The following is a 64,234-nucleotide window of genomic DNA, read 5'->3' as shown; positions in this document are numbered from 1 at the left end:
TTTTATGAAAATCATCAAAATAAAATTCGTGGCCTTCGCTCTGATACCACTTGTGGGATTTATCTGTATGCATCCCTTTAACTTTAAGGATTATAACGAATATATAGTGTTGATAACTAGTCATAAAATAAATCGCATAAACAAAAGTAGAGAATGAAGAAACAACCTTCGGTCCTAGAAAAATCGGCCTAAGAACAATATCGCAATGATATTCACCTATCAGTTGCATCCAAAACGATATGAGATATGCCCTTGCTTCTTGCTAGAATCGATCCCTAAATTTTCTGTAAAATTGCTTAGGGTTTCCGGTTTTTGTGTTTTAGATGAGAGGCAAGAATGAGTTAGAAAAATTAGGTTAGAAAATTCTACCCTTCACTCCCTTTAAACCGTGTATAAGGAGTGATGAGGGTCGATTTTTTTCTTTTTATTTTTCCGGCCCATTCACCGAAATTAAGAGGATAATTTCTCTTAATTTCGGTAATACCACCTACCAAAATAAGATGATTAAATCCACTTATTTTTGGTAGTTTACAAAATGTATATAAAGTGCATAATTTATAAATTGTCATTTTAATTTATTCCGTATTAATCAGTCTACTTACAACAGCTTGCAGTCGAGTTATTAATACCGGTCGATAATAATTTATTATGACAATATTGTATAATATATACTTTAACTATAAATATCGCATATTTATAATTAGCTAATTAAATATAACCGATTACATTTAATTATGAATTAACATATTAATTCGTCCAAGCTAACATTATATACATTAGTTAAATATAACTTATTATATTCAATTTACGAATTGACAGTTAATTCGTCTCACCTTATATTATTTAATCAGCATTAAATAATCGTCTCATCAACACATTGACTAACTGTTTAGTCATATAAGGCATCAATGTGATTATATTTTCATACAATCACATCTCTCAAACACATCCTTTAGGTGTGACTTTTAGGGACCAGTTGATCACCGCCATCAGTATGATAATAACATCAAACTTTCTAGCAAGCCAACCGTTATTAGGTAATCGTTAATCAACTGATAAAATACGAAGTATACCCTTGTGAACCTATAAGAGATTTATAAATGTTATCACACTAATTTGTGGAGGACACAAGCTCCAACACCTTTTTCTCCTCTTATGGTTGAGGTTATTAAGGAGATGGGTGTTCCATCCTATCATTTAATGCCAATGGTGTGGCAGGTTGTGTGTTCTATTGAGAATCTCTGTAAAAAACACAATATTTCTTTTTCTCTTGATGATTTGAAGGCTTGTTATGCTTGATGCGTGTCCTAAATATGTTGTTTTACACCCTATTTTACACGCATTTAAGAGCTCAAATATGTAGTTTATGCTACTATTTTCCCATTTCCGTCTACTTTCGTATTTTTGTATAATATTGCAGAAATGAGAAGAATTCAGCGGAAATCAAGCCGAATCCGTCCCCGAGTACTTGGCATATTATTTGACATGAAGTATTTACTCGGGAAGCGAACTTGGTGCGCGTATCGAGGTCTGAAAGACGAATTTACGAAACTTTTGGAGCAACTACCTGATCAAGCAGTCGATAGACTGGTGTTTTCAGTCGATCGACCAGCGCGCGATTCCTTAATGAGATCAGAAGTTACTGTTCAGCGATACTCAGTCGATCGACTGGCCTCAGTGGTCGATCGACCACTCCACGAGTTGATGCGTAAATTAAAAGGACGAGAATTAGGAAGCCCATTGTAATTAGGTTATGAGGATTAGGTTACGTGATAATTCCTATATAACGTAACTCTTCCTCAGCATCTATCATCCAGTTTTTTCATTGAGTTCTTAACATACAATTCACTTTTCATTAGTTTAGTTTAGTTTTCGTCAATAAAATTTACTTTTCGCATTAAGCTTTGGTTCTTTCCTCTTCAGTTCTTCGTACGGTATTCTTCTGTTTCTTTGTTCAATTTCACTGCTTTAATTCTTCCGTAGTTTAGAATTGCTAAATAGGATCTCAAAGCCAATTTATCGTTTCATGTTAATTATTTGTTTAGTTAATTCAATTATGAAATCATCTGCTTTGTTTATCAATTTTACTGTTAGTATTATCACCAATATGTCTAGCTAAATACCTTGTGCTAGGATGTAGGGGACCTGTAGTGTAGGCGGCATAAAATAGGAAGACCTAAATCGCGCCATGGTCGATCGACTGGCTCACGTGAGATCAGTTTCGTCTTGTTTAATTTAATTGCTATATTTGACGAATCGAGTGCACGTGACTAGTTGAATGCTTAGGAATTTACCGACCCGATAAGATCGAGAGATAGGGGAGGTAAATAGACTACTTAATTAAGACGACTAAATTAACAAGATCGAAAGATAAGTTAATTTAGGCATTTAAATCACTTTTCAGGACGAGAGTCAGCATTAGTGATATTAGGGACCCGTAGCTAGATCGAAAGATGCTACCTGTTAAGAATGGACCGGGAGGACTTCTTATTTTCCCATCTCACGTGATTATTTCAGACTTACCTAGTATACTGCCGCCGAAACTACAGTGAACCGACCATCTTAGCATCCCTTTAAATATTTGATTTCATCCAGTTTCTTTTAGCATTCATTTATTTGCCTTAGTTTAGTTTTAATTTGATTGCCTTTAGTTATAGAACTATTCAAAACAAACCCCCACACATTTGTTACTTTAAGACTAAAATCGGACAACTATTAATTGCATCGCCTCTCTGTGGTTCGACCCTGACTGCCGCTATCCATTGTAGTAGTTTGGAAATTATAAATTTATCTTTGGTACTCTACGACGATATCAAATTTTGGTGCCGTTGCCGGGGAGCCAATTGTTTAATTTTTAGTTGTTTTTATTTTAGTCTTTTTCTTAGTTTAAGGGACATCTGTTCCTTAAAATTTTCTCATATTCTACTTGTAGTTTCCTCTTATGCGCAGGTCACAGGCTGGTGAATTGAGACCGTTAGATCCTGAGATCGAAAGGACTTTGCGCGAGTTGAGGCGATCATCTAGAGTATTGCCGACAGAGGAAGAGCTGAGTACTCTGTCCAGTTATTACGAGAACGAGCTATTTGAGGAGGATCCACCTTCATCTCCTGTTTCTACTTCCTCAGCTGAGACCGTTACATCTCCAGATATGGCTGAAGAAGCAAGTATAACCAGTCACTCCGAGCCAAAAGCTGAGAATCTCTATAAGGGATTCGCGTTGCCAGCCGGGACGGAAAGGAAATTCGGGCCAAAACCGTCTTATATTAACTTGGTTGAGAGAAACCAATTTGGGGGAGCTGCAAATGAAGATGCAGCTAAATATATGGAGACATTCATTGACTACTGCTGTTCCATACCCCCACCAAAGCAGTGTGACCCGGACCGGTGAAGGAGACGATGTTCATATTCTCGCTTCGTGATGCTGCAAGGGAATGGTACCGAGATTTGGATCGAGCTGCTAACGGGATTACTGATTGGAATTCGCTGGCCCTAGCATTTTACAAGAAATATTTCTCTGCCTCGAAGACTAATGCGATTAGAGCTCAGATCACAAGTTTTAAACAAGGTCCTGATGAAGGTTTTCATGAGGCATGGGTCCGTTTCAAGGGACTAGTGCGAACCATTCCGCACCATGGGTTTGAGAAGTGGTTTCTGTGCAACCAATTCTACAATGGTCTTTATGACGATCAAAGAGCTATCCTAGATGCTGCAACTAATGGGAGATTTCATGAAAATAGCGGTGAGACAAAGGGGTGGAAAATCATTGATGACATTGCCATCCATAAAGCTGAGATGGGAATTCTAGAGGAAATCAGAGAAGATCGGCCGAATCTCCTGCTGTAGCTGCAATAGAAGCCCTTACTGCGAGATTTGACAAGATAGATTTTGGGGGATCTCAAAAGGGAGGTATATATAAAGTTAATGCAGTTTTAGACGGTCCCTTTACATGCAAAAGATGTGGTGCAGAGGGACATGTTTCGGAATTTTGTACCAGTTCGAATGAAATATGTGCTGCCTTTCAACATTATAGGCAAACTGGCACTTATCCCGATCCCTCTAATGTCCACCCCAATTTGAGATGGACTAACCAGAATGCCCTTAATCCGGGTCCACCACCGCAGCAGCAGCAGAATTATGTGCCCCTCATAAGCAAGCGGCAATTTCAAAAGCCTCCCAATGTGCCTCAAAGAAGAGCAATTTCAAAGTTCGACATTTACGAGTTAAAAACATGGTTCAAAATCTGTCGGGTTTGCTGCAAAAGGAGTCTCAAGCTAGAGAGACTTCTACAAAAATGTTGGAGAGTCAAATTGCCCAACTGGCAAGCAAAAGTGCAACTCGAGCTCCGGGGCAATTACCGTCGCAGTCGGATCAAAAAGAGACCCTAAATACTATCACTTTGAGGAGTGGGTCTACCCTTGATGGGCCCGCTATGGTCGAAGATGTCACTGAAAAATATGAGGCGGAACCGAGCAAGAAAAAGGCCATAGTGAAGAGTAGCAAGAAAAAGACGATCAGCAGGTATATCAGTCGATCGACTGACATACCCGGTCGATCGACCGATCCGCAAACAAGATCTGACTTCCGTTCGAGGAAGTCAGTCGATCGACTGACCAACATGGTCGATCGACTGGGGATACTGCTGATCATGAACCTTTTCGTCCTCCAATGCCAGATAACTTGAGGGACCACTTGTTTCGGGGTACGACAAGTCCGAAATTATTGAGGCAAGATCCAAATGCTTTGATGGGTCATTCGGTTCCAAAGTATGACCCAATGACGATTAATGGTTCATTCTTGAGACGGTCTGAAGAAGGTTCGAGCTACAACAAGGACAAAGTAGTGGATTTTCAGCCTAAGTCCACTGACGCCGGTATGAGAGACCTAGAGGAAAGGGCTAAGTTACTTCTTACAGCCCCTTATCCAGAGAGATTGGTGCCGACAAAGGAACAGGTATCGTTTAACAAATTTGAAAATGTTATTCGTAGTTTAAATGTGCAAGTTCCTTTTCTTGAATTAGTTAATCAAGTACCTGCTTACACGAAATTTATGAAGCAGCTTTTGTCTAAAAAGAAGTCACTTGACACTATGCAATCTATTGCACTAACTGAGGAGTCATGTTCTTATTTGAATCATATTACCCCTCATAAGCTAGCAGACCCAGATAGTTTTTCAGTCCCATGTAATATTGGCACCTTTTCTATTGAGAAGGCCTTGTGTGATCTAGGGGCCAGTATTAGTGTTATGCCTTTGAGTCTTGCTAAGAAATTGAAATTGACTAGGTTTGCAGTTACTAACATAACAGTACAGATGGCTGATCGCTCTCCGGTCCAGCCCATAGGAGTCTTAGAGGATATTCTTGTGCAAATAAGAAAGTTCTTTTTCCCAGTTGACTTCGTTGTACTAGATATACCCGAGGATGCTCACATTCCTATCATTTTGGGTCGACCATTTCCACACACTGCTGGTGCAGTTATAGATGTTGGCTCAGGGACATTGACCTTTAAAGTAGGGAAACAGTCCATTGTTTTTTCCCAAACAGCTAAGAAGAAATATCCTATGTGGTCAGTCACTTGTAATACGATTTCTGAGAAGAAATCTTATTTTGTGCTTTCTGATATGCATGTTCCTATGCCTACTCCTGTTATAACACCTCCGCCCCTGATTGGGAGCAAATTGGAGGAAGATTCTTCTGTTTTAGATATTGCAGGAAATGGTTTGGGGAAGTTAGAGCCGTTCGTTGCTCCAGCTGTGAAGGAGCCAATCGTTCAAAGAGGCGGTCTAGGATGTCTTAGCTATGGCACTGATGAGGAGCCTGATGAGGAGCCAGTCAAGGTGACGGAGTCCGATTTGGATTTTGATGAGCCAGACGAGGTCATTGATTGGGACGATGTTAGAGAAGTTGATCCGTTGAGTTCTGCGGATATTGGAATTGATAGGAGTGCAGCTGAGAAGATGAGCACTGTAGAGGCTACTTCTTATAGTCAGAAGCCGAGCAAGTGGGCCATTTCGTGGCCATTCTTGATCAACTATTAGTTGATTAAGAATTTTCTAAAAAAAACATTTTATTGCTTTTGTTAGACTTTTTTATTGTTTTGGTTTGCGCGAGACTTCGCTTTAATAAGTTTGCTTAGGATTTAAAGATTTTAAACTTTTACTTTGGGTTTTGCGCAATTTTGGGCGCGTTATTATGTGTTTTTGCAGGTTCATAGACCATATTAGCTCAATTTATTGAGTTAAATCGAAGAAATCATAAACTTGCAGCAGGTTTCTCAGTCGATCGACTGGCCTGAGTGGTCGATCGACTGACTGCTACAGCTACAGGAGCTTCTGTTCATGTCATCATGGTCGATCGACTGGATGCCATGGTCGATCGACCATGTTCGCTGTTGTACCTGTTTTCGATCATTCCCCTGCTGTGTTTGGTCGATTTGCGGAGTTGAGGGAGTCTTTTCTCTACTTTATTCTCGGATTTATTTCTGTTTTCTTCCATTTTCTTATTTTGCACATAATTTTGCGTTTCGTAAATTATTTTCTCGGAATTACACGCGGTACTTTTATCTCTTTTCAGGTACCTATGGTAGCACTGCTGGCTACTGAAACCTCCTATCTCACGCTGGTTTGGGGAGGTTTCCTTCTGTGCTTAAAGTCTTGTGAGTTTCCGAGTTCCTCTTCATGTCTTATTTAGTTAATTTATCGCAAATTCCCATGTCCTTTTTATTTCATTACATAATTTTGCACAATGGGGACATTGTGTGATTTGGTTTGGGGAAGGGTTTTGCGTTGCGTCCATTCTGTTTTGTACTCACGTTTACATTTTTGAAATGCATTGTTGTTTATTTTCCTCTTATATACAAAAATTCAAAAAAAAATTTGAAAAATTTTCAAAAAATTCAAAAATTGCACGTTTATTTTAGCATGTAGGTCGAGTCGGAACGGTAGTATTTCAATGATGACATTGCATTTTCATCTGTTTATTCCTAAGCCGTGCTTAATTGGCATGTTATTAGTAGAATCATTTGCATAGTCTACGAGTTTTCATTAAATTTCTTGCTGAACTTTAGACTTGACTTAGATTATTGGCAAACTACATCATTTTCTGAGATTTAGAGCCTATAACTGGTGTCATTCATGACCAGTTTATCTAGGATTGTGAGTAGTTACTCCTTGTGAGACATGTTACATAAATTTGCATAAATATGAACTTTATCTACTTAATACCTGTATGCATTCGGTTCGTGGTTAGTTGACACATGTGGAAGAGGTCGCCCCCTTATTCATTTTGCCCATAAGCTCTACACTGCCAAAAATAGCCTTTTTGTCCCGTTACTACATCCTACATTTAGCCTGCCCTTGTCAAGCTAGTAGTTTATGTTCTCGAGATTGTTATTTCATTTTTGGTGGCTAATGCTCATTTTGAGATGATGTGGGAAGATGAAAAGGTAAAGAAAAGAAAAAGAAGAAAAAAAAAGGAAAAAGAGTTCGAAAAAAAAAAGAGGTCAGTCAATCGACTGGCCTGAGTGGTCGATCGACTGAGTACTGCAGCAGAAAAAAAAAATTCAAAAAATCACATGTTGCAATTGTTATGAGTTGGTGATTTTGTACTCCCATGTATTATTTCTAATTGTTGGGGAGTTTACTTGTTGTTGGGTTGTGAGTTTAGTGCTAGTTATAGCACCGTTTCATCGATTTAATCTTGAGCAAGAAGTTGGATGTTGTTATTAATTTGGTTCCCTTAGTTACTAGTTTGGCTTTTAACTCTGTTTTTATCCAAATTTATCTTAGCCCTTCCTGCCCATAGCCTCACATATCCATATTTACCTCGGCATGTGTCATGGTCATTTGTTTGGTTGGAATGCATATGTACGGTTGTAGAGATTATTTTCATATTAGATTGCAGGCATGTTCTTATAGGTCGTAGTTAGGTGAGTGTCACTACAAAATGAATTCTTTCTATCTTTTACATATATTCACCTGTGCTTATGTGTGATATGAGCGGCCCGTGAGAGTCCATGATGATAAGTCTCTATAGTTGATTTGTTCGTGATTTTTGACGACTTCATAATTCGTTTGCATGATTCATATTGCTAATTGATTGTTGATTTCTAGCATTAAACTAGTTTAGGCTTTACGGTTTGCATTTCGCTCTGAGATTGAACTCGTTCCATTAGGTTTTAGGATCGAGTCTAGTTCTTGCTTGGGGACAAGCAAGGGTTTGGTATGGGGAAGTTTGATGCGTGTCCTAAATATGTTCTTTTACACCCTATTTTACACGCATTTCAGAGCTCAAATATGTAGTTTATGCTACTATTTTCCCATTTCCGTCTACTTTCGTGTTTTTGTATAATATTGCAGAAATGAGAAGAATTCAGCGGAAATCAAGCCGAATCCGTCCCCGAGTACTTGGCATATTATTTGACATGAAGTATTTACTCGGGAAGCGAACTTGGTGCGCGTATCGAGGCCCGAAAGACGAATTTACGAAGCTTTTGGAGCAACTACCTGATGAAGCAGTCGATAGACTCGTGTTTTCAGTCGATCGACCAGCGCGCGATTCCTTAATGAGATCAGAAGTTACTGTTCAGCGATACTCAGTCGATCGACTGGCCTCAGTGGTCCATCGACCACTCCACGAGTTGATGCGGAAATTAAAAGGACGAGAATTAGGAAGCCCATTGTAATTAGGTTATGAGGATTAGGTTACGTGATAATTCCTATATAACGTAACTCTTCCTCAGCATCTATCATCCAGTTTTTTCATTGAGTTCTTAACATACAACTCAGTTTTCATTAGTTTAGTTTAGTTTTCAAATAAAATTTACTTTTCGCATTAAGCTTTGGTTCTTTCCTCTTGATTCTTAAATACGGTATTCTTCTATTTTTTTGTTCAATTTCATTGCTTTAATTCTTCCGTAGTTTAGAATTTCTAGATAGGATCCCAAAGCCAATTTATCGTTTCATGTTAATTATTTGTTTAGTTAATTAAATTATGAAATCATCTGCATTGTTTATCAATTTTACTGTTAGTATTATCACCAATATGTCTAGCTAAATACCTTGTGCTAGGATGTAGGGGACCTGTAGTGTAGGCGGCATAAAATAGGAAGACCTAAATCGCACCATGGTCGATCGACTGGCTCACGTTAGATCATTTTCGTCTTGTTTAATTTAATTGCTATATTTGACGAATCGAGTGCATGCGACTAGTTGAATGCTTAGGAATTTACCGACCCGATAAGATCGAGAGATAGGGGAGGGAAATAGACTACTTAATTAAGATGACTAAATTAATAAGATCGAGAGATAAGTTAATTTAGGCATTTAAATCACTTTTCAGGACGAGAGTCAGCATTAGTGATATTAGGGACCCGTAGCTAGATCGAAAGATGCTACCTGTTAAGAATGGACCGGGTGGACTTCTTATTTTCCCATCTCACGTGATTATTTCAGACTTACCTAGTATACTACCGCCGAAACTACAGTGAACCGACCATCTTAGCATCCCTTTAAATATTTGATTTCATCCAGTTTCTTTTAGCATTCATTTATTTGCCTTAGTTTAGTTTTAATTTGATTGCCTTTAGTTATAGAACTATTCAAAACAAACCCCCACGCATTTGTTACTTTAAGATTAAAATCGGACAACTATTCATTGCATCACCTCTCTGTGGTTCGACCTTGACTGCCGCTATCTATAGTAGTAGTTTGGAAATTATAAATTTATCTTTGGTACTCTACGACGATATCAATGGTGTTAAAACAAATAGTCCTGGCCGTATAAGTTTTAAGGTCAGGGCGTCTACTACTCTTCTTTTGAGCAACTTGGACAGCGGCCATGATAAAGGCTGGGCTGCTGGGTACATGTTTATCAGGACCAATTCTGTGGGTCCTGACTTGGCGTATTTAAATCATGAGGCTTGCGTTGCTGGTGAGTCTTTTGGTTTCTCTCTTTGCCCTGCATATTTTACTTGTTAGTGGAAAATAAAATGAAATTTATAATAAGTCATACCTCTCACGTGTGCAGTTGATGATTGGGTCACTGAAACTGAGTATCCTACTCCCAATATTTCTGCTTTCCTTGCTATTCCTCCTTTGGAGAGGTCTTGGCCTCTCTGTTGTGGGGTTGGTCACCTTCCTCGCTGCTTGAAGGTGAAGGTCTTGGTGTCTTTGCCCGGGCGGCTAAACCTTCAGGGGCTGCTAGTGCTACTACCTTAGGCAGTAAGTCTATCTTAGTCTTTCTTTTCTTTTTACTTTAGCTTCCTGATAATGTTTGGTTTATATTGCTAATATAGTATTTCGCGTTGTAGCCACCAGGTCATCTATCCGCCTTGCCAGGTTTGGCATGGCTGACCTTTCGGCCAGGCTGTCTAAGATCAAGGAAGAAGGTTCCCAGGGGAGCGGGGATGCTGAGCCTGTTATTGATTTGACTCAATCGATCTTTGCAAAATCATCATTGTACTGCTGCCCTTTTGAAAACAAGTTCAAGACCCAAAAAAGGAAAATTGAGGATGTTGATTGATACGTGCATTTTATATAGTCTTTTTAGCCCTTTTTATGCACGTATTTCTATGTTATTATCATAGTTTTATGCTACGAAATGCCCCGAATATGCTACTTTGGGTTATTTTGTCTTATTTGCAGGAATGAACCCAAAAGTAGTGAAATCGAGCCTTTTATCGTCCGTTTTGCATGCATTTGGAGGAAGAGTGAATTTGGAGCGGAATTATAGCGTTCTTGGGATGTGTGAAGCTGTTTCGGGAGCTAAAAGGACAAGTCAAAGTCAAACTAACGAGATTTTGTAGCTGCTGAAGTCAAGAAGCACTCGATCGAGTACTTAACTGGTCGATCGAGTGGTTTTAGGTTAAGTAATAAGTCGATCGAGCACTTTATATGGTCGATCGAACAATTCCATATTAGTGTTTAGTCGATCGAGTGAATCTTTTGGTCGATAGAACGGTTTGAGCCTGAGTTTGCTCGATCGAGTAGTTTAAAACCACTCGATCGAGTGGATTCTCTTACGAGCTGGGCTTTTTAGTTTATTTCCGTCATTAGGTTAAATAATTCCTATTTTCTTATAAATAGGAGAGTAAGACGTCATTTGTAAGACCTCTCACTCTCTCGGTTTCTGGACCGCACGTTACTTTTCCACTGTTGAATGTTACTTTCTATTCTCCGAATCCTTACTCTGTAACTTTTTCTTCCCTTTTATTCTTCCTTGTTTCTTTATTGCTTTTATTATTTCTCTATTTAGTTGCCATGTCTTATGTTATTAGATTAGCAATTGCTAGTATAGTATCCCGAGCCATGCGTAGCTAATTCCTTTAATATGTTAGGACTAGGGAAACCGTGGTAGGAATATGTTAGGATCGACATGATTAGATTAGTTTTGCGACAAGAATTGTATTAGGCAATATAATTGTGATTAGGTTGAATGAATGCATGCAGGAGACCGATTTATTTAGTTATCCCCGACCTGGATCGAAAGATTAGAAGGGAAGGCTTGCTTAATTACAATAGGTGATACCTAATTAGGGCGAAAGCTAAGTTAGGGAGACCCTAGGGAGATTAGAGACCGAAAGGGTATAATCGTAGGTTTAAGGACCGAAAGGTGACGACCCCGCTCTTCTTATCAATAATTTAATCGACTCAGTTGACCCGATAGTGTAGCTGCCACGGTAGACCGATTCCTAACATATTTCTCTCTTTTATCTGATTTACCCTTGTATTTCTTCATTATTTTCTCTTATTCATTTCCCTCTTGCTTTAATCTCTTTAGTCTAGTCAAAACAATCAAAACCCCCAACTTGTGACATTAGACAGACCAAATAGACAAGTAGATAGTAAACCGCCTCCCTGTGGAGATCGACCCTACTTATTGCTAGCTTCTGTTAGTTATATTTAGGTATTTATTTTTGGTACATAACGACCGTATCATTGATATTTCTGCTCCGGTCAGGGAAGTGAGAGCCAGGGTGGACAATATGGAGGCTGCTAGGGTGAAGATTAGGGACTACGCTGCTTCTAAACCAGATGTCATGCTCACCCTTGACCCTGTTGAGACTGCTACTCAGGCAGTTTCTTCGGTGGATCATTCAGTCAGCCTCTTGGCCGGTGCCTTGGCTGCCATAAGGGAGGTAGGCTGGAACAATTTTTATGTGTGTTTCGTTTGAGCAGTTTTTATTATTGGGGTATATTACTCATACTTTTCTCTATGTTTTTGGTCAGGACGCTGCGACCTGTCTCCATTATGCCTATCAGGCTACCTCTTTGGTAGCCAGGATTGATCTGATGAGATCAAATTATGATAGGTTGAAGTCTGAGCTGGATTTTGCACGAGCTGACCTGGCTGCTAAAGCTGCTGACTTGACAAGGGTGCAGGCTAAGAGAGATGCTGCTAAGACTGAGGCAGTTTCGAGCAAGCGGTTGTTGCAGGAGGCCTTGAACAGAAATGAGGAGCTCACCCAAGAGAGGGATGATTTGGAGTTTAAGCTAGATGATGCTTCCCTTTACTTCTATATAAGGGAAGGGCGGCTGCTATGTCGGATCTGTCGAGAGGCCGGGCGAAATGGAACCACCTGGTCGAGATGGCTTTCGCCGCTTCAAAGTATCCCGACCTGCATAATATGGAAAATGAACAGGAGGTCGACTCTCCATGGGAGCAGGATGTTGACGCCGATCCGGCTAAGAGTAGGGAGCGAGGTTGTTGATGTTGGTCTTGTTTCTAAGGAGAAGCAGTAATTTATTTTTTCAGTTGGTATTTTGGCCCATCCAGGAGGGATGTCCCTGGACAAACAATATTTTTCTTTTCCTGTCTTGGGTCAGGGAGACTATCCCTGGCCTTTATGAATATTTTGGCACCTTTGCCCCAGGGGGTAAAGGTTTTTATTAATATAGGCATGGTGGCCTTCTTTTGGCTGATTTTGCTTTTGACTTTGCTTGGTTTGTGAGTTTCATCCTGTTGGGTCTGTCAAACATTTTGTTTGAATAACCTGCACATCATTTTCGTTTTATTTTGTTATTCATGAGTAATTCAACCAAGTATAGTTTTTTTCTATAATGGTTGAAGGGGTGGGAAAACGGCCCGTCGGGAGGGCTTATGTCCCCGCCTAGCCGGGAGGGCTTGGTATTCGGCCTGTCAAGAGGGCATTTTAGACTAAGTGTTTGGGAGAGAACACCCTTACATCTGTCTTGCTGCGTCCAGCCGGTTGTAATCCGTGGCAGTAAACCTAGTCAGGTCAGGCAATTATTTCATCCCTGATTGGTCCTGACTTTTTACTGTATCTGGTGGCGGTTACCAACTCGTTAGGCACAGTCAAGTGCAGAATTTTTGTTTCAGAAATATATAGTAGAGTAGCCCTCAATCTTGAATATTTATGCATATAATCTTTTATCATGTATAATTGTTCAGGATTAAAGAAGTAAATAAATAGGTTAGTTGAACAGATATAAAATACAGACAAGGCATGTAAAACATGTAGTTCATCACGTAGCACGTCAGGTTGATTAGTGATTGAATTTATACCTGATTGTAGCCTGATTTGATCTTTACATATGGAATAATTTTAAATGAGTTACATTCCAGGATCTTGGGATCATTTCCCCTTCTAGCGTTTGGAGCATGTATGCTCCTTGTCCAACGATTGAATCGACTAAGTAAGGGCCTTCCCATTTGGGAGCCAGTTTGCCTGCTGATTTTTCTTTTTTATTTGGAAATACCTTGCGTAGGACAAGGTCTCCTTCTTTAAACACCCTGATCCTGACGTTTTTATTGTAAGTCCTAGCGACTGCTTGTTGTTAGGATGCCATCCTGATTTTGGCAGCGTCTCTTAATTTTTTTGTTAGGACCAAGTTGTCTTGCATTAGGTCTTTGTTTGCTTCAACATTGTTCAGGCTGCATCTGGATGTTGGTACTCGTACTTCCGCAGGAATGACAGCTTCACACCCATACACCAGGGAGTAAGGTGTTTGGCCTGTTGCAGTTTTTGGAGTTGTCCTTTCTGCCCTAGTACTAATGGAAGTTCTTCAGCCCATCTTCCTCGTCTTCTTTTTAGCTTCTTTTTTAGGCAGCTTATGACTACCTTATTGCTTGATTCGGCCTGGCCATTGGCTTTTGGATATCCAGGGGTTGAAGTTACCAGGTTGATATTCCATTCTTGGCAAAATGCTTGGGTCCTTTTCCCCACAAATTGAGTTCCATTATCGCATACTATTTCTGATAGGACTCCATATCTGCAAATGATGTTTGTCCTGATGAAGGATATTACGTATTTTTCAGTTACTTGCCTGAAAGAGTCAGCCTCAATCCATTTGGAGAAGTAATCAGTCATAGCTAACATGAATACTTTTTGTCCTAGAGCTACGTGCAGTTTTTCCACAATATTCATTCCCCACTTTATGAATGGCCAGGGCGCGAAGATTGAATGGAGGAGTTCAGATGGCTGATGTATGATTGGTGCATGAATTTGGCAGGCTTCGCATTTTGAAGAGTATTCCAGGCAGTAAGCCCTCAGTGTAGGCCAAAGAGTGCTTTGTCACGAGAACTTTGCTTGTCGGGCTCTTTCCTCCTTTGTGGTTGCCACTGTGTCCATCGTGTATTTCTTGAAGTACTAGTTTGGCTTCGTCGGGCTCCAAGCATCTTAGGTAGGGTTCACTGCGATCTCTTGAACAGTGTTATTGATGATAGCATAAGTTGAAGCTCGATTTTAAAGCCCTTGCCTCATGTCTACCCCGAGGCGGTATTCCTCGGAAAAACCAATCATAATAGGGTTTAGTCCAAGAGTTATTGTCTGATTGACAGGATCGACTTGTTCGAGTTTTTCGATGGGCTCTAATAAGTGCACAATTGGTATTTTGTCGAAAAAGTGGGGGTGAAATTTGAACCTAGGGCTGGCGAGTATCGGCTGGGTATTCGTGTCTCTTGATATTTGATCTATGTCAAATAAAGCAAATTTAGCGATGAGTTTTTGCATATTCTAAATACGAAATCATTTTTGCATCCTTAGCCGTATAAATTCCCTTTATTTGATTAGCAATTAAGAGTGAATCGGTTTTTACCTTTAGGTTTTGAACACCGAGGTCTAGACATACCTTTAAGCCTCGCTATCGGGCTTCATATTCTCGCTTCGTTGTTCGTGGCTTTGAACTCACGACTTACAGCATGTGCTATCATATCTCCCTGGGGCGATTTAAGTACTAGTCCTAACCCTGTTCCCCTGGCGTTGGATGCCCCATTTATGAATAGGGTCCATTCTTGGTCCAGGGTTTTATTTTCTAGTAGGTTGACCTCTTTTATCGTGCCTGGTTCCGGGTTAGGGCTAAAGTCGACCACAAAAATCGCTAGGGCATGCGATTTGATCGGCGCCCGGGTTCAAAGGAGATGTCGTATGTGCTAATCAGACGACCATTTGGCCATCCCGCTGAAAGTTCAGCTTACGCAGATGATTTTATGGGTAAATTGGTCCTGACTATAATGGGGTGACTTTCAAAATAAGGTCGCAATTTAGTACATGACATAATTAAAGCTAAGACATATTTTTCAAGTAGTCCATACCTCAACTCAGCATCTAACAGGCTTTTACTTCCATAGTAGACTGGATGTTGCTGACCGTCCTGTTCTTTCACCAGGACTGCGCTGACTGCCATGTCGGTGACAGATAGGTATACTGATAAAGGCTCTCCCTTCTCTGGCTTAGCCAATAAGGGTGGAGATGATAAGTAGGATTTTAGATCCTGAAAAGCTGTCTCATGTTCATCCGTCCACTAGAACTGTTTATTCTTTCTGAGGAGGTTATAGAATGTTTTGCATCTCTCAGAGGATCTTGATATGAAACGGTTCGGGCGCTACCTACCTGTCAATTTCTGGATATCCTTGACAGATTTGGGTGACTGTAGTTCCAGGATAGCCTTTATCTGTTCAGGGCTAGCTTCTATGCCTCTCTTTGTGAGCATATATCCAAGAAATTTGCCTGCAGAGACTCCAAAGTGGCATTTTGCAGAGTTTAGCTTCATGTTGTATTTTTCTAATATCTCAAATGCTATTTCTATATGCTTCACATGATCTTCTGCATTTTTGTATTTCACCACCATGTCGTCTATGTATTCCATGATGTCACCTATTTGGTCTTTAAACATCATGTTGACCAAGCGCTGGTACGTTGCCCCTGCATTCTTCAGGCCGAAAGGCATGGCAGTGTAAAAGTATATGCCTCGGTCTGTAATGAATGCAAAGCTTTCCCCGGGTCGGGTAAGGTGCATCTTTATTTGATTGAATCCACTAGAAGCATCCATGAATGTCAGCATCTCGTGCCTTCTGTTGCGTCTACCATGGCATCAATATGAGGCAGGGGGAATGGATCTTTAGGACAGGCTTTGTTCAGTTCAGTGTAGTCTACACAGACTCTCCACTTTCCATTCTTTTTCTGCACAACAACTACGTTAGCCAGTCACTCAGGGTACATTACTTCCCTGATCATCCCCATATCCAAGAGTTTTTCTACTTCCTCGTTAATAATAGTATTTCTTTCAGCTGCAAATTTCCGCCTTTTCTGTTGTACAGGCTTAAAAGATAGGTCAACATTGAGCTTATGAGTAATTATATCAGCGCTAATTCCAGTCATATCAAAATGTGACCAAGCAAACCAAGATGATTTATTTTTAAGGAACTTTACCAGTTCAGGCCTGACACTATCTGGTGCGTCAGATCTTATTAAAACATACCTGTCAGGGTACTCAGGGTCTAGGATTACCTGATCTGTTTCCATTCTGGGAGGTGCCACATAAGTGCTCCTGACAGGGTACTTGTAATTGCTATGCCAGGACTTACCCGCCTTGAAGGCTTCAAGGCTGCGTGTAGCATTCCTGGGCTGTCTTGTGATCCCTTTTGATTGTGGCTATGCCCCAGTCTGTCGGTATCTTGATGCACTAGTGATAGGTCGACGGTACGGCCTTGACATTATGAATCCAGGGCCTGCCCAGGATAGCGTTGTAGGATGACAGGCAGTCAAGGACTCCAAATTTCTCATAAGATGAGACTCCTTCCACATAAGTTGGGAGGTGGATTTCTCCTAGGGTACTCCTAGTTTCGCCACTTAACCCTACTAGGATGCTGGATTTTTTGATGATTTGGTCCTCGTTGATCTTCATGGCTTTCAGTACGTCAAGCATGATCAGGTTCACTGAGATGCCTCCGTCTACCAGGATCCTTCTTACTGTGGCTGTTCCGATCTGCATGGAAATTACCAGGCCATCATGATGACCATCAGGGATGCGCACTAGGTCACAATCATTGAAAGTGATTGTTGGGACATGATCCGGCTTGCAGGGTGACACAATCCTTGGCATCCTGGCTATCTTCTTTGCTGCTGAACTTGTCAGGCCGCCAATCTCCGAACCGCCATATATGAATTTTACTTCATAGATTGGTGGTGGTGGAGGGAGACTACGATCCTGCTTATGCTCCTGATTCTCTTTATCCTGGTTTGCGTTCCTGCCTTTCGTCTTGATCAGGTCTTTCAAGTATCCTGATTTTAGCAGGTAGGCCACTTCCTTCCTCAGGGTGAAACAATCATTCGTGGTGTGTCCAATATCCATGTGAAATTCGCACCATTTTGAATTGTCTCTTCTGGGATTTGGATTTTCTGACTTCCTGGGCCATCTGACAACTGATCCCAAGTTGTCAAGTCTCTGGATTAATCCTGCAATATCAACACTGAAGTTATGTTCGAGATAGGTGGATAAACTTTAACCTTACCTCGATACTCATGAGCCAGGTTAACTTCTGACTGATCTGGCCTGGAATATGGAGTAGGTCTATAGTTGTTTCCTTTGTTGCTCTTCCTACTGCTCCTTTCATGATCCTTTGGTCTACTGGGTGATCCAAGTTTATAGCTTTTATCTTCTTCCAGCCTGATGAAAGCAAGAGTCTTGGCCTGAACATCTTCGAAGGTGTGGCAGGGATACTTAGTGAGTTCGCTGTATAAGTCACTATATGATAGTAATCCCTGTCTGAATGCCTCCACTGCTGTTCCAACGTCACACCTGGGTATGGACACTTTATCCTTGTTGAATCTTGCAAGAAATGACCTGAGAGTTTCATCAGGTTTCTGTGTAACTCGGTAAAGGTCACTGGATCGTTTCTCCAACTCCCTGCTACTCGCGAACTGCTGGTTGAAGCTATTGATCAGGTTAGCAAAGGAATGGATGCTCCCAGTTGGCAGGTTGATGTACCATTACAGAGCAGGGCCAGTCAGGGTCGTTCCAAATCCCTTACACATGCAAACTTATCTAAATTCGCTGGGAATAGATGCAGCCATCATTTTATGCTTTTAAAGAGCCACGTGATTCTGTGGATCCGTGGTTCCATCATAGACCCTCATGGATGGAACTGTAAACTTCTTGGGTAGGTCTACTTTTGCTATTTCGTCTATGAAGGGCGAATCAGCATAGCTGTCAGGGGCAGCTTCTTCCATGCTAGCAGGTACTTCGGGTATCTTATCAAATTTTTCATTGAGTTTCTTGATCTCCTGAACCACTGCCATCATGATGGCTGCTGCGGACTCATCAGGCTTCTCCTTATCATCTTTTAGTTCATCATCACCATCAACATTAATGGTTGTAGGAATACTTGGGCTCCCAAAACTGGAAAAATCAATATTCTTAATGATTGATGCAAATGGGGTTCCTGGTTGGAATCTAGAGCCTGCTCCTTGGGTTTCTTCTAATTTTTGTTTTAGAGCTGACTCAGATTCTTTTAATTGCATGATTTCTGCTTCAGTTTGGGCTACTTTTTCTTTTAGGCTTTCCAACTCAGCGACTTGTTGGAGAGCTGCATTCAATTGTTCTTCAACGGTGGGTTGGGCCATTTTTGTAGGATTTTTGAATTTTTGTAGGATAAGAAAAAAGGATTTAAAGAGCTAGATGCCCCACGGTGGGCGCCAATTGTTTTGTGTGGATTTTGCGCGAGGCAAAATCAGGTCAGGTAGAGTTGTGTAAGGTTAACTAGATCTAGGTGGTCTGTTGTTCAGGTCTTCAGGGTATAATATAAAGCTCTAAATAAAATAACGATAACAACAATAAGACAAAGAATTTTGTACGTGGAAAACCCTTGAATGGTAAAAAACCACGGGCACCAAGCCAGGAGAGGATTTCACTATGTAATTTGGGAGAATTATTGTATGATAATAACAGTGCTTATATTTCTCTATGTATTGCGTATGTAAATATGTGCTTCTTCTTGTGTGAGAATGAGATAAGTCCAACATCTTCAAAGTGATCCTTATATAATCTTCAATCTTGAACGGCTGCCTGATATGGTAATGAATGCGGATTATTCTTCATTATTGCCTGTAATAATTGCTAATTATTCCTCCCTTAATTACTGCATTTACTATGAGATCTTCTCACTTAATGCTGCGTATATAATTCCTTTATAATACGCGTATATAGTCTAATATTGTCCTGATATTTTGACCGTTGTTCTCTCCATGGTCTGGCGCCTATCTTCATGTGTCCTGATAGCCTGACACCCTGACGGCCTGGCAGTCAGGTTTAGATGAGATACTGATCAGGAAGGTCTGCGGATTTCCAGGCCTACCAGTTGCAAGATGACTTTAATCGGAGAATGGTCCGACCATTCCCTATCCATGTGAAACAATTTCGCCCTTGGAAACATGTCGAACCATCTTTCATTCCCCATAGCTCGATCAATTCTCGACTGTCTATTATCCGGCTCCTCTTGCCCATTATCATAAGTATAATCATAGCCCTCAAAGTCCACGTCACGGAGCCCACAATCGTCAACAGCCTCCCTGAAATTGCTCATTTGCCATTGAGGTCGGTTTCCACCCTTCATTTCGGTAGCAAAAAGAATCTCATTAAAGTCCCCAATACACAACCATGGGAGATCCCCATTCGAACCCCTTAACTCCCGTAGAATCTCCCACGACAAATACCTATCGCTCACCATCGGCCACCCATAGAAACCCATCACACGCCACTCCCCCCACATCTCCAGACACAATAAAATCCATGTGATGCACCGACGCAGAACGGAAAGAGCACATCACCCCCTTCTTCCATAGAAAAGCTAAGCCCCCCGACCTTCCCATACTATCAACTTCCATCCCCAAATAGTCAGTCAAACACACCCTTATTCTCCTAAGCTCACTACTACTCAACTTGGTCTCACAAAGGAATTCCAAATCCGGGGCCTCTCTTCGCAACAGATTAGGAAGACCGCCTACTGCATCGGGGTCGCCCAGCCCCCTGCAGTTAAGGCTCAAGAGTTTCATGATGCCCAGCAGGGTTGAGTCGTCTCAACCTCCGCCTCAAGTAATGAAGCACCCCTGATATATTTTTGTTTCTTACCCCCCGACTCTTCTCCCATGTTAAGCTCCTCCCTGGTACGTTTATCCGGCAAAATAAGGCTCCCACCACCATTATCCCTCACACGTTGTCCGCCATCAAGCCTACTCCACGAACCAGTCTTCTTTCCACCCGTCTCATTCCCCTTTTTCCCACTCCCTATCTCTGCCCTACCTCCTGTGTCCACCATTTCAGTGGCTCTCTCATCCATTCCCATCTGTTTTGACCTGTCCTCGGGTATATTTAATATCCTACCCCTCGTCCCTTCTTCCATAATGTCCACTTCCCCTCCCCTGCTTCCCTCCCTATCCCCTTTATACATATTATTCGCAGCAATATCAGTCACTTCTCCAGCAGTAGGCGACAAAGACGTAGCAAGTTTAGGACCCTTACCTTTGGATTTAAGATAAATGTGCTGCAACTTCTCAATCATATGTGATAGGGCTGCAATTTTATCTGAGCTGCTCTCCTCATCAAACACCTTCACTAAGGACCGTGCCCTAGAATATTTATTATCCACCATCGTTTTCGTAGCTTTCCATGGCGACGCTCGAAGTGTCTCATCAAAACGAAGTTCCCCTTCCTCATACGGACCATCTTCACAATCTTTCTCACCATGGCCGAGAACGCCACAGCCATAACAGTAGGTTGGTAATCGCTCATATTTAACTCTAAATTCCTCCGACTTCCCAGAAGGAAGGCCAATGATCACCCCTGGCTTCAGCGGCTGTCGGACATCGTGCATAACTCTTAATCTAACTACCCGTTCCAACTCAGGTAAGGGCACTTCGTCCATTGTAATATAGCTACCCAGTTGTGAACCAAGTTGTCTCACATTCTCCATATTAGACCTTCCACGAAGAGGGAGATCGTAAACCCTAGCCCATAGCGGAACAAAGTGTAATGGTACATCCGTCATCCTTCCTTCAAGGTTTGGCTCGCTAAAACACCAGATAAACTTGTCAAAGTGCCACGGCTGTCCATCGAGGACCTTCGCTCTCTCCCTCTCGTCTGTGAATTTCAATGTAAAAATAATTCGGAAACCACGGGATTTCAATGTAATTAAATAAATCTATAGAAATTAATTATAGTATATAGTTTTAATTGGTACCGCTGTGTGATAGACCTAACCAAGGAACTTCAATGTAAATATTATATAGTTTTGGTTGAAGTATAAATTTTGAGAACACCAGAATATGGTGATTTTCCTTAAAATAAACATGCCCCCACTTATGGTATTAAATAGTATAAAGATGTTAATATTTAACATACACAAATATAATATAAAGTATGTTATATTTTGGAAGCTATTAAAAGGTAAATAAATCAAGCTAGATTTCTAAAAAATATAATATTTCATAATTATTTTGATTTAATTAAATGCATATATGTGATATATTTATATCAATATATAAACCTCTTAAAATTGCATGTCTAAATAGTAAAAGTAGTTATGTTAGTAGTGAAAAGAGTTGTAGTAGTATTGGAATAGTAATATGATACTAATCACTCATTTGAGTAGTCAAAGTAACAATATTAGCAACGACCGGGGGTAGTGAAAGTAATAGAAGTAACAATGGGAGTAGTGAAATTATCATTATTAATGCGGCATTAGTGAAAGTAACAATAATTACGTAACAATAATTACGGCGGGAGTAGTGAAAGTAATAGTAGTAATACGAATGTAATAAAAGTAACAATACTAACAACAAAAGAGAGTATATATGAACAATTAGCTAACCAATCGATTTAAGTAAAATATTAATAGCAGGAGTAGTGAATTTGTGTCATAATTTATTTCATCGTAATTTTAAGATATGTCATAGAAAAATATATTAATAATAAACTTATGATGTAATACTACGATTTTCTATGTCTATGGGTACTCTATCGAGTGAGGCTTACTCTCGCCAGTAAGTATGTTTTTATACGAAACAGTAGGCTACCTGATGGGTATTCGATCGAGTATGTTGGGCACTCGATCGAGTAAGTGACTTACTCGATCAAGTAAGTGACTTACTCGATCGAGTAAGTGAGTCTTACGGGTTATTTTAGCCGTGTTTTATTAATAACGCGTGATTAGTATAAAAGGATTCCGTCATTCTTTTAATCTTTTTTTACTTTCTAAAACCTTTCAAAGAGAGAAAAAGGAGTTACGTTGCATTGTTCTTCGCGTTGTTAACAAATCCCAAGGGCTATGATCGTCGATTTGTCTTGTTCTTTACGCCGTTGAGTTCGTCGCGTCAAGGGTAAGATTCTTATATAATTTTTATAATGTTTCGTTGAGTTTGTTTAAAACCCTAATTAGGTAGATTTGGGGGTTTTGGGTGTATTATGTTGAGTGGGTGATAATTATATGAATATGTGTTATAGGAGGAGGATTCGTAGAGGAACATTACTGAGTAGCTGCGTGTGACGATCTTGTGGTTGCTTATTCCAGGTAGGGTTTCCCTACACGGTTATTGTTTACATAGTATTGTTGATGGTTGATCATTGTTGTTGAATTGTATCATGTTGGAATTGGTAATTGGTGGTTGTTGTTGTTTAATGTAGTTGGTTGTGATTGTTTGTCTGTGATTTGCGAGGTGCGTCCTCGGCTGAGTGGAGTCACTTGCGGGAGTGGCTTCACGCTCTTGATTCGCCTTCTGTGGAACCCGCCACAGAGAGGATGTGCACATTTAGGAACATGGGTTATCGCTCGGATGAGATGAGCGGGGCTTAGGTGGGAACGGCTGCGGTCCCCCACTGGTGGTGTGGAATACCTGTTGCGATGGGTATTCCGACAGGCTACACACTTTAGTGTGTAGTCAGGTGTGTGGAGTTGTGATGGGGATTGGATGATTGTTGTATTACTTTTGTTGTATTGTTTTATGTAAATAGTAACTGACCCCGGTTTAAATGTTTTGAAAACTGTGGTGATCTATTCGGGGATGGTGAGCAGGTATTGAGAAGGTATGACATGATGCGCATGGGATAGCTGGGTTGAGTTGCCACGAGATGTCCAGAAGTCTTCCGCTGTGTCTTAACATTCACTTTATTTAGTTGGTTTGACAGTTTTGAGGAACAGATGTATTTTCTTTAACATTTTTGGTTTTGGACTTGTATCACTTTTAACATATTTAATAAAGTATGTTTCTTTATTGTCTATTTGATATACATTGCCTCGGGTAACCGAGATGGTAGCATTCTCTTGCCTTAAATGGTCCTGGTAAGGCACTTGGAGTATGGGGGTGTTACATATGAGTTATGCAACTTTAAAGTAGTTTTATTTAATTGAAATAAATTTTAATGCTAAATAGATGTAGCTCGAGCGAGGCCGGACACCAAACCTAGTAAAATAATAATAGGAAAAACATTTGGCGAAAGTGGCGATTAGCCCCCATAACTTTGAGCAATTGTGAGATTAGATCCATAAGTTACAAATGTAGCAATTAGGCCCCGTAACTTTGACAAAAAAGTGAAATCAAACACTGTTTTTAATTTTAACATAAATATATCATTTTATCATTTTATATTTAGACTCATTGTACATTAAATAATTTTTAATATTTTACAGTATTTAAATAAATTATTAATTAACATAGTTTTCAGATATAATATTTTTAATATTTTATCTAGTTTAAATATAATTGATATACATATGAAATTACTTTACAAATTCTAAGTTTTATGTAATTCATTCAAATATTATTTTTTCCCAAAATGTGTAATAAGTTTCATATAATTTATAAATGTATAACAACTTTTATTCTATTGATAAATTGTATAAGTGAATGAAATTGATTTTTTTTAGTGCAGTTTTGGTTGGAAATAAAAAAAAAATTGGATTCAATTTTACTTTGAGTCAAAGTCATGGAGCGTAATCACTACATTTGAAACCTAAAGGGTTAATCTCACAATTAATGAAAGTAATGGGGGCTAATCACTAGGGGTGTTCATTGCTCCGAGACAGGACCGAAACGGACCGGACCAAACTCTCTGGACCGAAGCCCAAATAAAGGTTAAAAGGTGGACCGCCGGACCATATTAATATTGGCCCGGTCCGGTCTGGACCAGAAAAATGCGTGGACCAGACCGGACCGGACCAAATGGACCAAAGTGGACCAAATATGATGGTCATCGACATGGTTTAGCAAATAAAATTAAAGGTTGTGCTTTTTCACATACATTTTTTTTTTACGATTTTACCTTTATCATTTTTCTATCTCTGTTAAAACCAATTACCAACACTTTCCCTCCCCGCCCAGTAGGCCACCGGCGACCACCAACTTCTAGCCGTCAAACACCAGTCGACTACCTAGTTGACCAACAACGACAACAATTAAGTTGACCAACAATGACAACAATTAGGCCGTCTTCACCATAAATCACCCAAACTCTAACCCTAAAAGCGACACAATCCCCAAATCATCAATAACAACAAATCACAGTTCCTTCCCTCAATCGCAAGCAAAATATAACATGGAGCGAGCGAACGCACAATACACAACCAATACATGAACAAAAGAAACTTGAAGAAATGTTGTATTTTCCACAAGATTGTCAGGATTATTGCTCACGTGATGATAATGATCACAATGAATTTATGAAGAAATGAAACGCTAATTCAGATAACATATCATGCATGATTGTTGCTCATATGTTGATAACGGCGCTGGTCTTAGTAATTGTGTCGCCAATTAATCAATTAGATTTGTTAATTGATTTATTTATTGATTAATCGATCGATATTCCAATTAGTTTTCTTTTCGAATGTCAAAATCTATCTAACAAGTAAGTTACAATAATTTGCGAATTAAGATCCATTTTCAGTTTTTTGGAGCAACTAGATTAGATTTTAGAAAAAAAAAAAGTTGAAATAGGAGTTAATTGATTTTAGGTAAGAAGGATAGCGGATGGAAAGATAATGAAAAATGTATGTGTTCCGGGTGTAGATTCCGGAGCAGATTTGTTTACCACGTAAGCTTGGTGAAATGATGTCTCTCCTTGTCTTGACTCTTCCTCTCGGTCTCTCCTGAAACGATGAACAAACTGAGGGCTCGGCTTTGCACCGAGCGTACTCACTCCGACGCTCAAGTCAGTAAACTTAAAGGGATTAAGTTGTGTGTTACTTGACAAAGTATATTGTAGAGAGATAAGGGAGTTTATACCAGATGAATAGTGAGTTTTAGGTTAGATTGTGGATCCCCTTCTCAATGAGAGAAGTGGGGTATTTATAGACTTTCACCTTTTGTCACGTAGTGGCCAAGTGGCCAAGTGGCTAGCAGGTGGAAAGACTGTTCTATCCTCGGCCGACAGGCTAGCAGGGGTCTTGGATATGAGTACGCGGATTTGTCTCCCGGCTGACTAGTTGCCTAGCCGAGACCCAAGTGATCGGCCGACAGGCTGCGTCGGTTAGGCGGTCTAACATGTTGACTTGCTGTCTCTTGATCCTTGACCTTGCTCAATATGTTGACTCGGTGAGGGGGTGTAGAATATGCCCCATCAATTTGCCCCCAGCGTAGTCTATGCCGTGGTATGGACCTTCGATGAGTGTTGAGCGTATTCTGCGCAAGTTGAATTTTCTTCCCCGGCTTCCTCTTCCTCGGCTTGCTTCTGTTCAGGCCGTACCATATCCCCCCTTCACATGGATGTGTAATGGACATCAAATGTGGAAAAGAAGATGTCGCTGGCCGGCGGGTCCAAGGTTGAGAGTGCCGGATGCTTTGATTGCCCCCGGCCGGTGCTGCCAAGCTTGGTTGATCAGCTGGCCGTTTGGCAAGTAGATAAGGAGCGTGTTGAAGAAGATACGTCGATTGGCATTCCGCCAAGTAGCGTGTCAAAGAATATTGGTAACTGTTGTGACGATTAACATTCCGTGACTGCATGCTTGACACGTGTCTCGTTGTTGATTGGTTGACGCTTCATGGGCTTTGCCCTGATTGGTCGGATTGAGTGGGCTTTGCCCTATAAATAGAAGAGTTAGCCCCTGAATTTGGCCTTCCAAATTCATTCTCTCAAAAATTTTCTTCTTTTCGCTTAGTTTTCTTTGACGAAACATCTCTCTAGTCTTCGAAGCGTTACTCGGCGTAACACTCTTCCCAAGGTAAACAAACAAATTTTTCAACTTTTACTTGTTAAGTTTTTGTTGTGAACATGTCTTCTGCTGATGCCGGACCTAGTAATCCTGCGCCAGGGGGTTCCCCGTCGCGCCTTGATGAGGAGGAGGCACTTGCCGCCATCCCGATAAGGTCTGGGGGCCCTAGGTCTCCTTCTCCCGAGGTTGATGATCAATATTTGGAGGATTTCTCGGATGATGGTGATGGTGATGATGACGGTGATGATGACGGTGATGATGAGGAAAGGACTCATCCTGATGAGGAGAGGCCGCAAATCCTGGACCATGGCGACGCCTGTAAGATCGGCCCTGATCGTGCTTGGACCAATAAGTTCGCCAGTTGTTCTGGTCCTGATTTTTTTGAACATCACTTCTCCTTCGGCAGGGAGTATAGGATTGTTATCCCTGGGGAAGGTCAGGCGGTCTGTTGCCCTCCCAAGGGCTATATCGGCGTATACATCAGACGCCTGGAGTATGGGCTCCGGTTTCCTTTGAATGAATACGTTATGGCCATAATTAAAGCCATGAACGTCGCCGTGGCCCAACTGCATCCGTTGGCCATTAGGACTATAGTTGGCTTTGTGTGGCTCTGTCTTTCAAGGGGGAGGCCCCAACGGTGAACCTATTCCGCCGGCTTCATCATCTTCGACTGAATGTCCAAGGTGGCAGGGGGTGGTATAGCATACAGACCGAGCCAGGTTATATCACCGTCCCCAAGCTTACTTCCTGCAAGGACTGGAAGTCACGGTGGGTATATGTTGAGGTTCCAGGGGATTATCCACTGCCTCGGTCCTTCCAGCACCAAGTCAATTTGCGGTGCGAGAGCAAAGGGGAGTGTGAGAAATATGTCTCCCGACATAAGCTTAAGATGGACGTCTTGAACGTCCCTCTTAATGCGGACGAACGGCGGGCAATGAAGCTGTTTGAGACTGAGAAGGATGGGTCGCCGAAGGGATGGATACCCCCGACGCAGATCATTCTTCAAGATGAGCCGCTCTGCCACGTCGGCCTCATACCGGCCCTAACACAGGGTGAGTGGGGTCGGTGTGAGGCCCATCTATGCTTTTAATGTTTCTGTTTTTTGAACTTTGATTGATTTCTTTTATTTAACTCTTGCTTCGTTTCTTTTACAGACCGTTTTGGCCCGGATCTGTCTGAGGAAATCCTCAAGAAGATGGGACTTGACAAGGACAAGAACGTTGTTGAGATGCATCCGAAGGCCGATGCACGTGATCGCAGACCGGCGCCAAACGACCTTATGGACCAGCAGTTGAAGGCCCTAGATACGACGGCGGCCCAGGCGAAGGTTGCCGGTAACATACCGTGCCGAAAGCGAAAAACAATGTCTTCGGCGGCGACGGCGTCAACTTCAGTTCCACCTCCAATCCCTTCAGTCCAAAAGGAGACGGTGGAGATCGTCGATATTACCGAGGAGGAGGTCACATTGGCAGAGGAATCTCCTCTCTTACGCAAGAGAAAAGAGATGCTGCCGCCGCTGCCGCTGCTGCTACTATCTTGCCATCGCTACCGAGGCCGGCAAATAAATGGGTCCTCCGGCCAAGAAGGCCAAGCCTGGTACGAGATCTAACTCCGTGGCTCGGACTTAGCGTTCATTAGGCGTTCCGATGACAAGCTCTGGGTATGTCCATGAATGTTGACATGGATGCTTTGATTGAATTTTTGTAGATCAACCGCCGCCCACCGGTCCTGCGAACGGCGTGCGAGAAGCGACCTGCGCAGACGGGTGGTAAAGATGCCACTGTCGTCTCCTTCTTCCCGAAGCCTTCCCCCGCCCAGATTAGGTCGGAGGGCCTAAGTTTGTCCAGGATGCTGGCGAAGTGGGCTGATGTGGCCGGTGCTCATATTATGGAGCAAGAAAAGGTCATGGCTGAAATTGCCCCACAGCTTGAGCGGCTCAGGCTTGAGCTCGCTGCTGCGAAGGAGGAAACTGAGAGGGCCAAGGCTGAGGCTGAAAAGGCGGTCCTTGCTGAGCGAAAACTTAAGGAGGACGCTGAAAAGGCAGTCCTTGCTGAGAGAGCTAAGGTTGAGGCTCGCGGGGCCGAAGCCGCTAAGTCGCTAGAGGAGCGTGACAAAGGGCTTCAGTCGTCGTCAACTTCACCGCTGAGAAGAGGGACGAATGGAAGTCCATGTTTAAGGCCCAGGGGAAGGTGCTTCGGAATATGAAGGCTATCATCGCCCAGAGGGAGTTGGACATCGAGACGCTCCAAAGCGTCATTCTTCCTAACATGTGCGCCCAATACCGGGACTTGGCCGAAGAAGCCGCCAGAGAAGTGATCGGGGAGCTCTTTCCGGATGGCTCCTTCCCGTGGCAGAGATTTGACGAGCTGTTTGATGACAAGCTTGATGCTAAGGCGAAGGCCGCGGAGGAGAAGGTTGCGGAGGAGGCAAGGGTGAAGAAGGAGGAAGAGGAGGCCGCGGAGAAGGCGGCCCATGCTGAGAAGGCGAAGGCGGCCAAGGAGGAAGCTGAGAGGGCAAGGGCGGTGAACTCAAGGCGCCAAGTTGGACTCTGGGTCGCCCACCGATGGTGATGCCGTTGCTGCTGCTGATGTCGCCGGTGGCGACCAGCAACAGGCATAGGGAGACGGGCGGTCGTCACCAGATTCACCCGGCATCTCGGATAGCTTCAGCTGTTCGGGGGCCAATTATTAAGCCTTTCCTCCCTGCCATCTTTTGGCACTTCATGTCATATGTCTGTACCCTTTTGCTGTTCCTTTTTTGTAAACTTTGGTAGGTAGTGTTTAGGCTATCCCTATGGGGGCGGCCGTCGTCTGCATTCTCCTTACTTGTAATCATTTTCAATAAAGCTTGTTTATTGGCCCTCGGCTTGGCCGGGGCTTTGATCACAATCCTTCACTTGTCTTCTTACGTTATTAATTGAGCGCTTTTTTCGTTTTTACCTTCGGCCTGGCCGAGGCAGTTAGAATGCGTATCTCAACTGTGCTTAACGTTTTTTGTAAACATGTGAACATGTTAGCGTATCGACCGTTGTGTCCTCTGCCAGGCCTTCGGTTGGCCGAGGCGGCTAGAGGTTACGGCTCGACAGCGTTCGTATCTGTAGACATATTGATCGCTTCCTCTGCCAGGCCTTCGGTTGGCCGAGGCGGCTAGAATTGCGTCTCAACTGTACTTATACGTTCCTAAGGCATGTTGGTCGCTTTCGCGAGTATCAACTGCGCTGGTAGTGACTGCCGTGGCGTCTACTTCTTGGGGTGACTGCCCGGCTTGGGCCGTGGCGTCTACTTCGATATGACTAGGGGGGATAAACACTTTGATGGAAAACTTGGATGATTCTTCATTAGATATAAACACGCGTTGGGGTGCCAACAACAGTTTTGGACACCTCCGCCGCTATACAAAGTATTTCCTGAGGTTGTCAGTGTTCCAATGGCTCATCAAAGGCACACCCTCCATGTCTGTCGGCCGGTATGTACCCGCCTCATTTCTTCAACCACTTTGTAGGACCCTCCCGATTGGCCGTCAATTTACCATGAATGTTTCCTTTGTTGGTGGCGGCCGACTTTCTTAGGACTATATCCCCTACTTTTAAGTTCCTTTTGTGGACTCTTCGGTTGTAGGCTCTTCTCATTCGGTTTTTGGTATACTTTGCCAAGTTGAGGCGTGTTGTATCTCGGCTTTCTTCGACCAGGTCTAGGGAGGTTCTCGGACCTTCCTCATTTTCAACCGGGTTAAAGGTGGCCGTTCGAATGTCGGCACCGCCGCTTTCAATTAGCGGATCGCCGGACCCGTAGACTAAGTGGAACGGATTTGTACCCGTTGCTTCTTTCTCCGTGGTTCGAAGGGACCCACAGACGCCGGGTAGTTCATCGGCCCATCTTCCCTTTAGGTCTTCAACTTTCTTCTTCAAACCGTTGAGGATTGTTTTATTGGCGCCTCCGCTTTGTCCCGTTGCTCTGTGGGTGGCAGACGGAGGAGTATGCAAATTTGATACCAAGTTCTTCCAACCAGTTCATTATTGTGTCACTCCAAAACTCTCGGCCGTGGTCAAATACCATGACTTGGGGTAACCCAAAACGAGTTATGACATTTTCCCAGATTACCTTTCTTACGGCCGCCGTCGTCTTCGAAGGTACCGCTACAGCTTCAACCCATTTGGTGAAGTAGTCAACGGCGACAATCAAGTACTTTCTTCCTCCGGATGCCGTTGGAAATGGCCCTAGTAGATCCATCCCCCACTGTGCAAAAGGAAGGGGACTAAGTACCTACTGCGAGTCTCGGGAAGGTGCATGTATCACCGGAGCATGCATTTGACAGTTGTTGCACTTTTTGGTTTTGGCTCTGGAATCCTCAAGCATGGTGGGCCAGAAGTAGCCGGCTCGGAGAGCTTTGTGGGCTAGTGTTCTTGCCCCCATGTGATGACCACAGATGCGTTCGTGAATTTACGTCGACATTAGCTCCGCGTCGGCTGGGCCGACACATTTCAAGAGTGGCCTTATCACGGACCTCCTGTATAATTCTCCTTCAAACACCAAGTACCTTGCTGCGATCCTCTTTATCTTCTGCGAGAGACTGCGATCCTCCGGTAACTCATTTGTCAGTTTATACTTCATTATCGGAGTCATCCACGTCGTCTCGGCTCTATGTCGCCCACCATGCCGATGGTTTCAGTAATGCTTTTAGCATTCCTGATGTCCACCAGCACGGTTCGACTGACATTCTTGATGGTTGAACTGGCAAGCTTTGAGAGAGCATCGGCTCGGTTGTTCTCAGACCTGGGAATGCATTGTATCTGGAAAGATTTCAATTTTGAAGTGTCGGCTTTTACCTTTTCCAGGTACCTTGTCATCCCGTCGTCTCGAGTCTCGTACTCTCCTCGGACTTGATTAGTCACCAAGAGCGAGTCTTTTCAAATGATGTGTTCCGCCCCGGCAGCTCTAGCTAACTCGACTCCGGTTATCACCGCCTCGTATTCGGATTCGTTATTTGAGGCCGGGAAGGTAAACTTCAAGGCATACTCAAACTCGTCCCGTTTGGGGCCGATGATAAGGATGCCGGCTCCCCGAGCCGTTTGCCGTGGAGGACCCATCGGTATACACCTCCCACATGCCGGACGTGATTCTTCCCGATATGTGCACTCGGCCAAGAAGTCTCGCGCGCTTGCCCCTTTATCGAAGGCCTCGGTTTGTCTTGAATGCCGTGGCCGGAGAGTTCCACCGCCCATTTGATAAGTCTCGCACGATTTTTTTTCGAATTTTTCTAAGGCTTTCTCCAATGGTTGGTCGGTTAAGACCGTCACGGGATGTGCGTCGAAGTAGGGTTTTAACTTCCTTGCGGCAACGACGACGAATGCGAAGGTCGCTTTTCAATCAATGGGTAGTTTCTCTCGGCCAGCGGTGTATGGGCGATAAAGTAAATTGGTCTTTCTTTGCTTGTTTTCTTTCTCGACAATTACGGCCTTGACCGACCGTGGCCGAGGTAATCTTCGAAGTATAGGTATAGCGTCTCCCCGGCAAAGATCGGCCTGGACAGGGTCGGCAGTGTCGAAGGTAAGCTTTGATTGCGAAAGTCGTGCTCTGTTGCTCCCCCAGTGAAATCCTTATTTCCCTTCAAAATCGTAAGAACGGTGTGCTCTTATCGGCTGACCGAGAGATGAAACGGGCAAGGGCCGCCATTCTCCCGGTCGGCGTCATAACTTCTTTTTCGATTCCTCGGCTCCGAGGGTCCAATATTGCTTGGACTTTCTGCGGATTGGCATCAATTCCTCGGCGCCGACAAGCACGCCGAGGAACTTGCCGGCCCGGACACCGAAGTTGCATTTCTTTGGGTTGAGCTTCATTCTATACTTCCTTAGTGAACAAAATGTCTCGTGTAAATCGGCTAAGTGCTCGCTGTCAGACTTGCTTTTTACAATAGCATCGTCGACGTAAGCCTCAATGTTTCGCCCTTTTTGATTTTGGAACACTTTGTCCACCAGTCTTGTGTAAGTTGCGCCGGCGTTCTTCAAACCGAACGGCATCATTTTATACATGTATGTGCCGTTACCGGTGATGAATGCGCACTTAGGCATGTCTTCTTCGGCCATGAATACCGATGATACCACGAGAAGGCGTCCGGCGAAGCTCGGCATAGTGTAGCCTGCCGTGGCGTCGATTAAACTATCTATTCGAGGCAAAGGATAGCAATCTTTGGGGCACGCTTTATTAAGATTGGTAAAATCTACACACATCCTCCACGCCCCCGATGATTTCCTCACCATTACAACATTAGCTAACCACTCAGGATAAGTACAAGGCATGATAAAGCCCGCCGCTAGTAATTTATCTACCTCGGCTTTGATGGCCTCATCCTTCTCGGTGAGAAGTTCCTCATCTTCGCTTGACGGGCGGCGGTGGAGAGTACGTTCACCTTGTGAACAATTACCTCCCGGCTCACGCCATCTCGACTTGCCGAGTAAGCGAAGACGTCTTTGTTTTTTCTCGGCGAGTCTAGGAGAGCGGCCCTGAATTTTGGCTCCAGGTTGACACCGATTCACGGTGCGCCCGGGTCAATTTCCACTTCTTCGGTCTCGGCTCCTTCGACCATGCCGACAGTGGCATCCATGAGTTCGCCCTCCCGTTGTAAGGATGGGCTCTTCCCCTTCTCGACTTCTTCGCCACTTTGAGGGATTGCATGTTGCACCCTCGCGGATATCCGGACGTTGACTACTTCGTCTTTTTTTCGTCCTTTGAGACGAGTTTATGCGCTTCCCCGGTCCGAGACATACATCGGTGTCGGGCCCGGATGGACATTATTGCATCGGCCTCGCTCAGAGTGACTCGGCCTATGAGAACGTTGTAGGCAGACGAGCCGTCAATGACCACGAACTCGGATAGAACATTCTTAGCCGCATTCCCCTCGCCGAACATCACCGGCATCCCGATTGACCCCGGGGGTAACAGTAGGCCCGGAAAAATCAGACAATGCAGATTGGTGCGGGGGCTCAAGTCCTCAATCTTCGACCGAGATTGAGAAAGCACTCCCCGAACATAATGTTCGTGTAGGCGCTGTGTCAATCGAGGCACCTCTTGACCAGTGGTTGGCTATGTCCAAGTGGACTACAAGTGGGTCGGCTGTGCGGGCGATGACTCCCTCGTAGTCCTTCTTCCCAATAGTTATGTCGGGGATGTTGGAAGCGAGGATCGCTGTTTTGGGCACAAAGTTGATGGCCGATATAGCTCGTTCGGTCTGCCGTTTGTGCCCATGAGCGGACCCACCGTTCTCGTTGCCCCGATGACAACATGGATTACTCCTATCCGTTCAAAGACGGATTTTTATTTGAGCCGCCGGTATTAGTCTTTTGGCCTCCGGCAACATATTTCTTTGAGGCTCCCCTTCCGGATCGCTCTTCAATGGCATTCTTCGAGATGCCGAAACGGTTGTCGATTAAGTGACCGGTGTGGCCGTGGTACTCACGATCGGCTCGTGTCACCGTCCCCCTCGCCTTGGGAGGCCTTTCCCACTTCCTCGCCCTCGCTCTTGCTCAGGGAGAAGACCTCGGCAGCAGATACGACCAGGGGGTGTGACCATTGTACCGCTTTTGGTAGTACGGCCCCGAACTCCCCCCGGCGCCCGCCGAGTTCTGTTTCTGGCGGACTTGTCAGACCGTGACCTATTACTGTCACGGCGTCCTTCATCCGGGTTGTCCTCCCGGCGGCTCTTCCTCTCTGGGTGCCCGGCCTCGCTGTGGCCTACCCAGGTCTTGTGATAGTCCTCCACCTTTATGGCTTGGTCGGCCATCTTTCTGGCGGAGTCTAGGCTCAGGCCTCCGCACTTGATGAGCTCGTTTTTTAAGTCCCCTCTTGGGAGGCCTTTCATCGGTGCGAAGGCCGCCGGTTCGGCTTGCTTCGGCTCACGAATCGCTCAACCTTGGCATCGAACCTCTTTACATAGCTTCGGAGAGACTCGCCCCCTCGTCTCGATAGTCGAGATCCGATGTCTCGACGGCCCTCCTCTTATTGCAAGAATACTGGGCCAAAAATGTGTCCCTTAGGTCGGCATAACAGTATACCGACCCATTGGGTAGCCCCTTGTACCAACTTTGTGCCATCCCATGCAGGGTCGTTGGGAAGACTCGGCACCAAAACCTCATCAGGTTGCTCCCATACCGACATGTAAGACTCGAAAGCCTCGGCATGGTCGGTTGGGTCGCTTTCTCCTTTGTATGATATGGGCGGCAACTTTAGCTTAGTCGGCACCGGACCTCTAGGACATAGGCACCGAGGGGTCATGTCGACCACGTGTCGAATGACACGCGGCGATCGGCTCCTCGCATCCTTAGTCCGGCTCCTCTCCCCGTGGCGGGAAGGGCTTCTTCTCCGACTCTGGTGAGTCGGACTTCTTCTCCGACTCTGGTGAGTCGGACTTCTTTCACTCCTCTGGGGCAGGCCTCGTTGGTGCCGCGGCGACGCTGTCCTCCCGCGAGTGTGGGAAGGACTCAGGTCTGCCACTGACACTCTGGGTTCCCCCGGCGTCTTGACATGGTCAGCTTCTTCCAATGCTCCGTTCAAGTTTCTCGGAGTCACTTTTTGGACCCCGGTCTCTGTGGGGTGCCGCCGCTCTTGTCGTCGTGACAGTGTGAGTCGGCGTGCTACCCATTAGGTCCAGGAATAACTTTAGTTTAGTCGCATCAACCACATGTCCCATGACGGTGACTTGACTTGTCGGTGGGCGGCGGTGTATCTTGTTCTTTTGGCATCCGTCGTCGTATCGGTGATACGGCCGGTGGGGACCGCCGATTTCGAGTTGTGGAATGTGTCATCTTGGAAGAATTCAGTTTCCACACGCACCATCTCTGGCTGTTTCGACATCCTCTTAGCTCGGCGAATGGGTTTTGGGTTTTTTTTTTGTTTGGGAATGATTTGACTAGCTTCTAGTATCTTTTCCCACAGACGGCGCCAATTGTTCCGGGTGTAGATTCCGGAGCAGATTTGTTTACCACGTAAGCTTGGTGAAATGATGTCTCTCCTTGTCTTGACTCTTCCTCTCGGTCTCTCCTGAAACGATGAACAAACTGAGGGCTCGGCTTTGCACCGAGCGTACTCACTCCGACGCTCAAGTCAGTAAACTTAAAGGGATTAAGTTGTGTGTTACTTGACAAAGTATATTGTAGAGAGATAAGGGAGTTTATACCAGATGAATAGTGAGTTTTAGATTAGATTGTGGATCCCCTTCTCAATGAGAGAAGTGGGGTATTTATAGACTTTCACCTTTTGTCACGTAGTGGCCAAGTGGCTAGCAGGTGGAAAGACTGTTCTATCCTCGGCCGACAGGCTAGCAGGGGTCTTGGATATGAGTACGCGGATTTGTCTCCCGGCTGACTAGTTGCCTAGCCGAGACCCAAGTGATCGGCCGACAGGCTGCGTCGGTTAGGCGGTCTAACATGTTGACTTGCTGTCTCTTGATCCTTGACCTTGCTCAATATGTTGACTCGGTGAGGGGGTGCAGAATATGCCCCATCAGTATGTAAAAGAGTAAATTCGTATGTGAAAAAGTAATTCCGTAAATTAAAACTTAAGAAATTCGTAACGATCAAAATAAGCAACATTATTTTCTTACTAGATTTAAGAACATAATTACACATCTTATAATACGTGTGAACAAAGTAAAAAATAATATCAACAATATTACAATTTTAAAGGTTTTTTCTTATATAAGTTCGGTCCACGGTCCGGTCCGCGCTCCATTCGGTTTATTCCAGGACCGGACTAAAGACCAAATAGAGTAAATAGGTAGACGGTGAACCGGACAAATAAAATACGGTCTGATTTGATTCGGACCAAATAATCCGGTCCGACCTGATCTTTAGTCCGGAGCACTGAGTGAACACCCTACTAATCACCACTCTCGTAGAAAAAACGTTTCAATGCCTAAAATCGCCATCATTTAGAGCATCCGCAAAGGTGAGACTCCCCATATTTTCTCTTTCCTTTTCTTATTCGTCCACCTCATTTTCCACTAACTTTTCCATTTACCCTCCCCATTTCATAACTACATCTATGCAACAATGAGGTTCCCCAATTTACACACAAAAATTTGGAAACCTCCCCAAAAGTAACACAAATTGCCTTACTTTTCTTTTTTTGGAGACCTTCCCTAAAAATGCATGGAGCCCCAAATATTGGGGAGGTTGGTCAAAACAACGGGAGAACCGTATGAGGAAAGAGAGTGTATATAGGGAGCTCGATTTCCACCTTTGCGGATGCTCTTAATCACTCAAAACTCAAAATTAATTATGGAAGACCACCACTATGACAAAAGTAGCCAGCACCGATTTACTTGCCAAAGCCCGAAGGATATCAAATCACAATTCAGAACAATATATCGAATAGAGGTCACAGGTTCGAATCCCGACCTTCCTTTTAATTTCCCCCTCCTACGTTCAAGAAATATTCTTCCTTCCAAATTAATTCAATTAATTAAATGCCAACATGTTGCTTTTCATTGTTATGATATTACCAATATTGACAATGAAATGTATGAACAAGTCTAAGCGTGTTTACCCAGTAATAATAATAATAATAATAATACTAATACTAATACAGCTCTCTTTATATTGCTGTCTTCTCAAGAATTTCTATTTTTTTCTGTGTATTGAATTTATTGATTTTTTTTGGAGACAAGGGTTTGTTTCTAATCTTTAGTTTTCTATTTGGGTTGATGAATTTTATTGTTGTTTGTTTGGTTTTAATTTATGTTTTATGTTGCATGTAGTTGTATTTCTGTTGTGGGTATTTTGTCATTCTAGGATTGAAGGGGTATTATTAGGGTAGTAATCTTTGTGTAAAACCGCCTTACACGAGTATTTATGATGAACCTTACAAAAGAAGGTTCTTGATTTTCTGTGTGGATTGCAGGTGGGGTGCAAATGCAGTGCAATTTAGGTGGAAAATAAAATTGGGTTTGAAGTGTCTTAATTTCTGTATGTGTTTTGCATTAGATTTTGATGTGAAGGTATCATTATCAAGGAAAAATGTTTATCCTTGATTGTTTTTTGGTGGATTTATGAGGCTAATTTTGTAAATTGGTATTCAAATTCATACAATGTGATAATCTCGTATTCAAATATTGTGGACGAAGGAGAATGAGTCATGAGGGTGTATGGAAGTATGGAACCACGAGGAACAAGTTATATGCGTGAAGGAGTTAAAATCCTCTATGTAAAAGAAATGAAGAGGTCCATTTTCTGTCATTTTGGGATTAAGGCTCTCTCGTTTTGGAATTAAGGCTTTGATGTTGTTGTCGTTTTGTGATTAATGCTTGTTGTTGTCATTGTTGTTGTGATGTTCATGTATGTTTAATTGTTGAGTTGAATGGAATTAAACCTTACAGGTTCGTCAATTTTAGTACAGTTGAATTTAGGCTTAATCATGTGTTTTCAATTCACGGCCTTTGACCCTCGTTTCTTCCCTATTGTGGTCTCTGTATCGTGTTTCTGATGGTGTAGTTCCTTAGGTTATTTAACTCTAGGTGTTCAACTGCTCATAATAGATGACTGTTATGGAGGGAACTTTTGAGTTTTCATCGAATACGAAACGGAAAAATATGGAATTTTAGTGCCTGGTTTGGTGGTCATTGACAGAAGGCCATTGTTGTGGGTGATTTCTAAATAGTGATGGGGATAGCTCCTTGTTGATGTTATCACAATATACTTAATGCGGTCATTTTGTTGTTTGTACTTGCTTTGTTTAGCTAACAACATTCTTTCTGAATGCTATGAATGATAGAGGATTTTAAATCAATAAAGTTTGTGACATGAATATATGAAGTAAAAAAACATTTGGTGGCGGGAGAATACATTCTGGGGTTTTTGATGTAAGATTTATGTATAGGTTTTGGTTACTAGACAGAATTTATGAACTTGGGATGGTTCCTTCCAAGTTCCAATTGCTAAGGGGTAGATCTATGTATGGTTTGATAAGTTCTGTTGATAGGCAGATTGGTTAAGTTAATGATGAATGACTGGATAGGTGGATCCGTATTTAGTTTTAGTTGTTGAAGACTATTTTGGTCGATTTAGTTTGCCATCGACAATTTGTTTTCTGTATTTGACAATGCATGAGCAATCTCATTTATCCTCTTCTGATATGAAATTTGAATGTGAGCATTTGATCAGTGACATATACAATAGATCGCCTGGATTCTATTTTTATTGCTCCATGACTCCATCATCATAAATTTGGAGTTCGATTAACAACTTTAAATTTCAGTCGTGAGACATGAATACATAATTGGGTGATATCAACTTTTTGCCTGATTGCCATACCCAGATGTATTTTTGGCGGTCAGCTAAAGAATAATATTTGCGAATTAAGGATTAAGTTTGGCTCCTTGCCGATCAGTGTACTTTCTGCATTGAGGTTTCATTACCTTCTATGCATTGAAATTCATAGAGCGACCTTTTTTCTTTGTTTGTTTGCACTGGTTTCAGTGTTTGCTCATGGTTTGCCTATATATTGAAGTTGCCCAATGGACTTCTTGATTCACGAATTGTACTTTAAATTTTATATCGGTGCAAGAAGGATATAACTTTATTCCATGGGCATTTTTTAAATCGTTATCTGTTTGGTATTTTTGTTTAAAAGGAATTGTTTCATTGCTGTCAGCAAGGGGTTTTTCTCCCACGATATGATTTTGATTCTCATGCAGTTTTCACCATCTTTGTAGACCTTAATTAATGATGAATTATTTTAGTTTACATATGTGACAATTTCTTATTTTTCAATATGCTAGATTAGTGAAAGGGAAACAACATGAGCTGCTTTGGCTGTTTTGGAGGAGAAACTGCTCATAAACCTATAGAAAATGGAGGTGGTTACGTACCCCCAAAACCATCAGGTAATAATTTCCTTCAGATTATACAATTTTACAAGCTAATGCCCAACCCTCCCATATTATATGTTAATTCTCCGTTAAACATGTTTGGTTAAGATTCCCTCCCCTTAAAATACCATGGTTTTTTTCCTTGGGGGTGTGGGGTGGTGGAGGGTAGGATAAAATTATCTGTTCTTTGAAGCAATAGTCTATTGTTCGGCATGGCATAGGTCATAATGCAGTGGCTTGTGGTTCATGAACTACTTCTACTGGGGATTGAATATGAATGTTCGTTTAAAGTTTCTTATTTTTTATTTTTTATCCTGGCTCTCCACTGGCTTTCTCCTTGGTAGCGACGTAGCGTACTGATTGTAATTTTGTTTGGCCTTCTTAGGGAGAGATGGTTATCACATTATTGAAAATCAAACTAGCAAAACGCCGGTGAAGGTCCAGCCTATAGCTGTCCCTGCCATTTCTGCGGATGAACTAAGGGACATTACAAACAATTACGGCTCCAAAGCTTTAATAGGAGAGGGGTCGTATGGCAGAGTTTATTATGGGGTACTAAAAAGCGGGCGAAAAGCGGCAATCAAGAAACTGGACGCAAGCAAACAACCTGATAATGAATTTCTAGCTCAGGTACAGCCACACCCACAGCGCATGTTGATAGAATATCTTCACTATTTTATTTACATATTCAGATGTGCAGTTGTCTAAATCTTTCTGTTTTCAGGTTTCTATGGCCTCGAGGCTGAAACATGACAATTTTGTTGAACTTCTTGGTTACTGTGTTGATGGCAACTCTCGTGTTCTTGCATATGAATTTGCATCAAATGGATCTATCCATGACGTACTTCATGGTAAGTTGTATTCAAAGAATTATACTGTTTGGGGACATTATGTATATGGACCATGATATATTTATCTTTTCCTCTTTAGATGGATGTTTTTCCTTGCTAGTCTTTTGAAGAATATCAATCATTCTACTTGATGCTTGTGAATGTCAATGGCGAATTGATGTCTTTATATTCCTAGCTGGATCCGATCTTAATACTGTTTGAATCATATGGTCTCTAATTTCGACTCTGCTTCTTTAAACCTTTAAATTAATTGTCTTTTAGTAATTGGTTGATGGATTTTCATTTTTTAAGTGTGTCACGAAAGTGCGTTGTAGTCTTCTCATAAATTATAATTGTGTATTTGCATTTGTCTATAGGGAAAAAGGGTGTGAAAGGAGCACAGCCGGGACCAGTATTGTCATGGGCCCAACGTGTTAAAATTGCAGTAACTTCCGCCAGAGGACTGGAATATTTGCACGAGAAGGCTGACCCTCGTATCTTTCATAGGGATATAAAGTCCAGTAATATACTGCTATTTGATGACGATGTTGCTAAGATTGGTGATTTTGATTTGTCAAATGAAGCTCCTGATATGGCTGCCCGACTTCATTCTACTCGAGTTCTTGGAACTTTTGGCTATCACGCACCTGAGTAAGCGCTCATTGCTGCTTTTCCCCCACCCCTCTACTCCCATATAGTTGTGTTAGACGGTCTTAATATGTGATGCCAAGATTGCCAACCCATTAACTAATGATAAAATGAGATAAACACAAGTATTTTGATTGATCTCACTTGTGAGACCATCTCATACAAGACTCGCTTTTTTAAATATAAGTGACCGTATTCTGTTGCTGTGGTGGACAGGTATGCAATGACTGGGCAACTAAATGCAAAGAGTGATGTATATAGTTTTGGTGTCGTCTTGCTTGAGATACTCACTGGTAGGAAGCCAGTGGACCATACTTTGCCACGTGGACAGCAGAGTCTTGTGACATGGGTAGCTTCCTTGTTGATTTCCCTGCAATCGGTTAAAACAGGATTTCTTTAATTTTCTCACTAACTCGAGATTGTTCGTTATCAGGCGACTCCTAAGCTGAGTGAAGACAAGGTGAAGCAGTGTATTGATCCTAAGCTGAATGGAGAGTATCCTCCCAAGTCTGTTGCCAAGGTATATATTGTCTTGCTTGTAACATCTGCCTGTTTTCGTTGTGATGCGCACAAACTTAATTATCTATGAGATGGTCTTACATGTAAAGCCAACTCATTTACTCTAATAAATGAGAAATACAAAAGGATTTGGGTTCGCACCATGTTCTGACATTGTTCTTGTTTTCGGACGTTGGTTATGACAGATGGCTGCAGTGGCAGCGTTGTGCGTGCAGTATGAATCAGATTTCAGGCCGAACATGAGCATTGTGGTCAAGGCATTACAACCTCTGTTGAATACTCCTAGAACAGGAGCCAGTCGACCTACCACGGTTGCTCCTACCTACTGAACAAGAGCGTTCTTGTTCCGTGATCACAAACATTTTTAACCATTGTGCAGGGGTTGTTTGGGTGGATAAACAACTCTAACCGTTGATTTGTTCATAATCTGACTATTAAAATTTTTGGGTGAATGGATTGTAAAGCCAGAACTTTCTGCTTGTACTGTAATATGAAAAGAAGCTCAGATTTTATGGCATCTTATATTCTTATGACAGACATTGAAACAGATTTCATTTACAAAGTATGGAGTATTTCTTCCTTTTCAATCATTTCTTTGCCTTTAATTAAAACACATTTATAGCAACTTTAAAAGACTTAGCATCCAAATATGCTTTAAACTCAAAGACTCTTTCAATGTTTCTAAACCAATCTAGCAAATCCTCGGAGTTTAAACTACCATGAAAATCGCGAATTTCTACTTTAAGTCTTTGTTGTGCTCTTCTTGGAAGGCCTCGAACATAGACTCCTCCGAATCCGACAATGCCTCGTCTTCATGGTTGCCTTGACCTCTTCTTCCCATGAGACCACGGCTTCTACCCCTACCACGAGGTAGTCTTGCATTTCTTGTTGGTGTTAGAATGTTATCCATGATAGCATTGAAAGAATCCAACATTAGGTCGCATTTTTCAGAAAGTTGTGTCATTTGATTTTCAATTCCGGTGAGCCTTTCATCACTCAAGGTTGTTTTTTGTGTTTTTGTTGTAGTTAGGATATAATGAACTCACAAGAAAGGCTTTTCTCAAGATTAACACAAGATGAAATTGTATTATAACCTAGGCTCTTGGTACCAATTTGGACTAAAACGTAAACTTTGAAGAAAACACACGAAATGGATGCAAATAAGGACTGAAATTTAGACGGTTTAATGTTTGGAATTGAGTGAAAGATATGACTTAATCCGAACACGAAACAATAGATTAAGCCTAAAGATTAGCCTAAGCACTAAGCAAAGGGTTCACCCAACTCCAAGCACTAAGCAAAGGAGTCTCTTCAAGCACTAAGTAAAGAAGAATTAAGAAGAAAGCAAAGCTTCAACTTGTGTTTATAATTCATCAAATCCGATTTTTACATAAGGTTAGCTTTGCTTTTATAGGCTAAGCAAAGCAATATCCACCCTACATTCAAACACACATCTAAGGGCTCACAAAGGCCTCAAAAAATGGTACAATAGCTGGTCCCAAGGACCTTACACAAGTTGAAAAACATAAACTAAAAACAAGGAAAAGTAAACTAATGAGACAATGATTATTAACATAAAGTAAACTCCTTGGAAAGCCTCAGAAGGACGGGCCAAGCTTAGCATAAGAGTCGCAGAGCAGCAAAAAGGAGCTTTGGTTTTGTCTTGGGTAGTTTAGGAAGGTTGAAAGTGACTTGAAAGCGACCTTTATACCTTCTCTTGCAAACCGTGCTCCTCATGGACCACCCGGTTTGTTGCCCCTTTTAAGGTATGACAGGTACCTCTTCAAGACAAAAGTCCCTAGACAAAAGTGCTCTAAACTCATCATAGAAGGTTCCTAGGCCGTTAAATGCCATATGTTCTTAGACGAAATTTGAGTTGGACCTCAAATTAGAGGAAGGTCCAAAACAAGGTGAAGGACTCTCGTTTGTGATGGCTTGTGATTTGCTTTAGATTTTGAGTTTATGCCTCTTAGTCAAAAGATGGATTTGTTTTTTGATTATTTGATTGATTGAGAAAAATTGATAAAGGTAGGTTAACTACTCAACTATGTTATTTGGTAATTGGTGATGGTTAAAAGATGGATTTATTACAATTGTTGTCTTGAGCATATCGTCATAATTGTTGTGTTGAGCATATTGATATAATTGTTGTCTTCCGTATCTCATAATCATATTATTATCATTGTTGGTTGGTTCTCTATTGTTGGTTTGTATTGTGAAAGAGGATTAGCAATGCTTTGAGATTATTTGGTCGGTCAGGCACGGGGATGTGGAAGAGCCGTGGTCCTGTACGGTTTTGGTCGGCCAGGCACGACGGTGTTCGGAGGTTGACGTGGACTGAAAGCGTGACAATCGTGTGGTGTCAGTTGTGTTGTGGTTTGGTTGTTACGTGTGACATGGCACACGGTTGAGACGTGTGTGTGACGGTCTTGGTTTGAGTTTCTTAATTATATCTTATTGCAGGTTATCGTATTATTATTATTATTATTATTATTATTATTATTATTATTATTATTATTATTATTATTATTATTATTATTATTATTATTATTATTATTATTATTATTATTATTATTATTATTATTATTATTATTATTATTATTATTATTATTATTATTATTATTATTATTATTATTATTATTATTATTATTATTATTATTATTATTATTATTATTATTATTATTATTATTATTATTATTATTATTATTATTATTATTATTATTATTATTATTATTATTATTATTATTATTATTATTATTATTATTATTATTATTATTATTATTATTGTTTAGTTATCCTACTCAACCTCGTGGTTTACTGTGTATTCGTGAACACTGTGATGAACCAAATATTGGGGAGCGATTCGGGTTAGCTTGTGAGAAGTAATCTTGGATGCTTAAAAGGGGAGCTTGGGACGAGATTATCACTTGAGCCTAGAGATCACCTTAAATTTATTCAGACACTATTTATTTTATTTCCGCGCAGTTGTTTTAAACGTACTTTGTAATATTTAGTTATGTCGTTGGAATTTTGTAATTAAACCTTTTTGAGGCACTTTAATTTATATCGTCTTAAAGTACTTGGTAATTGTTTGTCTTTATACTTACTACATCAGGCAACTGAGATGGTAACACCTTTATTTACTTGAGAATGTCTGGTTAAAGGCTCTTAAATAAATGAGGGTGTTACAATGTGGTATCAGAGCGAACGTTCCTAAGGCCTAAACAAATGAATTTAATGAACTTATGATGAGTCTAATAAAAGGAACCCGAAATAGAAACTGTTTAGGAGCCCTCTTCTAGGTTAGGGAGACATCCTTGATCTGACCCTTTTCAGTTTTGAGCCGGTCACCTCGAGGAAGGTTAAGGAGAGAGAAGGGTAGTTAGCGTGGATGCTTTACCTTAAGGGTCTAATTGTGTAGTGAAGTTGCGAAAGGTACTAATTTTATTTGCAGGATGAGAACAAAAGGTAGGAAATTTTGAGACGGATGAAGGGTGATAGGCGTGTGGCCTATGTCGACTTGTAGGTGTTGTACAATCTAATCGATTCGGCTCCGGGACCCAAACTTTCCTAGGATTGTAAGATATAAACCAACTCGATCCATCACAACAATAATTGCTTGCTTATAACTTGAGAATATGTTTGTATGATCAATTCCCATGAATCCCCTATGACCCCATGACACCCTAGTGCCTTTTATCAATTGTTTACATCCCTTTTAATTCATCTTGCTTGTTTACTTTCATTGCTATTTAGTTTAGTGATCTTCTACATCAAACCCCAATTGTGACACCCTTAAGACACCAGTTGCAATAGAAATCTCATCTCAATTCCCGTCCCTTGGGATCCGACCTTTACTTGCCTCTTTACTAATTGTAGAGTTGTTTGTGAAGTTATAAATTGTGTTTTGGTCTAGGTGCTCCTAACAACAAGTAACCGAAAGATACGATCCGACCAAAAATGGTGCCGTTGCCGGGGACGGTGTTAACTTGATTTAGATTTTCTTGTATTGTTATTAGTTGTGTCTTTCTTTGCCTTGGGGAAGTAAAACTCCTCAAGGTTTGTTCTAATTATTTTCGAGTTGTTTGATATTTTGCATGTCTAGAAGGTCACAAGGTGACTTGTTACCCTTTGATCACGAAATTGAAAGAACTTTGACAACCAATAGAAGACTTGATAGGAGAGCTTTGAGAGGTATTGGTGAGGTTGTAGATATTCAACCAAATACTATTGAGTTCATCAACCCTTTTGCAAGAGAAGGTGAGGAGAACCCAACACAAAACCCAACACAAAACCCAACACAAAATCAACCCACAATGCCTAAGTTTTCATCACATTCCGTACCCACCGAGGAGAACCTACCCAATGGTACTCCCACACCACAACATCTAACCGGAAATTTTATTGCCAAATCCGCATTTATCCAATTAGTCGAAAGAAGCCAATTTGGGAGGATGCCTAGTGAAGACCCTCATTCTCATATGGAGACTTTGTGTGACTATTGTGATGCGATTTCTCAAACCGGTGTAACTCAAGACCAAATTCGATGGGTCTTATTTCCTTTTTCTCTAATTGGCTCTAGCTTTCTACAAAAAGTTCTATCCACCGGAAAAGACTAACATGCTAAGAGCTCAAATCACGGGCTTTAAGCAAAGGGATGAAGAATCTTTGTATGAAGCTTGGGAGCGATTTAAGGGAATTTGTCGCTCATGTCCTCACCATGGACTTAGTGAGTGGTTCTTGGTACAACAATTTCAGAACGGTCTTTATGAAGATTCAAGGAACATTCTCAACATGGGATCAAATGGAATGTTCACCGAAGTCGATGACAATCAAACTTGGAACAAAATTGAGGAAATGGCGGTCCATAACTCATAATATAGTAGACCTCGCAAGGCTACTAGAGGAGGAAAGCATGAAGTAGACTCCATTACTCAATTGGGTGCTCAACTTAGTGCTCACATTGATACCATCAATTTGAAGTTTGAAAAAGTTATGGCTGGACTTGAAGAAGCCTCAAAATCACCAAAGCATCATGTTAATGCCATGACGGCATCTTCATCAATCCCAAGTGGAATATGTGAGAATTGTGGAACTTTGGGACATGACCAAAATGAATGTAGAGGAACAAATGAACAAGTGAATGCTTTCCAAGCATACAAGAGTGCTACCCCTTATTCAAACTATTACAATGAAAACACCAAATTCCATCCAAATCTCTCATACAAAAGCCAAAATGTTCAAAACCCTCAACCAACATACACCCCACCTCCCATGAGAAACCAAAATCAAAGACCCTTTTATAACCAAAACCAAGGTTACCAAAATCAATCTCCATACAATCAACAAAATGACCAAGGTTTTGATGTTCAAAAAGCGGTCCTCCAAATGCAAAATAATCAACAAGAGTTTTTCACTCAAATACAAAAAGATAGTCAAGCAAAGGAAACCACCATCAACAACATCCTAGCTCACACCAAAATTTTGGAAACCCAATTAACTCAACTAGCATCTTCAAGCTCACAAAGACAAAAGGGGCAATTACCACCTCAAAGTAATCCCCCAAGACATGAAACGGTTAATGCCATTCACTTGAGGAGTGGTACAAGGTATGAAGCACCGAAGAAGCAAGTTGAGGATAAAGTTGTGGAAGCTAGTGACAAAGAAAAAATTGTGCAAAACTCCAAGGATGGAGAACTATCAAAAGAAGAAATTTCAAAGAAAAATGAAGACAAGGTCAAGGAGAAGGAGCCCATTGTGATTAGACTTCCTTTTCCGAGTCGTCAAGCCAAGCCCAAATTTGATGACCAACTTGGAAAATTTATAGAAATCGTGAAGAATTTGGAAGTCTCAATTCCTTTCACGAATTAATCAATCACGTACCGGCCTACGCAAAATACATGAAAGACATCCTCACAAAAAAGAAGTTAATCCACCTGTTCCTCGGGAATGTGCCAGCTAGGATCGCGCTGAAAGAGGGCCACAGCTGTTTGCCTGCTCCAAGGGTGAGTTCCTGGGCTGCAGTTCTTAAATCGAAATCGTTAATTAATCGAAGAATTTAAATGATGATTAAAATATTTTACTCGATGGAAGTGATTGACAGGGTTAATTACATGAATGATGGTCATGTCATAAACACGATGCTGTGTGGACTTGAATCGAACCGATTATTTACATGAAATTAAGGATGAAAGCTAAGAACATTAATGAGTCCCCATTTAAATAAGTCAATTAGTCTAAATACTGACGATATACAAATTCAATATGCATTTAACATGCTAATAAACAGATTAAACTATATCAATGACGACCTTTAAACTCAATACAACAAATTGAATTTAAATCCGGCTTGAATTAATGACGAAAACCCGTAAACATCTCATTATTTAGATTTAAGCTTGATTTGTGATGAATTAAAACATGTTAATGATGATAAACAATATGTGAATTAATTATACGACGTAAGAATTAATTCAAAAACAAGCAAAAGAAAGATTTCCAACCCAATTGTTGAGGAGGAACGTAAGAAGAAAGGAAGCAGAATCATAAGTACTTTCAATGAAGAGAAGCAAAGCAGAATCGCTCTTCAAGAGGTTGAATAGCTGTCGCGCTTTTCTTTAATTTACCGGAAATCCGTGAAAAGAGGTTGCTCAACAAGGGGTTTTAGAAATCGATTTAACGGGTATTTTCGACGTAAATCTTACAATAATGACAACCAGAAAAAAAAAATACAATAAATAAAGAGAATACACCCCGACTTACATGTTACCAAACGCAGATGAACTAAGATATCGATTAGTGAATGCTCGACGCGAACGCAAAGAGAGTGCCCTCGGAGAGAAAACGACGATTAATTAAATTGATTGAAAGTGTAGTCATCAAATTGGCTTCCGCATGCAATGTAGAGGTATCGTACCCTAAAGATCCGGAATGATGCACGAAAGTTCAAGCACGAGGCACAATAAGTAAAAACAAAGTCTAGAATGCAAAGGAGTAAAGAAAGAAGTGACACTGCCAGAGAAACATGAGAACGGCGTCTTTATTTATGGGCTAATCACACGACTAATTAGGGTTTCGGAGACTTCCTGAAGTGACCCTGAAGATATGAAAAAGATACGTAAAAACATGCGTAAAGGGCCTCGGAAAGAGGCGCACAAACACCGGCCTGAAGAGGCGCACACTACGCGCCTGCTTCGTGAGGTTTCTTCTCACAAGAAAGATTTCCGGTTCGAGTTATGGTAGGACTCGGGAATAATCCGATTATCTTGTGAATATTACTTAATATTATTTGCCAAAAGATAAAATTTGTGAAATATGGAATAGAAATATCCGAACATTCCAACATTCTCGACTTTTCTGGATTTAACAATATCGTAAAATGAGACGTTTTTGACCCGATCCGAATGTACTTAATTACTCGCAAAACGACCAGATCGGCGCGTAGATGACAACTAAGAGGCAGACATTTAATATTTGAGCAATCACTGACGATAATCTATTAACTTCACAAAATCGCTCCGCGTATCAAACATGCTGCCCAATCATCACCTGGTGGCTCAATGAGGTGCGTAAACGAGGTATCTACAGAGCCCCACTTTGACCGAGGCTTGGACAAGGCGAAAAGTCAAAGGTGAGCCATCAAAGTCAATCAAGATTACAACCGACGACTATGGCGACGCAAGGCGGCCAAGGGGTCCGAGCCAAGGACTCGTGGCGGAACATTTTAGAGTCCTCGTCACTATCTGGGAGGGTCGTTAAAGTCCATTAGACTACGTAAGGAGGCTCGCCACCATAAGAAGAGACCATACCCGAGACTTCTTCCTAGATGCTTTAGTCACAGAAGCCACACCTGAGCCAAGAACTCCGTGAGGAATAAATTATCAGTGTGCCAGGACGCCTAGGAAAGTATCGACGGGAATCCGCCTTGCGCTTCTGAAGGCTCTGCCGGAACCAAGGCAAAAAAACTTGAACTGAATCACCTGCGCGAACCTCAAGCGGAACTCTTGGGAAAATATATCGATTTTATTAGAACATCTTGATCGCTTTGGAAGAAATTAACTGAAAAAGCAGGTCACATCAGAAAATATCACAAGCTACTGGGACAATATATTTTGACGACTAGAACATCTTGATCGCTACGGAAGAAATTCCTGGGAAGAGCAATCAGAAAATATCAGCCATACTTCAGATGAATATTTTGACGACCTAGAAACATCTTGATCGTCATGAAGAAATTGAGGAGCAATACTGCAAAATATCACACACTGGGACAAATGGAGCTCTGAACGAAAGAAAGTCGCTTTAAATGGGCCAAGAGATTAAAATAGTATCGGAAGAGGCTACAAAGACGGGCCCACAAATAACAAACTTATAAATCAATTTTTGAAAATCCGTATGGAGGGAACAATAAAGAAGAGGCGCAAAGAGCTGCAAGGCTCGAAGAGGCGCAGCTCATCGCGCTTTTTCTCAATTTGGCTTTCCCTTTAAAAACCAAAGTCGAGGCATTTGTTTCATTATTTCAAACACAAATCACACGATTTCTCTCTCAAATCTTCACCATTTCCGCCATGTTCGATTCAAAAGCTTGCTTTAAACATGACTAACGAGGTATGTGTCTTAATCTTGCATTAATCTTCATTCGTTTAATTTTCGAGTCATAAAAATTAGGTTTTCACCCTCGATCGAAAATTTGGCTTTTTCCCCAAACGGTTTTGCCTTGCCTAATTGATGTTAGAAATGGACAGAGGTAGGTTAGAACACAACCACGCATTCGCTTCAACTTTCATCAAGTTTTGAGCCTTGAATGAATTTTGAGACTCTGCTTACAAAATTGGAACCCGTAATTTGCTTCAAAATAGCCTTGTATCACCATCAAGGATGAAATTGACATTGGGATCCTTGGATGATGGGTAAACTTCCTACCATCTCGGAATTTTGGTCTGTGACAACCTTTCGTGACACTTTCAGTGGCATAATCACCTCGCGAGATAGCGAAACGCCGCGATCTTCCGACTCCGAACCCGAACTAGGCTTCAATCGACCTGACCACCCAATTTATTGCATGAGGATCGGGTAGGAACGTACAAGGATGGCAATTTTAGGAGAAGCCTGTGGCTTCAAGGCCCGAAACCCTAACAAAGGCTTCCGTCATGACGTTACCGAATTTGCTTTAATGTTGGGTAGTGACGAGGCTTACTTCGGGAGAGCTCCCATGGAGATAGATGCCGCTATTGTCGAGGAGGCTTGAGCAAGCCTTCACCGCCGCTGACGGCCGAGACGAGGCTCACGAGGAGGAGGTCGCCGAGGAGGAGGAGGCTCCCGAGACGGCCAACGCCGGCGAGGAGGTCGCCACCGAGAGGAGCTCTCCGCGCGGCCGAGACTTGGGAGAGTAGGCACCTCGCAAGGGTCACAGAGGGTCACTCGTCCCTACGTAGATCTGAAGAGCTTGGGTAACAAGAATTCACTCACCATTATTCATCCTCTTTCATTTCTTTTGTCCAAATTTCTTTCCAATTTCATTCAAAACTAAAGATAGCTTTGTTTCAAATCATAATAGAGGCCGAACACGTCGCGTTTCCGTTATACGACAATGACGGAGCACCGCGAGCAAACATTGCTTACGGAGGAGAGGGCCATGATCGAAGCCGGGAGCGTCTTGGCCCTTCCTGGGGGTTCGTTCCGGAGGGATATCGAAGAGAAGTCATACATCCCTAGCCTGGTCCGCTGACCTAACCTGACACGACTTCCACGCTTTCACCTGTACTTGAGCGGGAATACTCCCGAGGATTACTATGATTTCCTCGGTCCACAAGGTCGAGGAGATGGCGTGGCGGAGACCGCCACGAGGCTGACTACTGAGGCGAGGAGATTGATCTACCGAACTTGTCGCCGGAAGGTCACAGTAAAGGTCAGGTTTGGCACCAAGATTTATGTTCGAGACTACTATGTAAAGCACTCCTGCCACCGTGACGATCTGCGGGAACGAGACGCCCTCCTCCTCGTACACCGAGCAAAGGGCCTGGGCTCCGGGCTTTGTGGTTTCGTCTTCGATTTACCTCCCTTGAGACAAGGCTAAGAGGTCGACGAAGCTCCTTCCCTTTCTTTTTTCCGACCGAGTTCCCAGTATGCTGACCGGGTCATCAGCTGCCTCATGGCCCTCATCCGCCTACGAGGTGGCCATGGTCTGGTCTCAGTCGGGCTGGAGAAGGGGACTTCTCCGCGCCGCTTCGACCCACACGGCTGGAGGTAAGGAACCTTCCTTTAGACCAAAGTAAATTTTCTTTATCAAACAAAGATCGCCATCGATTATTCTCGTTTACGCGCGCGTACTCTTTTTCTTTCCTCGCGCCCAAGAGGGCTGAGCTTTCGTTGGAGAGGGTCATCCTGCGGTGAGGGATTGGTCATGATGGTTTGACAAGAGCAAGCGTCTTCCCCACAATGTCTAATGGCTGGACGCGGAACGCCTTCAAATTTCAGCAAATGAGTATCCCATTCTCAGATTCATTTACTCTTCTTATACTTTGCTTTTAATTGGTCATAGGATGATCCGCGTATTTTATATTGTCGCAAAGGGTGCCCGCACTGGGCGGAGTACGCAGAGCGCCTCCTTCGTCGGGCCGAGGTCTCGCCCAGGAGCCCGCCGAGCCTGGCCGGTTGAGGACGCGACGGGTCCTGTGCGTACTGGGCGAGCGGCTGTTCGCCATGTTTCCTGGGACGTGTGACGGCTCCCGCGATCCTCCTGTGACGATGTTTAGGAGCCTTCCGAGGTCAGAGGGAGGCGACTTGGCCGGGTGCCGTTGGTGAGACGCTTCCTTCTTCCCTCGGCAGGACTACTTCCGGCGTTCCTCTACTTGGGAGGTTGGCGATCGCCAGAGCGAGTTATCTTTATTTTTTTCGATTTGATTCTTGAGAATTGGACGAAGGATCATGATTAATGAGCTATTTGTCTTGTAGGGGAGGTTTCGAGGCTATGTGCATCGAGCCCCCGTAGAGCACCTCCGAGACCCGTAGTACACCGACGCGACCGGAGGACGGCATTTATCTTGTGTCATGCCGATTTTCGACGTAGCTGTGACGATGGCTGCTTAGATGATCATGAAGATTCCATTCGCCGTGAGGGTAAGCCTCCGATTTCAGCGACTTTGCGGTAAGAACACATTTGACTGAGTTTGCTCAATTTGCCGAGAATTTTTTGATAACGCAGTCGCGCCCTCGCCCCGTCGCGCGTATGGAGGGTGGCCAACCTAACGCGAAATAACGCCATCGAGGCACTCGTCATGGTCGGCTCGCCAGGTGGCGAACCTTATTTGATTTTTTTGATTTTCGATTTCGATCTTGGTCAATATCAAGTGAGCCAATTTATCGCCATGCAGACCGCGAGCCGGGAGCGGAGAGTCAGTCTGGGCCCCTGGGAGGAGACGGCTCGCTGGGCCGAGGAGCCTCGAGGTTCGACGCCGAGATCGCTGCTCGGTGGCGAGAGTCACGAGCTGAGGGCGCCGCAAAGAGTTCTTGTGTAGTTTGCAGACTTGTACATTTGGACATTTGATTTTCAAACATTTTGGACTGTCAGCGCAAGCCCCCAGCTTGCTTGACCCTTGATTTTGTTCAGCGCAAATGTTTCCGCTTGCTTGTACATTTGCCTGCTTATGATATACGGTGGCCGAGTGCCTTTTGCGGGGTTGGTTGCTTGTACCGCAGTTAGTTCTTAAACAAAGTTTGGTAGATAAATTGCCATACACATGCTCCGAAATTTACATGTAAAATTACGAAACACAAGCATTTTATATACATAAGGCCTTTAATCGTTAAAATGAGACGCAAAAGAACACGAGGAAAAGCAAAAATTTGCATGAGACGAGGAAAAGTGCAAAATTTGGAAAATGACTTGGACAGAGGGTTACCTCTAAAAAAAGAAAAAGAAATCAAGTTAGAGATGGAAATGAAATTAAGAAAATAAAAATAATAATAAAAAAGAAAATGAATTATAAAAAGAATTATGTCCTAAAATGAGGAATTAAAAATGAAAATGAAATGTATTTCCTAAAATGAAAATGTGCACATGTGGTAAATGAAGGAATCGTCGTGTCGTTTGCAAATGCGTGTCTTAAAATAGGAAATTGGAAACATGGTAAACTGCCGTATTTACCAAAATAAAATCCTTAGGAATAGGAAATTATTTGTTATAGAATTAGGAAAGATCCAAACGCTGAAATCACAAAGGAGATCAAGAGGCGATGAGTCAAAGCTCCTTCAAGAGAGGCAGCAATGAGCCGTACTTGTCCTGCAGTCCGCTTCCGGGTGATTTTTGAAACAAAGAATTAGTATAAATAGAAGCCGACGACTAGTCACACACAATTCTTCCGCCTCCTCCTCGTCTATTCACATAAAACTCTCAAAATAAATCTTCAAGAGAAAATCACAATATGAATACTGGAGATCCTACCAAGGAACGGGACCAACGAGTTTTCTCAATATGGAGAAGCACCTATACGGGTGCTTATAACTGGGGTCTTTGTTGAGTTTGAAAACTCATTAAGGTAGTAAAACCGTTTGGATGCTCCTTGACTATCGGGACCCAATTACTCATAGCCGCATTCCCGGAGGTGATATTTGCCCATTTCAAGAAATTGCTTTGGTGGGTGGGACCCCCGAACATTTACCCGCCATCCCTTCTACTTCACAAGGGTACAAGAGCAAATCGGTAGACTTGCTTGGACCCACTAGACTTGAGGTGGATCGTCTAGTTACCCTGAAAGGCGTGAGGATGTTGGATTTTATAGACGATTCATCAACAGGGCCACCCATCAAGCTTTCTCATGTTGCTAGGAGGAGGGCATTTGGCTTTTGTTTGTCGCACGTGCACGCCTTCCAGGGACACGCTGACGAAGACTTGAGAGGTGATCCTGCTCTTTCGAGCCTTATCGAAAGCAAAACGAGTCGCTACAGAGCCCACCGCTTATGCTTAGAGAGATCATTTCTGGGTTTGACAATAGGAAATCCAACCGCGATCCGCTGCTCTTGGGGAGTCCCGCCATTTTGCAGCAAAGACATCATCTTTTTTTTTTTTTTTTTTTTTTTTTTTTTTTTTTTTTTTTTTTTTTTTTTTTGATGTCTAATACCCGCTCTTGGTAGGTTTGGCTTATGGAACGGCTCCGATTGACGAGCCTCTAGCTCATGCACTTTCCTATCATTCCTGTTCGACCGCGATGAGGACGCCATTGCATACGGTGGACTTCCACCGCGTCCGCGATTACGGGAAGAACAAGTCAAGAATGATGATGGTCCGTTGATTAGCGGGTTTTGCACTGCGGCACTCCCCAAGTCCGCCACCGGAGTATCTTCCTCGATCCCACCAGGTCCGCACATTCCTGGGATTGAGTTTATGGCATGACCTTTCCGGGAAAAGATCGACAGGCAAGTCAGTTGAAGCTGCATTTATCCCTGTGCTTGATACCGTCCCACAGACTTCATGGCGCTTACTACAGAGCAAGGGAATGGGCCATTAAATGGGCCCAAAGAAACATGTGGTTCGAGTCCGCCAAAGCCAGGGGTGCCTGACTTTTATCCGAGGTGGAGAAAGGCCGAACTCCCAAGAGCGAGAGATCGAGAAACGCGAGCCTCTGGATTACAAGGGCGCGAGGGAGAGAAAGAGAAGGAGAAGCATCTGACAGAGGGAGAAGAAGAAGCCGGATTTCAAGTCATTCATCCTTCAAAGAAATCAAAGACTACCTCCTGTTTAGACATAAATGGTGGTTGGCAAGAATGGCAGCAGTCCGAGAAAGACCGCTGGGTGATTAGGTCCTGGCGCAAGAGCGCCTACGAGGTCGTGATAAGAAACATGACAAGAATGACAAGGGCAAGGGGAAGATGGAGGAATTGCCCGAGTCTTTATTTATTATTTGATTATTATTATTATTGTTGTTGTAATAAAAAGGATGGATTTTTAGAATCCTAGCCTATTCTATTTTTATTATGTAACGTACTACTATTATTAGAAAGTGAATGAAATAAAAAAGGTTAAATGGTTATGAAACCGCTGAGATTTTCCACTTATTATTCTTTGGTTTAATTTCAAATGCAATGCAAATGTCCTTCATTTACATTTTTTAGATATAACGGGTTAACCTTTGAAGGATTGCTTTTCCGATTCACTTAAAAGCTAAATCAAACCTCGCTACGAGTTCGGAGTAAATGTAAAAGAATAATTGTTCTAAGCAAGAGCTTGTAATGAATATAGAAAATAAGCATGAGCTTATTACTGAGGGTGCTAATTTAGTTTGTTTGATGATGTGAGGATGACAAACTTGTCAAAATGCAAGAGCACAAAGACATTTAGCTTATTTCTACCGCCAGGGTCGTTATTTGGGCGCAAGAGCCACATACGGGGTTTACGCGAGGCGCGCTTTGTCCTATTCTAGGCATAGTACTGTCATTGGTCAAGGTTTGCCGGTTTGAAAACTCATTCCCATCTAGGTCCCCGATTCTAACCGCACTGTGAGTACGGATTCGACTAAATGGTCCTACTTAGGTTTCGAATTTTCCTCGTAATGACGGTAAAGAGCTTCTAAATCATTTGAGTACTAAGTCTCCTTCTTGATGTTTCTTCGCCTAACCCTTTGTTGAAAGCCTGCTTGATACGTGCTTGATATGTTTGGGACATTATGCTGTAGGCCTCACGCTCATCCAGAGGACGAAGTTCTTCATACCTATCCCTCTTCCAATCGGCCTCCCATTTGACTTCTAGTAGAATACGTGCAAGGATGGTATTTCTAGCTCGATCAAGTTGTACAAATGACCCCGTAGGTCAAATAGAAAGGAGTAGCCCCATGCCCCCTGATGTGATACCCCCACAAAGGCAAAGGGTATCTTGTTTGATCCAATCTCTTATAGTTAATCAATCATTTTCTCAGAATTGTGACAACATTCTTGTTTGTCGTTCACTGCTACCGTTAGTCCGGGTCTATAAAGTAAGAGTGGTGATGCTTAATCTTGTATTCGCTAGCAATCGCTTCCTCACCTTGAAATGTGATCCATTATCGCTAATGATCTCACGCCAGGGCAAACTATATCGACGATGATGTTATTTTGTATGAACTTTGCCATATTTTGGCCGTAAGACTAGTGTAGTAGGCGCTTACCCATTTGGTAAATAATAATCGTCACGGGGAATGAAACAAACTTCCCGGACTTACGGCCAATATCTTCCGACATGTCAATTCCCCATGCATAAATGGCCAAGGAGATGTCATCGATGGTAGAGCAATGGGGCGAGGGGACGTTGTACATTCCTCAAGATTTGGCAATTGTGGCAATGTCTCACGATTTGATGCACCTGATTCCAGTGTCCAATAATATCCCAAACGCCAGATTTTCTTGCCATCACGGCCCACTCACGGAGGACCGTGATTCTCCGTCAGGGACTTCTTCCATCACCTTCGCCTCCGTGGAATGATCAAGGCATCGCAGACTACACCAAGAGGTGTTCTCTTTCAGATAATTCTCCTCGTGATCGTAACGTATCGGGAAGCTAATAGCGATAAAGACGTTGTCCCCTTTTCCATATCCTACGATAGTACCATTAAGCTTGAATTGTGGATTGCTTGGAACCGTGGTTCCTGAGATTTCTCTTCATCGGGTGATTTGATGGACATGTTCTGCTTCACCGCTGCTCGACACAAAGGCATTTCCATCATGTGATCCGGCATATTTATCAAATTTCGAAGTTTCGCAAGAGCGCTCGCAAATTGATTTTCCTCTCGAGGTAGGTGTAGGTATGTTACATGATCAAAGAATTGAGCTTACTGGGTTCTATCCTAGCCTGATAGGGTGCGAGGCTTTCACTGATTCTGGTTAATGAATCAATGATGAGTCCCCATGTTCCTGGGAGGTTCTTAATGCCTAAGCTGTATCGCCCTTGTAGTCCAACGAGACAAGCTCAGATTTCTGGCATTGTTTGTCACCTCAAGTCGAGCCTGACAAGACTGCATGCTCACCTTCAAGAGAAATGAGCAACACTCCTATCCCAAACCCTCTTAAGTTTGATGTCTCGTCAAATTATAGGTCCCAGAGTCTACACGCTTAAGTATGTCCTCGCTGAAAATGACCAAGTATCTATGGTTTAAAAGGCCATTGATAGGGATTTTCTCTAAGAATTACGACTGCCACGACCTTTTATAACTTTTAGTGGTACATATTTGAGGTCAAAATCGAGCATCAGAGTCCATTCTGCCATACGTCCGCGAGGACGGGTTTCTCAAGAGGTATTCGATCGGGTCCATTTTTGAGTATATCTTGACTGAGTAGCTACATAATGGCGTAGCTTCTTTTGTTGCCCACACAAGAGCGAGGGTATGTCTTTTTCGAGTCATGGAGTATTTTGCAACGATACCAAGAACTTACTTAGAGAGTAGATAGCTCTTCTTCATTCCTACTTTGAGCGCATGGCACCCATGGTCAAGCTTTCTGGGCCATCGTGGAGATATAAACCAAGAGGTTGATCTCGCTCGAGGTGGTATGAGTAATCGTGGTTTAGCCAATATCTCTTGATTCGGCCAAACGCTGACAATCATCATCCCACATGGTATGGTCTGCTTTTCTTGAGCTTTCAAGATAGGCTCACAAATCATCGTAAGTTTCGATATGAATCGACTTATATATCGTGACTTTTCCTAGAATCCTCGACTTCTTTTTTCTCTGCTTGAGGTCAGGCATTTCGATCGAGCTGATTTTTGAAGGATCTATTTCTATACCTCAAGCAACAACGATCCTAGAGTTTGCTTGATGTTACCCAAATGTACATTTATGAGGATTGAGCTCATGTCAGATTTCTCCGTAGCCTTATAAGAACTTGGTTGTTCGCAATATGTCCCTCTTTCCTTGATTTGACAATCATGTCATCTACGATACCTCAACTTCTCGGTGGCATCATGTCATGAGGAGTGTAGTCATATGCTGGGTATGTAGCTCCGCTGATCAATCCGAAACGTTACCACACACGATAGCAATAGGTTCCTATCGCGACGCAACGCGTCTTGCGTGATATCTTCCATGCCATCTTGATTTTGTTATAACCCGATATCCATCCATGAAGGATAGAATGCGTGGTCTGCAGATTGCCTACCAATATGTCAATGTGAGGTGAGGGAAGTCATCTTTTGACTTGCTTGTTTAAGTCCCTAAAGTCAACACAAACACGGATTCTCCCATCCTTTCGGGCAATGTACTATGTTAGCTACCCAAAATGTAATACTGAGACTTTGATGAACCTTTGGCTTTGAATTGCTTGTCAACTTCTTCCTTAATCTTTTAGAGCCCATTCTGCTCTCATTCGTCGAAGCTTCGCTTTACGTGCTGAAACCTGCTTAATCGGAATCCTATGTTCTGCACATATCCCCGCCGATCCTGGGCATATCTTTGTAGGGACCAAGCGAAACGTCTTTGAATTCATTTAGAGGTCTATGAAATCGCCTTTCTTGGTTGAGCTCAAGGTAGTCCCTATCCTAAGTTCTTTTTGTTCTAGTTCTGCCTTACATCACGGGTTCGGGTGTCCTCACATAGTCCCCTTCCCCTTCCCGTAGTATTTTTTGGCCACGAGGAGGTATTTCTGGCCAAGTCCGGGTCTGGTCATCCTCGATCATCGTAAATGTAATTGCACCAAGATAAACGCAAAGAGAAGAACTCGATTTATTCATATTAAGATTTTGAGTAAAGTTGAAACAAGCAGCCAAATCGATCCATGGTCACATATGCAAAGGACAGAATCGGGGCATTTCCGAACTACCGTGACTTACCGAGGCTGCTAGAGAAACGAAGGAATGGGGATGACAACAGAGTAGACTCTAATGACTTCTCTGACTCCGACTGACTGACCACTGACTGAACTCGCGTCTTCCTGCTTCTCCTTGAACATCTCTCCTTCTCCAGCCAGTTTGAAGAGTCTTCAAGAGTCTTCATTTGATAGATTTTCCATCCTTTCAGCCGCTTGTGCCGCCGTGATCAACGCCGGTTGACCGTCCTCAAGTATCATAGTAATGATCTCATCCTGCGCGCGGCCTTAACAAATCGATCTTCTCCAAAACAATAGGCTAAAAGCATGCTCGTCTAAGCAAGGTGCTTGACGGGTTTTGACTAGAAACTGCTTTCGGAGGAATGAAGTAGCAATCGTGAAAGATCTCGATTCCGCTAACTTCCTCTCAAGATAATGCCAAGGTTCGGAAACTAAAGAGTTCAACTTCCTTCTTGAACAAAGTACCATTTAAAGTAGGAGATATACCTCATTTGACTCCTCGTGCTTGCGATTTTGGACTCGAGCATTTCCCGAGAACTTCTCTTTGTGGGTTTGTACCAAACCAAGTGGTATTCTTTGGCTGAAAGGTTTCCTTGTAGGGTGCGAAGGTATTCTTCCGAATCGGGTTCAAAGGCATTCCGGGAAGTCCCCGGATTCGAGTACGGGGTCGACCTCACCAAGTTGGAGTAGGGATTATAGTATAAGGGTGCCAACTCACTTTCTATGACGCTTACACTTTGGAAGCCCCTAAGTTCGTGATATGGGATCCGCAGGACTCGATTGTTTGATCGCTTCGATTATTGGGTTTTGACGACGGTGACGAAGTGATCGGCCACAACTTTGCCATTTAGTGGGATCTTGATCTTTGATGAAGGTGATGTTACCGCTGAAGCATGAACCAAGACCTTCCTGCATATGTTGAATGAAGCTCATGTCCACTATTTGTAGTTAACCTTCGCCTTGATCGTCCCCGTGGCTATGGTTAGGTTAGCGAGTCCTACCACTTTTCGCCGTGTACCATCATATGCACGCACACCTTGATTTGTAGGAGTCCAATCCCACTTTTCATGCCAGTTTGTATGCCGCTTGGTGGGTACGACGCGACCGCAGCCATATCTACCAAGGTCATCGCACATTTTTCTGTATGCATGACAAAGGGATGTGATAGAGCAAGGTCAGTGACTACGCCAAAAGGTGGCAAGTCTTCATCCTAGAAAGTAATAGGATTACTTAGTTTAGGTGATTCTTGGAAGACCAAGTTGACTACATCTTCGGATGGAGTTACGTACATTCACTCAAGCAAGGCTGCAGTGAAAGCATGGACGCGGAAATGAGTCACACTAGTCAGCTGCATCGAAAGATCACCGTCTTCTCGACCGCTGAAAATGATCGCGGGGTCATCTTCGTCATTTGCGTGATGACGCTGGTTGGACCGCTTGAGTAAAGGTTTTGATACGGCGACCTAACGAGTTAGGTGATCCACATCTGCCCTACCATTTCGGGACTATTTTCGATTTCAGGGAGTTTTCAAAATGATATTCGCCCCATCATCATTGGCCCAAACCCCATTAATCGCGTAGCCTAGTTCCTCATTCTCATGATATCACCTTCTAGTCGTATGATCGATCGACCAGTTTATCGACCACTATGACTACTTCTCGATAGCTGACATTTTGAGAAGAAGACCAACGGTACACGTTCTTTAGGTATTGCGTTGATCACAAGGTCGCCATGCTTTCTAGTTCCCATACTTGTCTATCTACACTCCTCGGGCCTATACGTGATGGGCGCCTGGAAAACGGGTAGGGGAGATAGTGGTGAGAGAGCCTTTCTTTCTCAATTGCATGAATTTCATTTTCTTGGTGGAGAAATGGAGGTGAGCAATCTAAGGTAGATTCATCATCAGAATCACTAGAACTCCAAGAGTGATTCTTAGTGTTGTTGGGCTTACCTCTCAAGGAATTAGAAGCTCTACCTCATCTTCAATCATATCTTCAAGCACGTAGTTTCAACTTCAGAGCATTTTTCCTCGTGTCGTGCCTTTGCCTATGGTATCTCACAAGATGAATTTTCATCCCAAAACTTGGACTTCTTTTCGGGTTCGGGAGTAGGTCCAATGGGTTGAGTTTACCTTGCTTCATTAACCTTTTGAGCATATCGAGACGATCCCTAAGGCTTCTGAACTTCCGGGCTAGTTTTCTGGATGGTTCGGAGAAGGTTAACTTCGGCTTTTGCTAGTAGAGCCAGGAGGAAACGACTTGTGACCCTTGATATCCTCGACCTACCGCTTTGGGACAAGAGTCCTTGATGTCATCTTCAATTCGTCCCTAAAGATGTTAAGTCTTCGAAGGTTGATGTTTTGATATCTCAAATAAGTTGGTGTATATGGCTTGAGATTATCCACAAACTTTTCCACAAGAGTAGCTCATCCTGCCTTCAACTAGTCGAGTACTAGTCTTCCTCCACCTACTTAGAAAGCCTGAATCCTTCTTTGTCATTTTGGGTAAGAACCTCTTGAGTACGATGTCAGATTTGATCTCATTATCCGTGATATTGTTTAGAGAACTGATACAAGGCTGGGCCTTCCCAGTAGCGACCTTCAGTGATCTAAAGTGTAGAACCATTGCTTTGGGGATGGTGTCAAGAGATGAAGGAAAGATCCTTAAGAACATCTCGTTTGATGCCTTGATGACATGTAATCCTTGAAGGCACTTTGATGGGTTCAAAGGGTTCTCTGCCCTTGAACTTAGGATATCCGACATGCAGTTAGTTGGCAATTTGGAATTGACGGTTTCATACTTACGATTGTTTTCCCCTATAAATGTCATCCCCTAAGGTACATCAATTGCTCCTCTGTATGGAGTCTTTCTCACCGGGCATTATCCCGGTGAGAGGATTCTCATCCCTTTAGACTCGCCATCGGAATTACGAGCACTTCACTTTTGGGAGGCAACTTTCCTCTACACGTCAAAGATACGCCTTCGATGTGAGCTCAAGGCGTCGAGGTTTGTTCTGGGTAACTTGCATTTTAAGGCTAGCGCGCAGATTCGATCATTACTATCTTGAATTTGCCGAGATTCGCTTTCATCACTTGATCCTGCATCTTGAAAACTGGATAAGAGATCGGCGACTAATCAAAACACGATCGACCATTCTATCACACTTTAAAAAGAGAAAAGTTTTGACTCTTTGAAGTGGTGCCATCAGGTTGAGTGAGTTTTTGAAGAAAGACAAGGTCTTTGAAAATGTGTCCTAGTCAATCGTTAGTGTAGTTGAGGAGTGACTGAAGAGGTTTTGAAACGGCTTTTGGTCTAACTTTGACACGACAAACTGACGAGTTTTGACCGGATTTTGCGCTAATTTTAAGGCCTTTTTTCAAATTTTGTTTGAAATCGGGGTTTGATTTTTGAAAATTCACATGATTTTGTTTAGAAATGGTGATCATATAAGGTTTACACATTTATACAAGCATTATAACAGGATGCTGAGTGCATTTAAAAGGGTTTTGGTTTAAAGGGGGGTTGCCATACCGAACCATCAAACCCGAAGTCTGTGGAGAGGCTCGGACCAAACAAGAGTAAGGCCGATTCCTAGTCCATTTCCTCAAGTAGTAAAAGTCCTTGATACAAACAAGAGTAAGCATCATGGTATGGATGACGCCAATCGCTATCCATCCTTAGGCCCAAATAAGAATTAGACCGCTTAGACGGGGACGATTGGTCGAATGGTTTGATCAGCCTGGAAGGTCAATAAAACGTCCAGAAGACCGAAGTTGAAAACCGACAATTGTCTTTGTACAAACTTATTCCCTAACCTTGTTCAAGTTTCACCCTTAGCTACACGTAAAGGTATTATCCCCATGAGTCGCTAAATCAGATACGGAGCGCCACTGGGCGCTTTGGTGAAGGTCGAAACAAGCGCTTGCGATTTTGTATGGAGTCGCCACCAATTTTTATGGGAAATTGAACCGCTCAATACCTCGTACGCATGTCAAGACACAAAGTAGAGACATGAACACTAAGAATCGTTATTCTTAGCATTCTATGTCTAGAATGACTCGGGGATGCCAATGAACACCGTTGATTATAAGTTAGACTAATGAAAATTAATTTACATCATAGGCAATTGGGTCAAAAATTTACCGATTTTAAAAACACAAGCAAACGAAGAAAGAAATACAGTTGAGAAAAATGAAAATAAAAGAAGGAAAATACCTTAAACGGATGATTTGAGAAAAGAATAAAAGAATAATCAATGAGTGAGTAATATGATTAGTAGTAGATTAATACGTAAACTAATTACACTAGGTCAAGGCAAACGGAGTTCGGTGATTTAACATCTCTCGAACAGCGCAACAGATCGGCTACTGAAGAGGCGCAGCAGTTTGCCGCGTCGTTCTTAAGGGTGAGTTCGGGCCGTGAAGCCGAACCAAATCGTTAATTTGAATCATAATTTAATGACGGGATTAAAATATTTTACTTCCGGACGGGAAGTGATTAATAGGTTAATTACGAACGATGGTCATAAAAGCCGGCGAAAACATGGATAGACGAACCGAAACGGATTATTTACATGAAATTATGATGAAAGCGAAGAACATTAATGAGTCCTCTATCAAATAAGTCAATTAGTCTAAATACTTACTTGATATACAAACTAATATGCATATACAACATGAATAAACAAACAAACTATATCAATGACGCACCTTAAACTCAATATGAACAAATCGAATCTCTAAAATCCTGTTTGAATTTTTATGACTAAAACCCGTAAATACGGATTATTTAGATTTAAGTTTGATTTATGATGAATTAAAACATGCTAATGATGAATGACTATAATATACATGTGAATATTAAAACTATTACTGAATGAAGAATTAATGACTTAAACAAGCAAAAGAAAAAGATTTGAATACGAATTACAGAGACAAACGAAGAAGAAAAGAGTAGAATCGCGCAAAACGACGGCAGGAGCAGCAGAATCGCGCTTCCTTCAAGAGTTGCGCAAATAGCTTGTCGTTATTCTTCTCGGCTTTTGCTATTTAATCGGAAATCCGCAGTACTGGCTTTTAACAAGGGGTTTTAGAAATCGATTTTAACGGTATTTTCGATGTGAATCTTACAATTGACAAACGAGCAAAGTAAAAATACAATA

At 42.4% G+C, this 64,234-nt stretch overlaps 1 protein-coding gene and 2 non-coding genes across 4 annotated transcripts; 1 reads left to right on the top strand and 2 right to left on the bottom strand.

The window, feature by feature from the left end:
• Window positions 1-3,531: 3,531 nt before the first annotated feature.
• LOC141653974 (small nucleolar RNA R71) lies at window positions 3,532-3,638 on the bottom strand. The gene has a single exon (XR_012547559.1). It is a non-coding gene; the product is annotated as a small nucleolar RNA R71 (small nucleolar RNA).
• Window positions 3,639-36,683: 33,045 nt separating this feature from the next.
• Window positions 36,684-41,876, top strand: LOC141653411 (pto-interacting protein 1-like). 2 transcript variants are annotated; one of them, XM_074461165.1, is made up of 8 exons: window positions 36,684-36,810; window positions 39,203-39,307; window positions 39,678-39,922; window positions 40,017-40,143; window positions 40,500-40,773; window positions 40,987-41,119; window positions 41,204-41,290; window positions 41,475-41,876. In XM_074461165.1, the coding sequence occupies exons 2-8, from the start codon at window positions 39,223-39,225 to the stop codon at window positions 41,616-41,618; spliced, it is 1,095 nt and encodes a 364-aa protein (XP_074317266.1). In that variant the 5' UTR covers window positions 36,684-36,810; window positions 39,203-39,222; the 3' UTR covers window positions 41,619-41,876. The 2 variants fall into 2 exon arrangements, with proteins under 2 accessions (XP_074317266.1, XP_074317267.1); XM_074461166.1 differs by lacking the exon at window positions 36,684-36,810 and adding an exon at window positions 36,977-37,094.
• Window positions 41,877-45,909: 4,033 nt separating this feature from the next.
• On the bottom strand, window positions 45,910-46,016 carry LOC141654344 (small nucleolar RNA R71). The gene has a single exon (XR_012547904.1). It is a non-coding gene; the product is annotated as a small nucleolar RNA R71 (small nucleolar RNA).
• Between the last annotated feature and the right edge of the window lie 18,218 nt (window positions 46,017-64,234).

Source organism: Silene latifolia, chromosome 4 (genome assembly GCF_048544455.1).
Source record: "Silene latifolia isolate original U9 population chromosome 4, ASM4854445v1, whole genome shotgun sequence".
NCBI lineage: Eukaryota > Viridiplantae > Streptophyta > Magnoliopsida > Caryophyllales > Caryophyllaceae > Silene > Silene latifolia.
Note: the sequence above shows the minus strand (reverse complement) of the source record. Positions and strands in the feature narration are given on the sequence as shown.

Excerpts from the sequence above, each read along its gene's own strand:
- LOC141653411 (XM_074461165.1), top strand. The coding sequence starts at position 39,223 with ATGAGCTGCTTTGGCTGTTTTGGAGGAGAAACTGCTCATAAACCTATA. Across the intron at positions 41,120-41,203 it reads AGCAGAGTCTTGTGACATGG|GCGACTCCTAAGCTGAGTGA; the intron begins GTAGCTTCCTTG and ends GTTCGTTATCAG. Across the intron at positions 41,291-41,474 it reads CTCCCAAGTCTGTTGCCAAG|ATGGCTGCAGTGGCAGCGTT; the intron begins GTATATATTGTC and ends TGGTTATGACAG.